The 63,212-nt window shown below is 39.2% G+C and overlaps 7 protein-coding genes and 1 long non-coding RNA gene across 14 annotated transcripts in view; 4 read left to right on the top strand and 4 right to left on the bottom strand.

Moving 5' to 3' along the window:
* Nucleotides 1-2,661: 2,661 nt before the first annotated feature.
* tuba5 (tubulin alpha 5) lies at nt 2,662-10,463 on the bottom strand. Its single transcript, XM_067526594.1, has 5 exons — nt 9,202-10,463; nt 7,076-7,301; nt 5,405-5,553; nt 3,344-4,024; nt 2,662-3,268 (listed from the first exon to the last, which is right to left on the bottom strand). Exons 1-5 carry the CDS (start codon nt 9,202-9,204, stop codon nt 2,975-2,977), a joined length of 1,353 nt encoding a protein of 450 aa, XP_067382695.1. The 5' UTR covers nt 9,205-10,463; the 3' UTR covers nt 2,662-2,974.
* A 208-nt stretch (nt 10,464-10,671) lies between these two features.
* On the bottom strand, nt 10,672-17,074 carry LOC137139401 (kelch-like protein 12). 5 transcript variants are annotated; one of them, XM_067526589.1, is made up of 13 exons: nt 16,739-17,071; nt 16,526-16,639; nt 15,683-15,909; nt 15,328-15,481; nt 14,927-15,144; nt 13,872-14,021; nt 13,636-13,750; nt 13,450-13,556; nt 13,171-13,366; nt 12,854-13,012; nt 12,290-12,388; nt 12,019-12,205; nt 10,672-11,665 (listed from the first exon to the last, which is right to left on the bottom strand). In XM_067526589.1, exons 2-13 carry the CDS (start codon nt 16,581-16,583, stop codon nt 11,539-11,541), a joined length of 1,797 nt encoding a protein of 598 aa, XP_067382690.1. In that variant the 5' UTR covers nt 16,584-16,639; nt 16,739-17,071; the 3' UTR covers nt 10,672-11,538. The 5 variants fall into 5 exon arrangements, 4 of the variants coding, with proteins under 4 accessions (XP_067382690.1, XP_067382691.1, XP_067382692.1 ...); XM_067526592.1 differs by having other exon boundaries at nt 11,555-11,687; nt 16,739-17,073; XR_010916310.1 differs by lacking the exon at nt 10,672-11,665 and adding an exon at nt 12,714-12,760 and having other exon boundaries at nt 12,067-12,205; nt 16,739-17,074.
* A 1,542-nt stretch (nt 17,075-18,616) lies between these two features.
* LOC137139400 (uncharacterized) lies at nt 18,617-21,111 on the bottom strand. Of its 2 annotated transcripts, none has more exons than XR_010916307.1 (3): nt 20,302-21,111; nt 19,993-20,169; nt 18,617-19,855 (listed from the first exon to the last, which is right to left on the bottom strand). It is a non-coding gene; the product is annotated as an uncharacterized lncRNA (long non-coding RNA). The 2 variants fall into 2 exon arrangements; XR_010916308.1 differs by having other exon boundaries at nt 20,861-21,111.
* A 256-nt stretch (nt 21,112-21,367) lies between these two features.
* On the top strand, nt 21,368-31,445 carry ptpn1 (protein tyrosine phosphatase non-receptor type 1). The gene is made up of 9 exons (XM_067526585.1): nt 21,368-21,604; nt 24,024-24,114; nt 25,046-25,146; nt 26,250-26,348; nt 26,469-26,606; nt 27,109-27,318; nt 27,570-27,731; nt 27,910-28,070; nt 29,474-31,445. The coding sequence occupies exons 1-9, from the start codon at nt 21,548-21,550 to the stop codon at nt 29,763-29,765; spliced, it is 1,311 nt and encodes a 436-aa protein (XP_067382686.1). The 5' UTR covers nt 21,368-21,547; the 3' UTR covers nt 29,766-31,445.
* A 10,333-nt stretch (nt 31,446-41,778) lies between these two features.
* cebpb (CCAAT enhancer binding protein beta) lies at nt 41,779-43,346 on the bottom strand. Its single transcript, XM_067526586.1, has one exon. The coding sequence runs from the start codon at nt 43,127-43,129 to the stop codon at nt 42,245-42,247; it is 885 nt and encodes a 294-aa protein (XP_067382687.1). The 5' UTR covers nt 43,130-43,346; the 3' UTR covers nt 41,779-42,244.
* Nucleotides 43,347-45,618: 2,272 nt separating this feature from the next.
* peds1 (plasmanylethanolamine desaturase 1) lies at nt 45,619-51,448 on the top strand. Its single transcript, XM_067526587.1, has 6 exons — nt 45,619-45,833; nt 46,758-46,877; nt 47,032-47,123; nt 47,359-47,503; nt 47,623-47,835; nt 47,920-51,448. The coding sequence occupies exons 1-6, from the start codon at nt 45,671-45,673 to the stop codon at nt 48,039-48,041; spliced, it is 855 nt and encodes a 284-aa protein (XP_067382688.1). The 5' UTR covers nt 45,619-45,670; the 3' UTR covers nt 48,042-51,448.
* A 614-nt stretch (nt 51,449-52,062) lies between these two features.
* On the top strand, nt 52,063-55,879 carry LOC137139399 (ubiquitin-conjugating enzyme E2 variant 1-like). The gene is made up of 4 exons (XM_067526588.1): nt 52,063-52,209; nt 53,247-53,395; nt 54,174-54,299; nt 54,861-55,879. The coding sequence occupies exons 1-4, from the start codon at nt 52,188-52,190 to the stop codon at nt 55,008-55,010; spliced, it is 447 nt and encodes a 148-aa protein (XP_067382689.1). The 5' UTR covers nt 52,063-52,187; the 3' UTR covers nt 55,011-55,879.
* Nucleotides 55,880-59,733: 3,854 nt separating this feature from the next.
* The window catches only part of slc52a3-1 (solute carrier family 52 member 3-1), a 4,027-nt gene continuing 548 nt past the window's right edge, over nt 59,734-63,212 (top strand). The window contains exons 1-3 of one of the 2 annotated variants that reach the window (XM_067528592.1): nt 59,734-60,078; nt 60,722-61,756; nt 62,612-62,735. In XM_067528592.1, coding sequence (XP_067384693.1) covers nt 60,750-61,756; nt 62,612-62,735 — 1,131 coding nt within the window. In that variant the 5' untranslated portion in view covers nt 59,734-60,078; nt 60,722-60,749. Of the gene's footprint in view, nt 60,083-60,721; nt 61,757-62,611; nt 62,736-63,212 lie in introns of both variants that reach the window. The other variant, XM_067528591.1, reaches the window with a different exon arrangement.

The following is a 63,212-nucleotide window of genomic DNA, read 5'->3' as shown; positions in this document are numbered from 1 at the left end:
CTGCTTCAGATTGCTGCAGGGAAATATTGGAAACAATTAGAATATTAATTGGAAGCTAAATCACACTAGTCAAACTGTCAAACTTTCCCACGTGTGTTTTTCTACAGTTCTACATTTGTTTAGCTAATACCCAAGGTTCTCACAGCCGTCTCCTCGGAATGAGCTCTTCATAGTCCTGGGAAATATGTATCATGACTCATCTTTGAAGAAAAAACTTTCAGCGTCGGAGATAAAGACGTTCGGCTCATTACAAGTTTACTAATAACTTATTTAAAGAGTTGGATTTCCGCACAGGCTAATCAGTGAGCGGGACAAAAGAGGGGCAGACAGCAAAAGAAACAGAGATAAGATTTTACAAATAAATGCATCTACAGGAGACATGGGAGACAGGGAGGCGGCTGCGGCCTGGCTGCCACATTCCTTAGAAAGTCATTGTTTCTCAATAGTTACGCTCACATTTTGCCACCGATGACTGTCTCCAGTGAAAAGACTCACTCCTGGTTCAGAAGAAAGGGGGAGAGACTACAGGTGCTTGGATCCTGGAGAGGATTCTCTATTCCGCACATATGTGACCTAAATAAATGATCAGACGTTCATGCAAGTCCTAAGACTAGATAAAGAATCTTATGAAATAACACATCTGGTATAAGAGGGGAAATTCTTTACATTTTGATTTCCCCAAGGCAGCCACTGTCTGTCTTGATGCCATTTATTGATTTCTTTATACTTTATTCTTGTTATTCTTCACAAGCCTTTCATAATAATTCAAGGCTCCTCTGACATTAACAGTACCCCGATGACCCTGTTTAAAATCCTGTTTGGTTTTTCTTTATTAACTTTCTAACAAGTTTCTAAATTCTTTTTGCTAGGAAATCTTTAAGTCACCATAGGTCTATAGGGTGGTATCCTGCACACTGAGCTCTGTCCTCCTAAATGACTGTTGTAAATGGATCCAATTTTGAATTTGAGGGGCTGTCTTCTGTTAGTGTATAATTAAGCATTCTGCTAAAATGATTTATTAATGTTTTCTAGTATTCCTCTGGTAATCAGTGAATTCCTGGGGACGTATTTTTTTTAACTATAGCTTCCTTAACTTTACCCTCTGTAATGGGTTTTATCAGTTTCATTGTCTCTTCCTCTAATAATTTGGTCAAATATCACAAAAATTCCAGAGTCAAAATTTTTTTCTAATCTTGGTTATTATATAAATTGTATAAAATGCTGCAAAGGCTCCTGTAATTTACATTTAATTATTTGGTAGATGCTTTTACTCAAACATGTCTTTCTTTGGGTTGGGATATAATTTGTTTGTTATAGGGTGTCTGATTTTGGCCACTGTCCTGCTTGAGCCTTAAAAAGTTAAAATGCACTTATGCTTTGGCTTTTTTACCTATCTTATATCTTAAGAGCCTTCTGAGCTCTACAGATTAATAGTTCATTCAGCTTTGATCTGGCTTCCGGAAGTTGATTTCCTTCTCCCCTGATTGCTTGTGCTGTTCTGCAATCTTTAATTTGTCTAAAGCTATTGCTTTCAACTTCCCTCTCATCACAGTGTTAGTAACGATGGGTAAACATTGCCATTGTTGTTTATAGTATTTTATCAGGTCATTCTACAATTCCTGTCGCATATGGGAGTCATTTAGTAGTGATACAAGTCTTCAGTATTTGAAATGTTTTTCTTGACCTTTCTCTATACTGTTAGGCTCCGTCTTTAACTCCGACGTTGAAAGTTCTCTGACCTTGACTTTCACGCCCCCAGTCCCTCACTGGGATGTGTCAGTCGTTCTGTTTGCATTGTTGGGAGCCCTGTTCAAGCCACTGGATCAGATGGCTTTAGAATCCTGTCTTGGAAGAGGCTGCTCCTCTTAGCCCTCAGAGACTGAGTGAGTTACCTAACTCTACCTACCCCCCATTGGATCCCCTGGAATGTCTCTCAATCTTGGGGGACGTCAGTTTAGCGGTCCTCCAGCCTAACCCCACCTACTTGCCTAAATGAATCGCCAGGATGATAACCCTGGAGGTTTTTTGCATGCCTCCTCTTACCTACTGTGTTTTAGCCTACTATGTAGCGCACATGTCTGTCATACAGCTTCCAGAGTGTCCTTTGGTGCACCATACAAAGGGCTCCATGGGCCTTCCCCTTTCAGCTCAGTGCTTGGTGCAGTGTTTTGTCCCTCTGGGCCCAGCCCCCAGAGGCCATCTACGCCTACTTCCTCTGTGCCATTGCACAGAGGGGTGTCACTGGAGGACATTTTGCCAGGCAGCATCTTTGCATCCTGTGTTTTTTTTTCGCGTTCCCCTTTCTGCATTCGTCTTTGAGTAAGTCTGCGCTTAACCTTTGTTACTTGTGGATGAGCTTACTTTGGGGCACTTTTAGCATAATGCACTGTTTTTTCTCATTATTTGTTAATGTATATGTTTTATTTAGGCTTCTGGACTTGTGTGTCTTTATGTCAAGATTCACAGTAAAATAAGTCAATTAATGTATTAGCTGGTTTCCAAATTTGTTCAAACACAGCTCACATAACATATGAAACTTTACCAACCTCTCATACAAAACAAATCCTTTGGTTTCTGTAATAAAAATGCTTTATGTGCTTTCTGTTATTTTGTTGTGAAAGCCCATATAATGGCAAATAATGAGAAGGTTCATCACTTCAATCATTTTCTACATACTGTATTTTAATAAGTTCAGAATAATACAAAAAAGGGTTTAAAGGAAAGACATGGTTAATTTTACCAATGTGTGTGGAAGCTTGAACAACAAGAAAATAGGGCAAGAATCAGCTCAGAAAAAATAATTTTACAGTTGTATCACTACTTCCTTAAAAGTGTATTATTGTTGTATCTGTTAAATGGACTGGGAGATCAAGAACAGAGAGCCCGGCCAAAATTGAAAATGGAACATGATGGTTACATAGCGGAGGATAATATCAATGCTCTGCACAATCGCAGCGCTAAGACTTTCCAAGGTTTAGTATTCTTGGTCATCATTTTCAGAATCTGTGGACATTTGACCCAACTCTTCATAATCCTTTTCCAGACAGGCCAGGTCCTCTCTGGCCTCTGTAAACTCTCCTTCCTCCATACCTTCACCTACGTACCAGTGGACGAATGCACGCTTAGCGTACATAAGGTCAAATTTGTGGTCAAGACGAGACCAGGCCTCTGCAATAGCAGTGGTGTTGCTCAGCATGCACACAGCCCTCTGAACTTTGGCCAGGTCTCCACCAGGAACCGCAGTAGGTGGTTGGTAGTTGATGCCTACCTGTTGAAACAAATAGAATAACCACGAAGATAAAGTGTCTTAAGCTTTACTTGTTACCTTCATAGTGTTACTCACCTTGAAACCAGTGGGGCACCAGTCAACAAACTCAATGGAACGTCTGGTCTTTATATTTGCAATGGCAGAATTCACATCCTTAGGCACAACATCACCTCGGAAGAGCATACAGCATGCCATGTACTTGCCACGACGTGGATCACATTTGACCATCTGATTGGTCGGCTCGAAGCAGGCACTTGTAATCTCGGACACAGTCAGCTGCTCATGGTAGGCCTTTTCAGCAGAGATAATCGGTGAGTAGGTAACCAGAGGGAAGTGGATTCGTGGAAAAGGGACCAGGTTGGTCTGGAACTCCATCAGATCAACATTCAGGGCACCATCGAAACGAAGTGAAGCAGTGATGGAGGAAACAATCTGACCAATCAATCTGTTGAGGTTGATGTAACCAGGACTCTCAATGTCCATGTTGCGGCGACAGATGTCGTAGATGGCCTCATTGTCCACCATGAAGGCACAGTCAGAGTGCTCCAAGGTGGTGTGGGTGGTCAGGATGGCATTGTAAGGCTCTACCACAGCAGTGGACACCTGGGGAGCAGGGTAGACAGCGAACTCCAACTTGGATTTCTTGCCGTAGTCGACAGACAGACGCTCCATCAGCAGAGAGGTGAACCCAGAGCCAGTGCCACCTCCAAAGCTATGAAATACGAGGAAGCCCTGAAGGCCTGTGCACTGGTCAGTCTGATGAGAAAGACAGTTTCAAAGAACTTAAAGTTATTTATATAAAATGTGACAATGTTTATGACAAAAGAACCAGTGTGACAACATGAAAGATGTCACTCAAAGCAAGAAACCTATTGATTATCAATTTTAGCTCAATGATTAAAGCTTTGTTTTAAGACATAATATTCATGTGTTTTGTCAGTAGCAACTATTTGGTGAAGACAGTGGAGCATTTAGCATCCATGGAGTCAGGATATTACCCCTGGGAGTTGGGGACACCAAGAAGAGACTTACGTTATTTTGGTGGATAGAAACATGACTTGGAATGAATGATAATGTTGTTCTGTTAGATGTGCGAAATATGCAAGAGTTAGTTAAGGGGTTCAGTGACTGTATTCACATGTACTTAAGTAACCTGGGTACTGGAAACCATGTATACATAATGCAGCAGTGGAATCTGATTTCTTCTCCACCTCTGACTTATTTTGAAAGCCTGGCTCACAGATTTGAACTGTTTAGTGACAGAAAATGCTGCTGTGGTTATGTCACAGCGGAATGACAGCAGGAAAAGACAGAGGAGAGATGCACACAGATGATCCACAGTGCGAAATCTACAGGGAAAGTGACTTATTTAACCTTTCAGTTAAATTTTCTTTCAGACTTTAGACAGATGTTGGCATCGCCCCGTTAATGATTTCTACTTTCATTCATTCTTTCACTAAGCTGCTTGTTCCTGTCTGCGGCCTTTTGTTATGCACCCGTGTAGTTGGAGACAGCAGATTATAAACATGGCAGAGAAATCAGTGTTATCTTGCAGATATCTACCTGGGGAAATCGGGTTCCCCTAATGTAATACCCTATTTACGCAAACCCTTTTTACCATTAACATGATGGTTAAGAAATCAGCTTTTCCGAGAAAGCAGACCGTAACCTGTTTACTTAAATCCAGGTAAGCTCAGACAAGAAAGACAAACAAAACAAATCAACCAAAAGAAAAAGGAGGCAGGCTGTCAATCACATTTGATGGTCTGATAGACCTGGTGATAGACATCACCACAGTTTGAGTAAAGAAAGCAAATAAGCTAAACTCTACTATTAATGTAAAAGCTTGACTTGAAGAGAATATTTATAATACATTTTGTGAACTTGAATTAAGTAACTTAAACATCCATAGTAAAACACACAGAGGCTGGATTTAAAATGAAACAATATAAAATCCAGTCAATCAAATCAGCAAAGATCAGGAAAATTGTAACTCCAATTTTAATAACATATAATTGTAATACATATATATTTAAAGTCTTTATAGATTGAGTTATATGAAAATAATTTCTAAATAAGAACTTCATTGTTCTTCTCAAAAACAAATTCCAACTAGATGTAATTATTATCACTGACCATTTTACGAACACGCTCCATGACTCCATCAATGATTTCTTTCCCAACAGTATAATGACCACGAGCGTAGTTGTTGGCTGCATCTTCCTTTCCAGAGATTAGCTGCTCAGGGTGAAAGAGCCCTTTGTACTTTCCAACCCTCACTTCATCTGAAAAGAAAGATTTTTATTTTTAGTTGGAACAATCAAATATTCTGATAACTAAATAGACCAGACAGTAACAAAATGTGATTGCTTTCCAGAAACACGGTAATGTCCAACTTTGTAGTTTATCACCTTTAAACTTTACAAATCTACTGACTCATTTGAGGTACATTTAACGTACGGGCAACTGTGACGCATGAGGTAGAAGGGTTGTCCCGCAGTTGCTGTTTCGATCCCCAGCTCCTCTGGTCACATGTCCCTGAGCAAGAAACTAAACCCGAACTTAGTTGCTTTCGGTGAGTGTTGGCCAGCTGCATAGCAGCTCCCCCATCAGTGTATGAGTGTGTGTGTGATTGTGAGTTTGAATGGGTGAATAAGAAGCAGTGTAAAGCGCTTTGAGTGCCAATAGGTAGAAAAGTATATAAGTGCAGACCAGGATGCAAACTTCACTGTTAACCTGACATAACAATGTTGCGCATACAACAAAAATGGTTTACAGTACATATGAAAAGGTTATAATAAACAAAATTTTAAAAAGTTAATAAATTGATATTTATTTTTCATTTCAGAATAAGGGGGTCTAACTTTTGCTCATGACTGTTAACTTGACTGTGAGTCTTACTTCAGAATGATGCCAGTGGTGTTACAAAGTTACACATTATTGTTCAGTTAGGTCAGTATGAACACAGAGGTTTGGTTATAAGTGAGTGTGTGTGTGTGTGTGTGTGATTGTGAGTGTGAATAGGTGAATAAGAAGCAGTGTAAAGCACTTTGAGTACCAGTAGGTAGAAAAACGCTATATAAGTGCAGAACATTTACCATTAATGTCTTATAGCTCATTTTACTTTGTTTTCAAACTCTTTGCCAATTAAAGTACAAATTAAATTACTTGGAATATTTTCACAGTGACACAATATTTAGATACTTGGATTTAACATAATAGAACTGGGGCACACTAGCCCGTTCAGAATTAGTTTTCAATCTGAATTACAAGCGTGGCTAATAATCTGATCACCAGGAACATATTACTAAACACTCCTGATCTGATCCTTTCACTTCTTTGAATAAATACATTCTTTCAGGGCATGTTTGCCCAACGTGACAAGTTTCTTCCTCTATAAAGATATTTAATTCTTGATGATATTTAAAGTTCCTCTAGGTCTCTCCCCCTGCACTTCACAACACTATATTAAAGTGGAAGTCTACTTATAGTGATGTTGCTCTGAGCAAATTCAGAAAATGTGAAAGAATATTTTGTCTTCGAAGTTTTAAGCTCCTAAAGCATAAATTGAAAGGACATAATGGCCAGATAGTCCACACTGCAACCTGCTATTTACACAATACACCTATGTAAATGTTCGCCAGTATTGAATAAAAGGTAAAGGAGTCACTGCTGCGCTTGTTGCTTGGATACCAGTGTTCCCTCCATCAGTTGGAACAGTCGCTCGCACATAACAGGATGACGGGAACAATAATAAAAAGTAGAGATAAGAAAGGTAAAAATAACCACATATACAGGTCTACTCACCAATCACTGTGGGCTCCAGATCTACATATATTGCTCGTGGAACATGATGCCCAGAGCTCCCAGTATTGAAGAAAGTGTTGAATGGATCTTCACGAGAGTTTGCTTCTGCAGGACCCTCCAGAAAGGCACCGTCAGGGCCAATGCCATGTTCAAGGCAAAAGAGCTCCCAGCAGGCATTGCCTGTCTGGACACCTGCTTGGCCTATATGGATAGCGATGCACTCTCTCTGGGCAGAAAACAAGCAACAAAAGATGGAAGATGAGGTGCCTGTCACAACTTTCATAAATGGGGTGTCTGGTGCAAGGGGACCACCTGAACCCAAAATCGAACGTTCAAACTTCTTCATAGCCTAATATTTCCATTAGATAAACAGTTTGTACTGTATATTTGAAATCTATAATTAGTATCAACTGAGGATCTCTAAAATACATCTACAATTTACTGATTTACTTATTGAAATTATTCATCTATATGCGAAAAGTAATTCAAGATAAAGAGGCTCATCTGTGGAGGCAAAAGCCATAACCATTTGAATATGGAAAGTAATTAAATACCTAACATTGAAATAAGTGCTAAATAATAACTTTGAAATGTAAATAAATATTTAAAAAATGAATTAAAGCAGTATCTAAATTTGTGGTTATTTCCAAAATTTCCTAGTTTAAAGTTTTCAAGTTTGAAATAATTTAAGTTTAGTTCTCGGTGTTTACAAATCCACACTAAAAAATCAAGTCCAAACTTAAAAAAATATATATTCTTTTGAATGGATAAATGTCTTTTCGGGTTATCCCATGAGTTCGGTGTTGCCACAGTGGATCATTGTCCACAGGTTGATTTGGCACAGTTTTTACGCCGGATGTCCTTCCTGACGCAACTCTCCCCAATTTCTACCGGGCTTGGACCGGCACTGCACAGCTGGGGAGGGGAATGGGCTGTTCAGTGTCGTGCCCAGAGACACTTCGACATATAGCCAGGGCTGGGGATCAAATCACTGACCCTGTGGTCCGTGGACTACAGCCGCCCCTCAGAAAAAATATTCTTTTAGTTGCTCAGATTCAGTGACTCGCATTCAGACCAAATAATTCAAGTCAGGTTAAACAAGTCAAGTGACCTCAATTGCATTAGTCAAATTCAGACATAAAAAGATTCAATTTAAAACTTTGGTAGAGCATTGGGTTGGGATGCAGTAGGCTGCGGGTTCGAATCCCACCCCGCCAGGTGTTGCCCCGCCCAGCCACCAGCTCATGGCAAATCAACATGTAGAACATGTTCTGCTGTGGCAACCCCTGAAAGGACAAGCCGTGAGCTGTTGATCTTTTTAATAAACTCAGCGAGACCTTTGTCATATCAGATTACCAAAAATTTTAATAAACAAAAACAACAAAAAAAAACAGAATGGAAGAAAAAACAACTCAGAAATGAACTAAGCTGCATTGCATTGATTACATTTCACAAACAGTTGTTTCTAAGCATAAGATTCTATGGTGTCTCTTTGCTGTCATATACATCAGGTGAGTGTGCAGTTCAAGAATGTTTCATAATTTTCTATTTTTCATTGAAAGTTTGCAACACTTTTCCAATTAAATGTATAGAGTGTCAAAGACAAGACAGGCTTGATTTTGCCCTTCCATTTTCCAAGTGCCTCCAGCAGTCATGTAACAACACGTTGAGAATTTCAGCTTTTGTTTTCCCTGGAAGAACATCCCCCAAGATGATTTTTTTTTTTGGGTGTTGAGTGACATTTGTAAAACATGGGTAGAATAAAGTTCAGAATTAGATAATTTATTTAAAAAAAAAAAAACACCTAAAACCAAATTTATTGTGTGGCTGAAGGAGAAGCTGCCAGTGACTTTAAAACTCACCATAACATACTATTAACAGGCAAAGTGCAAAGATTTAAATGAAAACATAAATTTAAACCTTCGAAAGACATGAATGTTAACACAAACAGCAGCATCTTCAATTTTAAATATACTCATTGCAGAGTTTAAGAAGGTTTAAGAATATAGAATAAATTACTTCTTGCACAGTTAAAAAATTGGTGGCGTCAGTGACAGATTTTATACTTATGCACTTCACCAAACATTAAGTTTACTCATTTCCAAAAAGAAAATGCAATATCTTACCATGTTGGTCTGGATGATATAAGTGGTTGTTTTGGCTATACAATACTGAAAGTTTATATTCTGTCAACTAGGCTCCAGATCGACCGTGTATTTCCACTGCAGTGTCCTGGGATGGGAAACTTGTCTCCACCAACACAGCACTGCTCCGTCCTGCCTTCTGCCTGCCGCTTTTTATATCTGCAGACAGTCTCAACAGTGTGTCAGTCTGACAGTGCATCTTCAGGGATTAGGACTATTGGAGGAGGAGGGTGAGGACAGATGAAAAGAGAGAGGGTGGGAAGGGATGATGGTTATTACATTTAGTCTGTTTTCATTCACACGATTGGTTTAGTCACTTTTTAACTTGTTTTTGGCATGAATAAAAAACAAACTGTCGTACTTAAATCTTACTTTTTTTTTTTCTTTATCCAAATATGTGCAGTTTATTAATAATAATCTTTTGTTACCAAAGACAAAGTTAAGGATGGGGGTCAAAGGGTTGGAGGTTGTGAGATAATGATTCCGAACGGAAACAAAAAAATGGTTATTAGATCATTTCACATTTTTGGGCTTCAAACAATGACATGTTTAGGAAATGTGCTTAGTAACTAACAACTAACAGACATAACAAACATGATAGTAAATCTTAACTAGACACTATTTTAAATGAGAGGTCACAAACTCAGGTTAAAGCATTTTGTCAAAGCCAAATCAAGAAAAGTTGATTAATAAAGAGTCCCCATTATACGGTTCCCTTTATTTGGTAAAACTGTTTTGTCCTCTGATTGTTGAGATGCACAGATATCAACATTTATTTGGAGGTGAAACTATCCCAAGGGTTATCATTAAAGGAGACCTTAGGGAAACAGAGATTTAACAGTAGCAATTTGCTATGTTCAGCAATCAAAGAGCAACACAAACTGCATTAAAACAAGAACCTAATTTCTGGGGTGAGCAAAAATGCACCAACACCAGCTGCTGATCAGTGTAACTTATTAATATACTAACATTTGCTAATTAGCAGGGGTTGAAAGCAACATGGCACATTTGTGTACTGTAATTCTGTACAATTTTAGGGTTAAAAGTTTCCTTTCTTTGAGCATTTGGAATTTATGTTGCTTTGCATTTCTGATTTTAGCAGGAAATATTGTGTTGCTCCACAGAAATTAAGAGTATTTGATAGGCTTAATTATTAGTTACCTTGTAGGTTCAAACCCAAAACTCAAAGGTTAAGAAAAAATGCATACCTTAATAAAATATAGATTTAAAAGTTGATTATGAAACTATATTCCTACCAGTTTTTTTACTATTTCTTTATGTTATGGTATCTGTGAATGAGTGAATGCATCTCAAATGCAATTCAGCAAATTAAATATCAAAGAGATATTAAAATAGATTGAAAGACTGAACGTCCCATTTGCCCCCTCGATGCGATTGGCAGAAATGTCAAAAATCCAATTATTAGTCATTCCAATGAGAACACAGCCTCTCTATTGTCAGTGTCTTTATTGACTGTCCAGGCAACAGTGATGTTAGGACTTTGTGTCCTACAGGTACATGTCCAAACTAAGAAGCTGAGGGAACAAACAAATCGCATGCACCTCATGCTTATTGTGATTGTTCAATTTTGCCAAATAGAGAAAAAAAAATAAAGCGTCAACTGGTACAATTCAGTCATTTTCTTAAACAATATTCATCTCTTAATATACTGCATGGTCTGTGAAAAACAAGTATTAACCCTTAAACCATAATAAAATGATTTGAATCTAAAAGCCCTGTTCACATTGAGAAATAAGGCAATGAAATTACTATCATTATTGACCCTTTAGTGTTAAATGCCAAATGAACATACATGGTAATAAGCCAATGTACTGTAGCTAGTAGAATGGGAAGAAACATGAATAATCACTGTTCAATGTAGGTCAAAGTCATAAGGCATATAGCAGCAACTGGAGCCTAATCCACTCCATTCTTCATGTTTTCTTATGATGAGTAGAAATATATTGCACTTTGAAGACAAACTGAAAAAAAAATAATAATCTCACAGGTAGCAACAGCAACAAGTACCAGTGAAGAGAGTCATGCAAGTGGTGATGGGCTCCTTGGAGGCCTCTTCTGAGGTGAAGTCTACCACAGTGAAGCTGAATCTCTGTTTCACAGTCCAAAATAGTGAAGGGATAGTTCAGTAGATGTGGCAGCCCAAAGTGCTCTATGGATTTTGTGTTTTACCTACTGTATTTGCATACTGGCAAACATAAATCTCCCACTGTGGCTCTGTTTTAGCTGTATTTCAGCAAAGTCTAGCTGCCTGTCCTCCTTTACGCTTTTTCCTCTTGGGGTCCTCTTCCTTTGCAACGATCACTTTTCTCGTAGAACGCAGACGCCAGCATCACACCGTTGTGTCGCCATAGAAGTAACAACCTCCCAGGAGTCGATAACAGGGTCATAGCATTCGATGCTGCTGAGAAGCGAGTTCCCGTCATATCTAGGGAGAGATATGCGACAAGCTGAAGGGAACAAAGTTTGAATCATAGTAATCAGCACTGGCACGTTTATGGGCAACACACAGATGTCAGTACAGTCTGCTTTGACCCTCACAGACTTAAGAGCTGAAAATGTTTCTGTCATGGATACTGTAGCAGACACATGGATGTAGAAAGCATGAACTGAGCTTTACAGTGTGTTTTTTCCATGTGGGCTTCACTTTATGGTTGAAATAGGAGGATGGAGTACAGTGACCCTAAATCTTCCAACATACAGGTAGATTACATGTGACATGTAACTTGAAAAATCCTATCCTTAAACACTACTACACCAGAAAGAATGATTTTTTTTTACCCAGCGATGGCGTAGAGACGACCTCGGAGAACGGTTGCTCCTACGTAACACCGAGGAGTTGTCATACTAGCTACGGTGGTCCAATAGTCTGTCCTGATGTTGTAGACTTCCACTGAGTCGAGGTGTGAAACACCATCAAAGCCTCCCACTACGTAGATGTGGTCATTGAGTAAAGCGACACCAGCCCCTGAAAACACCACCAAAGTTTAAGATCAAACTTAACACACACAGTTAGCTGCAATTTTTGACTCCATCCCGCTCTCCTGCCTACCTGAGCGTTTGGTGGCCATGGGTGTAACACTTGTCCAGTGTCCTGTGTGTGGGTCATACCGCTCTACTGAATTCAGGATATTCAGACCATCGTATCCACCTGAGAGAAAACAGTGAGAATGACAATTTTAGTCATCAACAACTGACTAACAACTATTTGAGAAATTGATGAATCTTGTACGTTGTTTCACCAAACAAAATACCAAACATTTTCTGATTATGGCTTCACACTAGCTTGAATTTCAGCAATTTCTTTGTGTACAGGCTATCTGAACATTTCTATATTTTATAGAATTAGTTGAACAAAAATATACATGAATATACATCTTAAAAGTATATTCAAGAACAAGAAATGTATTTGTTCACATGAGACATAATCAGGTATCGTTTCTGAACAAAAATGTGAGTGTTGTAATATGGAGTGCCTTAATGTTGCTAGGTGAGGGAGCATCTTCAAGTCCATTCAGTTTATCTAAAAAGAAAACAATTGTAGGTAGCAGCCTTAATGTGGCCGTCCATATCAGAGGTTTACAAAACTGACATGTCATGACTTCTCTCTCCATACCTAGACAGTAAATGAGTCCACTGGCCACCACCAGACCAGCTCCCTCTCTAGCGGTCTGCATATCTCCAAGCATGCTCCACTGGTCAATGTTTGGGTCATATCTCTCCATGCTGGTATGACGCCGGCTGCCATCGAAGCCACCGGCAACATAGATCATGTCTGTTGGAGCCAAATAGTTAGGAACAAAATAGAAAAAAAAAAACACAGCTGGATTTGTAGTAATATACTTGACTGGGAGAGAAGAAAACATTCACAAGGGATTTCACAGAAGAACAAACCCGGTGAATGTGAGACATTTGGCACAAAAACGCCCTCACCTCCGAGTGTTGTGGCACCTGCGAGGCCTCGACGCACATTCATAGTAGCGACCGTGTACCAGACACCATCCTCATCTGCAGTGTAGTCCAGACACTCCACTGAGCTGAGCCTTGACCGACCATCGTAGCCTCCGATCACATAAACTCGATCGTGGAGCGATACCGTGGCCACGTAACGCCTTTTCCGTGCAATGTTCTGTTTAAGACAGACTGTGTGTTAGCCAAATCCTCTGACTTAACAAGAGGGAAAAGACTGTCTTTTATAAAATCAGCACTTACAGGAAGGAAGCTCCATTCTTGAGTTTTTGGATCATATTTCTCAACTATGTCTATTGGTGATTGTTGGCTACCAAACCCACCTATAACTAAGAGGACTTCTTTGGCACCTGAAAAACCACATAAATCACTTTTATTATGAAATACAAAGACGACACATAAGATGAAGATTAAAAATAGGATTCCCACCTAATCTGGCTTGTGTGCGTGGGCCCTGCATCTCACTCCTCAGCTCTGGTCTTAAGTGGAATTTCTTAGCCTCATCAACGAGGTCTCGACATGGCAGGCTACACCGAATGAGGGGCTAAAACGAGTCAAAACTTGCCTAATTAGGGTTGTAACTGTCACAAATATGTCAACAGATAATCCTTCAATGGAAAGCTTGGCTTATTATACAGCAACCCGTCATGTGTCGTATGGCTCACCTCAGCATCAATGACATCTGTAATGTAGCGTGGGGTCAGCAGAGGCATTCGAACAAACTCAAGCATGTCTGGCAAATAGGGTTCTCTCTCTTTTCGATTGTGTTTGACCCAGTTTAACACAGCTTCAAATACTGGCTCCTCTGAGTCCACCTAGATACAAAGAGAATACATATATATTTTTCAGTTTTTAGGTTGAAACTATCAAAAAGGTCATAATTCTACCATGTGTTCAATACTGAGGTCATAGGGGAGAAGTCGTACTGGAGTGTGTTATAATAGGAGCTGCTTCTAATGTTTCCAACTGAGTGGTCACTTCATTACGTCTTACGTAATGAAGTGTCCAGTGAATGTATTCAACTGCAAAGTAAGAATGTCTAACAGTAAGACTGTAAGTAAGTCTGCTAAGGTAAAAATAGCCAAAAACCCTAAAATCCCCACACGAAAGATGACACAAAGAGAATGACATTACTTAGGGCAAATTATGCGTGACTGTAAATTACATGTATAGTCTAGTTTTATTTTAAAAACAACAAAAATGACAGGAAGAACATTCGAGAGAATTGATGATCTATAAATCATCATGTGATAATAACTGTGTTTTCACAAAGCAAGACATGTGGTTTGAAACAGGAATTTCCTGAGCACAAAGGTAAACTTAAAATCAGGTTTTCTTCTCTGCAATTTCATTGTCAGACCAATTTGCAAGTGTGAGTGGATTTGAGGAAGGGGTACTGACTTGAGATTACAGCAGGTTGATACTTGCTTCTCTCTTTTCACACACTTTGAAAGACAATATGGAAGCTGTGAAAGTCAAGCTCAAGCCACACTAATAAAGTCAAGTCATTCTTCTCTAACCTTTGCACCTATTTTAACCATTAGTTGCTAATTAGTAGTTACTGCAGGTTTATACACAGAATTTGAAAGCTGATATATCATTATTTTTATAGACCGTTTTCAGGTGTTTTACTTTTAAAGATGAAAACAGCACAGCACAGAGCACAAAAGTGCCAATAGCATCAAAAAGTACACAGCATCAAAAAGTCCACTTCTCCTACCTGAATTTCATCACATTTTATTAGCTTTTCAACCTCTGTCTGGCTGAGCAGCATGAACTCCTCATGCTGAACCACCTCGGAGAAATGCTTCTGGGAAAAGAGCTCAGCCGCCTGCATCAGGTCAAGGCAATTGTGAGTTTCGGCAAAGTCGCGAATACCCAGACAGTTGGAGGGATCAAGCTGACTCTCCAAAAAATCACAGCATGCTCTTTTCACCCCTGGGGAAGCAAATGCGATTGTATGTACAAACATGTATTATTCAGATTCAGTTACATTCTGATAAATATATATAAACTCCTTAGTTTGACATTCCAAAGGTAGTTGATGTTAAAAATATGCCACGTCTTGCCTATACTCTCAGGTGGCCTAAATCAAGATAAAGCAGGCACGCCTAAATTTACCTTTGAGCTGCAGCAAGCATGCTGCAGGGAGCAGTTCTTGTACATTCTCCACTGTGACTAGCACAGTCTCTGTGTAGACAAAATCCAGTAGGATCTCCATAGTCGATGCATTGAGCCCTTGAATATCAACAAAAGACTTCCCTTTTTCAGCAAGCTGCAGAACCAAACAAAAACCAGAGATCCGCTCAAACATCAAGCATACAAGTGAGAGATTAGCCCCAAAAAGGCTAAAAATTAGATTAAAAAACAAAAAAACGAGACATGTGTCACGTTTTGTATGGTAGAGGTAATAAATTTCATATGTTTCTTGACACATTCACTGAAACAACAACAGCAACAAATTGTTTAATTTTACCTCACTAGTGAACATGGCACAAAAGTAGTCACTGCAGGCAGCCAAGACAATCCGGTGAGCTGGAAAATCTGTGTTCTCCACCCTCAGAGTGATATCGCAGAGTGTGTTGCTCTTGCGAAGAGAGTTCATTGCATTGAGGATGGATTTGGCATGAGAATTTGTCATGATGTCTTTGGGAGCCATGTTGCCTTGAGGGTCTCTCAAGGATTTCAAACTACTCCAAGAATCTTAAAAAAAAAAAAAAAAGACAATCTCTGTTCAGAACAGTCTTTGTGGGAAAAAGATCGTTCTGTATAATGAATGTCACATTAGTATTTGGTGAATGACTGCATGTGTGTTTTGGGGCACAACATGGGTGTGTATCCTGATATGTGTAAGATTTACACTCACATGTTCAAACAGTCAAAGTTTGGGAGCAAATAACATTATCAATTAATCTTCTGGTTTGGGTTTAGATTATTCAATGCCAGTATGTGTTTCTTTCTCTTGGCCCTAGGTCAAGTGTTCAAACAGCTTTTTGTATTCAATAAAAAGTCCAAAAAGATCTGTCTGATTATGATAATGGAAAAGTGTCTCTTTCCCCACTTGAGAAGCTATCCCATGTTTGCCACGAAATCAGATTACCATCATGCATTTTAAGGGGAAACAGTATTCCTAGATTTCAAATGCAAAACATATGATAAACTAAATAAAAGCTTTTGCTTTAGAACTCATGAATCCCAAATATAGCGTTAAAAGTGAAAAAACTGAAAAGGTCCTTTCTTTTTCAGTTACCCCTTTAATTTAGGACTATAACTTTCATGTAAGCATTTTCTTGCATGCGGTATTGCTATAGCAACTTACCGTTAAAAGATCTGAATACTTTTTCCACCACTGGGAGGCAATAACTATAGCTACACATTAGCTAGCAGCAGCCAACGACAGCTGAGGGCTAACGCCAACGCTACACAACAACAACTAAAAGAAACACAGCCATATAAACTGAGCTGGTGGCCAGAGGAAGACAGCACATGAAGCGACACACACAGAACAGCTTGTCAAGAATTTGCATAATACCTGTCGCTGCAACAAAGCAGATTCAAAACGGTTAGGCTAAGTTGCTGTGCTAGCTAACGTTAGTAGCACCAAAGTCCCTTGTCCCAGTTCTTGCTGTCAGTCACACTGTCTCAACAAAAAAAAAAAAAACACGCTGCTGCGGCTAATCCATGATTACCTCTGCAAGGTCACACTATGAGCGGACTCGTTCAAAACATGTATGTCTAATATTTCAAGATAATTCCATAATATTCCGGATACGAATTTTAATCAGCCAGAATATTTAGTGGACTAAACTGCAGCAGGTCACAGCAGCACAGACTCCACAGATTAGACGTAAACAGACCATTACGTCGCTTACGTGCGCGCTCCATCAGCCGGACGTTTAGCGGTTCCGTATTTGCTCGTTACATTAAAAATCAGCAGTCAATTGGCTTAAGACCTGTGGAACTTTGTTATAAACTTCATACACTTGTGTAAATACAGTATAATAGTAGCCTAACCAATCTACTCTGCGGTTCAGAAAAAAAAAAACTATTTTTACAGACTTATCATTCGTTGATTCATTTGAGTTATTTTTATATTATTTATTTACTTATTTTACTATGTTGTACTACTTTCAAGTAGTAGGCTACTAGAACTACAGGCTCAAGTTCAAAACTTAAGCAAAAGTGCAATTAAGCTAATTGCCGTAAAAAGTACTCCACTACGAGTAGAATTACTAAGTAGACCACAAAGTACAAGTACTGCAGAATATGTATATTAACTAGAAAACGCATTTCCACAGAGAAAATGCGCTGTGAATGCGCTGAAAGGATTTTCAGAGCAAAGCTGTAAAAAGGTGAACTGTTTTTGCTGAAATAGCTCAAATTAAACGTTTAGGGTTTCTTCCTTATATACTGGTTCAAAGCCATTTAGCTTTAAACTTCGAAGACAGACACTTCAAAGGCAATTATCTAATGTCATTATTAAAAGTATAAAATAAAACCTATTAAAGATATTAAAAAAGACGTATTACAAACAATACTGCAATAAGCTGAACGTAGTGAAGTTTGAACGGTGTTTCTAGCTGAAAGTGTGTCGAAGTAGTTAGTCGCCAAATACTTTAATTTCGTAATACATCTGAAATAAATGGTGAAACAGGGTGAATAGGTGTCTGTCTGTGTACGTCTCTCTGCGTTGGCCCTGAGATAGACTGGCTGTAATTATGAGGCTGTATCCTCCCTCTTGCTTAATGACAGCGGGGATAGGCTTCAGCCCCCCCTCCCACCTTTGGGCATGAACAGAATACGTGGTTTGAAGTAGTGGACGGATGGATAAGTGAAGAGGAATTCTTATTCTACTCTTCTTCTCCAAGGTTTATACAGCAGCTGCCATCTTTGGTGTTGAATTACTGCCATCTTCTGGAGTCATTCAACTCCTGCAGGACCTGCTTTTTCTGATGTCAACCCTCTTCTCCTTATGAACCTGCCAGACATTTTGATCACTGCCCATAAAGTTGTTACTGTGCATCTGTGCATCTTCCTACCAAATATATTTCTTTAGCCCGCCAGAAACTAACCATTCATTTCAAAAGTGATTTTTTAGCTTTGACATTTTGACATTTTAAAGACTTAATTGATTGATTAAAGAAGGCAGTTGTCAGACCTGTCGATAATGAAACTATATATTAGTTGCAGTCTTACATTTTTTCTGTGATCGAATAATCTTACTTTGCGTGAGATTTATGTAAATTAGATGAAACTCCAAGCTTATACTCACCCCAACATCTGGAAGCAAACTGATAAAACTACAACATATGAGCAACAAATAAGGTCTTGAAACTACATTTTAAATTCAAGATCCAACAGAGTTGACATCATTTTATTGACTATTCACTGGTGAAAGTTTCTAACTAATGTGTAATTAATAAAATTGTGTTCCTAAATTGTATAGTATGTCAACCAGGCTTTAGGTACTATGCCTGCTTCATTTATAATTCAACCTTGGCCTCCACGAGTTAATCTGAAGCAATTTCAAATCAACTATTCAAAAAAAGTGAATTATAAGTTATTTATCGCTGCACGAATCTTCTTTTCATTGACTTCCAAGACTCTCGCTGCTGGATCTTCTTTCCAGACAAAACTTGACTTTAGTGTTCTCTGCTTTTTTCCAACAGGCCTGTAGCATTTTTTAGGTTGGGTAATCTCCATTATCTTTCAAATAGTTGACTACAAGCTGTTTTTCTTATAAACGCAGCAGCATTTCTCCTGCCTCAACTTGTAGTGCATACAAAGGTAAAGCTCTTCTTGCCCCTATAGTGCACACATCTACTTTCTCATGTTTTACTGGTAAACTGCAACAGATGAAGTACTGTCATCAACTATAGTTTTATAGAATTGTTATATGATAATTATCAGTGTGTCTTATAGATGAACAAGTGCAGACATGGTGCAAAATTGAAGTTGCAGAGCTGTTGCTGTTTGTGAAGGTGGTTTTCATTTGCATATTTACGACAAATAAAGACTATGATTTACGTCTCAGTATGATTGCAGGCACTGGATGGATTCCAATCCAGTGTTGAAATAATTTCAAATGGTATGTCCCGTCCTAATCCTACTGATATGAGACATTCATGTTGCCTACCTTTTAGCTGGATCTGACATAAATGTCTTCCTACGACTATATGGTTTTGTACAAATATTATAACTTAATAAATGCTGATGTATCTGATAGATAGATACTTTATTTATTCCAACGGGAAATTCAGAAAATTCCAGCATATCCACAACTAGATTAAAGATTTATGGTCTACTTAAAATGTAAGTAAATTTATATGACCTATGCAATCAGAGTATTTATAGTATTGTTTGAATGTCCTGTGCATTTGGAGTATTTAGAGTATCAAATGGGTGCATTGTGTACAGTTTTTAGTACAGTTCATTACAATGACGAATGTCAACATTAACCGCAGCCTGTCACTGAAGCTGCTCCTCTGCCTGGAGATGATGCTGTGCAGTGGATACAGTGGATTGTCCATGATTGACAGGAGCCTGCTCAGTGCCTGTCACCCAGATGACAGGTATGTGTAACTCCGAACAAACTCCATGCAGTTGCCGTTGATAGTCACAGGATCCGGTATCATTATGGTTTAAGCACCTGTCAGCACATTAAGTTGTTAAAGTCAGTTTCACCTTTACCAACAGTAAACTTTGAATTTTTTTTTTATGTTTTGCTATAATTAGCATAGTCACTATTGTTTAAAATACGTAGTTTTCTTCGTGGAGTACTTTTACCATTTTGCTCTGAATAAAATGGGTTGGCTGTAACTCAGTTGGCAAGGCAGTTGTCCACGGACGACAGGGTCAGTGGCTCGATTCCCAGTCCTTCCTACATGTTGAAGCATCCTTAGGTAAGACACTGAACCCTAATTTGTTGTGGGTCAGGTTAGCACCTTGCATGGCAGCCACTGTCTGAATGGGTGAAAGAGAAGCAACATTGTGAAGCACTGTTTAAGCGACTTTTTACCATTTACCAAAAGTAGATAATCTGCTTATTACTTTTATGTAAATAAAATATTTAAAGTGGTACTTCTGGACCAATACCTGCACTTTTACTTGAGAATTGAGTTTGTGTACTTCTACTGCATCTGCACAGAGTGTATCACATTTTGCTGTGTATGGAGCTGTGTAGCTGCAGATTGCTCAGGGTGTCCATGCTGACCCTTGTCCTCCGTGACATTTATTTAGGCCACCAGTATTAATGTTGTGGCTAATCGCTGCCAGGGTAGGTCAGTGCTTCAGCCACATAGATGGTAGAGCAGGCCCACCTTAGTGTTGCCACTAAATTAAAAAAAAACTTTGTAGAAAAACCAAAATAACGGTTTGCAGGTACCCCATTGTACCCACTGTAGCTGACTAAGTGCGTATCTCTCAAGACGGTGCCCTGTTCCTCATCAGTTAACACAACATAATGTAATTACTCATTTTTTATTAGAGCACTAATGAATTAAATGGAAGAAGTCACTTTTACATTAACCCTAAACCTTCATACATTATATACAGCTAGATATGTCTAAATTACCAAATGATAAATAAAAAAAGAGAGATAAACCAATAAAGAAATAGTAATGTGGACTAATTGTAATGAACATGTTTTACTCACAATTTATTTCCTCGTTTTTCTAAAGGGCATAACTGGTCTTCCACGCTTGAAAGCTTTATGTTAAGTAGCCTGTATTCATTTGTTATAGTATTATTAACATGTCCTTGCGGATTCTTTAGCTTCTTCGTGTTAATTTGATGCATTTTACTTTACTGGTATGAATCTCGATCGTCTCTAGATTTAATTTGCACTTTGAACACCATTTAATAAAGTATTAGATTAAAAAAAAGAAAAGCCTTCCGCGCGTGCTCGCTGTGGTCTGTCTCTACAGCTGCCGGAGCCGGATTGTTACAGTGATTATCTCAAATGACCAAAGTTATATATCTATAATGTTATAAAGTTAAATATCTGTCTGAAATGCGCCTTCAAGTCCCTCTTTGCGCTAAGAAAAGCCGCAGCTGAGCATTTTATCTTTTTAAAAAAAGACCCGCTTTGCTCTTTTTCTTTTTTTCTTGCCAAGGACGCAGCTACAGTGTAGGAGGAGCCAGCGGCGTGTTTCCGCTAAGAGCAGGCCGAGAGGGGTAACGCCGTACACAGAATTACGGAATAGTCGCGGAACAGTTGTCTGATACCGAGGCACACTGTTACGGTAGAAACTGTTTGATCACTGGGGAGAGAAGGTTACCCACACCGGTTAAATAAGAAGAAGCAGCAGAAGAAGACGGGGTGGCAGCTGGACTGTCAGCAATGGAAGCCGAGTTTCGCGAAATCGATGAAAACGGGAGCTGGAACGCCATTTACCAGGTAGGACCTCTCGACAAATTAAGGTGGAAAGGCGCTGTGGGTGAAGCTGTCAGCTTTAGGCCAGACGATAGCCAGAGCACGACGAGGCTGCCGCAGTATGTGGAGTAATTTGCCTCCTGTAGTTCAGTCAGTGTTCCGCCTGCTCGGACCAATCCGATGATTGATATGTCTCGTAACAGGCAGCACATCCCATCACTCAATGTGCAGTAGTCCTCATCTAATCGGCCCCTACAAAGATCGCACCTTCACTGTTTGTTGCACGTGTTCGGACGTAAATATTTCTCTTGCCCCCTAACCACAACCCCCATTTACCCCCCCCCACCACCACCTTTTTTTGTTTGTATTTACATTGTCGTTAAAGCTGTCTGTTTTTTTTCTTTATTAATCGATTAACCGAGAGTCAGAAATAAAAAGTATCTCATTTACTCAAGTCATTTTTAAAAAAATACCTTAACTTCCCTAGAAACTGCAGGCAAAATGTTTTTCATTTTTCTGACTTTTTTTTTAAGTAGCCTAATCTTTACTTGCAGCCATACACAGCAGAAGATATTCACACGAGACAAGCTCTAATCAGAGATTTCTTTTATTATTACTAAAAATACTTGTATATAATCAGATAAAAAAGGCCTTTTTTAAAAACATGTGATTCATTGATTAATTGACTAGTCGTTGCAGGTCTATAAATTAGGGAAATGTACTTAAAGTATTAAAAGCACAAACTCAATGCAGACCTTTGTTCCTGGTGGGCTATTTTCATTAAGTAACTATTATACTTTTATTATGGATTTATTTTCAGATTATTTCCTTAATTAACTGATATTTTGGTTTGTAAACATTGAGAAAAATAGCGATAGAACAAGGTGCCACTTTGGGATAAGTCAACTTGCTTTGTCCAACCAATGGCGCAAAATTATTTGAATATTAAACAGAAAATAAGCAAAATCTTCACATTTGAGCAGCTGTAGCCATGAAATGTTTGGCATTTTGCATTTAAAATAATCACTTAAAGTTAGGGGTGGGCAATTGACATTGCAATCTTGAGGTGTCCACACATCTCTCCCTTCTGGTGTATGAAAGTGCATTGCATTCAGAAAAGAAAGAAAAGTCCAGTCACGCAAGTAAATACTTTTCCCGTTAAATGTATAGTACTTTCTCATAAATGGGCAACTAGACCCAGAGATCAGAATCTCTTGAAAGGTCACAGCAGTTCATCGCTTTTTGACTTTACAGGGTCATCCTGCCCTGCCTGATTCAATTGATCATCCTCTGTAGGGAGTCTACAAAATATACTAATGTATATAAGCCCACATTTCACTGGGTTCTTTTTTGCAACAAAGTATTTTGGAAAATGGGACATGTGGTAATGGTAAAAGTCTTTACTCATGTGAACAGATATTACTTCTGCAAGAAACAGGAAGTATCATCTTACCATGTATACAGAAAGTTCCACTATGAGTTACAAGTTGGGGTTTGGTTTTTAGCCCATGTGTGAGTTTGAAAAATAAAGGATGGAGATTAGCCAACAGCTGTTCATATTGAGTTTGTACCATTGGATGTACACAACTATTAGCAAACTGCTTTGTGAAGAAAACTTTAAAACCCCATGATTCTCATGCAAGTTCTGCGGCATACACATTCCTGCCTCACAGCATACATACAGTGACACACGGCTCAATGTGGCTGCACATTTCGCTTCCTTTGTAGCTTAGGTTTGTTTACATTTTGGAAAGCTTAAGTACAGTACCCTGAATTACAGTAGCTGCCATAATAAAGGTTTTGCTGCTGTTATAGTTAAACAAATGCAGTGGAGTAAAAAGTACAGTATTTCCATCTAAATTATAGATGAATCAATGTATAAAGTAGCACAAAATATCCATTAATTACAACTCAGTGTCAGTTGACATTAGTATATCTGTGTGCAAATTTGAAGTTGGCGTTTTTAGGCACTTGGCCTATATTATGGACAGAAAACTTTACAGATGGTGAGTTAACCATCTGTGAAGACTTTCAGTCGCTCAGGTCGTGGTTATCCCAGAACTGTACATCACCATCTCAGAAATGCTGGATTTAATTCAAATGTTTTACCTCTTCTACAAAAAGCTTCATTAGTTCCGAACGAACGAGGGCTTTCGAATGAGAACTGAAACATTTTCTTTGTCGGTTCAGAACTGATGAAGCCTTTCAGATGAGAAGTAAAACGTTTTCTCAAGCATTTTTAAATGCAAGTCCAGTTTTTTTCTGAACAGCACTTTTGAGATGGTTAAGTACTTTGTTTTACACACACACACACGCAATTCAAGAATTCTGGCACATGGTAAAGAGTCAGTTTTAAAGCATAAAACAGCCACAGAGAGTCTGCACCACTGATGTAGGTGTCCAGAGCTTTAAATGTAATTTGTTTTTTTTTCTTCTTTCACAGGACATTCGCCAGCAGTCATGTGAACTACCTTGCAAGGTTGCCAAATTACCTGAAAACAAGAATCGGAATCGTTACAGAGACGTTAGTCCATGTAAGTTTCTTTTCTCCTGGCTCAAGACAACAGCCTTAAATATTTAAATATTCCTTAAAACACTGACATTTCCACAGCTGACATAATATTAAACCGTAGGCACAATTTTTCTAATATTCATCTCTGACACATTGGTATTACTCACGACTATTGGCACACGACTGCATCACTATAGATGGACTGACATAATAAAGGCTGTGACCGGTCATAACCTTTGCTATTATTGTGAAATGATCAAGAGGGTTGGTAGGGTAATGCAGGGCCTCAGGAGGTCAGGCTGGCAATATAATAATCATCTTGTTGAATCAGATCATCAGATCATTTAGAGTTTTACCGTGTTTTAAGCTGGTATTAACGCAAATACTGTTATGTATTTTTAACTTAAATTTTTATCCACATACTTCCTTTTTTTTTTTTTATTTGACACACACTGTGAACATTGTCTAATGGAGAAAATACATTGTCATTGTTCTGTATCATTGACTCACTACTGATGTGCCTTTCCATGTAACATATATAGCTCCTGTAGTTTAATGAATTACCAGTAAAACATTTCTTGGTAGCATCTCAGTTTAACAGCTGAACTGTGTTGTTTCCTCTTTTTCACACTGCGTACGCTATGCAAATTGTTCAGGCTGGTTTGCAAATAATTACCGTATGTGCCATCAAGTGTAGTGTTTTTATTTATTCAATTTTAACAAGATATGAATATAAGTAACCCCAAACTTTTTCCTACTGTTTACTTTTTAAATAACACTATTTCAGTGGATATGAAGAAATGTTAGGCAGAAGTTCGAAGACCGATATGTAATATAATCTTTGAAGCTGTGTTGACTGGAGAATTGCACATACTCCCTAGAGGATGTGACACATAAACAATACACATGTATACAGTAATTACATGATTGTGTTTCTTTTCCCTTTTTCTTAGTTGACCACAGCAGAATATGTCTGCAGCTGGGTATGAATGATTACATAAATGCCAGTCTAATAACAGTAGAGGAGGCACAGAGGAACTACATCCTCACTCAGGTAAGAATGAAGATAAAGATTCACCATGCCCCTCCCGCAATCAAGTGGTAGGTACCTCTGACACAGTCTAACAAAACAGTACTGCAATATATTCTTGTATATGAAGGTTAAACTGTGCTGCTTTTGAACTGCAATAGATAGAGAGTTGTTTCTGTTATGTGGCCCATCCTCATTGATAGGGGTGGACACAGTTTCAAAGCTTTCAAAGTCATTAAAAAGTGGAATTAACAAATCTGTAAACATTTTCAGCAAAATCTGAACATTGTCACCCTATTAGGATTTATTGTAGGGCTGTAGTATTTGTCTACATCATCAACTGACAATTCAATGGGATGGGTAAACAATAAATGGTTTACAGCACACGCTAATGTAGTCGTAAGCGGATACAAGCATTTATTAATGCAGATTGCAACAACTGCAACTTCTCAAGTGGACATGTTTATTAGGAAAGGAGAATTTTAAGCTACACTATTTACATATTTTCTAGAAAAAGCACTTTAGCTCGAGTGAAATGCAAGGCAACACGTGGGCAGTGGTAGATTGATTAAATTGGAGCATATCATGCGTGTAAAAAAGGTTTTGGTGTGTAGACATGTTTTTACTTTGGTTGATGTGCTCTTTACACAGCTATGTGAGGGGGACATTAAAACATGAATACATTTGTTAATCTCAAGAACATGCACCAAAGAGGAAAATGGTTTAGATGTTGGACAAAAGGTAAAAAAAAAAAAAGTTTCTAAAAGACTGAGCTAGCACATTGGGACAGTAGTATCAGTGCACTCTTCTCTTGTAAAGCAGTTTTTTTTTCGAGAAAAGTAGATTAACATTATCAAATGCCAAAATCTTTAAATAGATGCACTGTTACTATTCAGTTGCACTAAAATACACACCCTTAAAGATGGAATATATTATTTTTTACCTCTTCTCATGAAATTATTGTGTCAACGCGATTTATTCTTGATAGATAAAGTGTATATCTTCTCAAAACATCATTGATAAATCTCTTTTAAACAAAAAAGAGGAATGTGTCTGCAAACAAAGTGATTCCAACTTTTTGGGCAATGGTGTCAAAATGCACTTAAAAATTCACTTATTTTTTGAAGGGACCCCTTCCAAATACGTGCGGCCACTTCTGGGAGATGGTGTGGGAGCAGAGGACCCGTGGTGTATTGATGCTGAACAGAGTCATAGAGAAAGGATCTGTAAGCACTGATTTGTTTCATCACAGCGTTTCCTCTTTATGTTTGGTGTTGGTGCCATGTGTCAGTGATCTCACAGCTCTTCTTTGCTATACTGTGTGTGATGTGAACCTTTGATTTTAGATTAAATGTGCCCAATATTGGCCACACAGAGAGGAGAAAGATGCGATCTTTGAAGATACCAATTTCAAGCTCACCCTTATCTCAGAAGACATCAAGTCTTACTACACAGTTCGCCAGCTGGAGCTGGAAAATCTCTCTGTAAGTTTGTTTTTTTTATGTTTCTGTGACACACAAAGGTGACACTTGGCCATCTGACAACATTGGGCCGGGGGCTAAATTCTGTTAGCCTAGTTTTCGTGGTGTGTTGGTGCTAGTCTGACTCCAGTCAGTGTCTTTATAGTTGATTGGTCCAATCACTGACAGAGACCAGTATCCAATACACCAGTGCAGTTTGTAAGTTATCATCAGACTCGTCCTTAATTAGAAGTAGCTATACACAGACTGTGGTTAATGTCGTGAAAATAGTAAGCAAATCCTGCTTTGTGTATGCGCGGTCCCAGGTTATCATCTTTTGCACGCTTACTTGTCCTGTGGCTTTCGTCTTTGCAGTGTGCGATGTGAAAGGTGCTACTCGTTGGCCCAGACAAAAGGTTATATTCTTTGATGTCGGCCTGGTGTGTCACAGTCATAACTGCACGTGAATCTGGGTTTCTTTTGTTTACCTCTTCTCTTGTGTGTGGTTTTTTACCTCCCTGTCCAGACCGGAGAGACTCGTGAGATTTTGCAGTTTCACTACACCACCTGGCCTGACTTTGGGGTTCCAGAGTCCCCTGCATCCTTCCTTAACTTTCTGTTTAAGGTGCGAGAGTCCGGCTGCCTAAATTCGGACCAGGGACCAGTGGTGGTGCACTGCAGTGCTGGCATCGGCCGCTCTGGAACCTTTTGTCTTGTAGACACCTGCCTCTTATTGGTTTGTATTGCACCCTGCTGTTGTAAATCACGGTAAAAAGGGACAGTACCAAATTAATATACTCCATAGGAAATTTGCTCAGTACAATAGTACAAGAACACTTGATTGTCTTTACTAGTAATACAGTGTAAGCAGTTTGACCAAGACCCATCAGCTTTCTTCAAATGCTACATTAGAAGCTAAATGTGAAAATTACTCAAACACACGTAAAATTATTCTAATATGTTGAATGTTTTTGCCGTTCTATGTAGATGTCCATTCGTAAGGACCCGTCTTCGGTGCAAATTCGTGATGTGTTACTCGAGATGCGACGCTATCGAATGGGCCTGATTCAGACAGCAGATCAACTTCGCTTCTCCTACCTTGCGGTCATTGAAGGTGCCAAGTACATCAAGGGAGATACTTCTCTGCAGGCAGGTCCTTTCTCCGAGTGAAATGTGGTTTTCCTTAGAGATTAGGAAATTACACATGCATTACTGGCTATACTATAATATATGAGAAAAAAAAAAGAAAGGCCCATCTACCAATTTGCTCTTATTTATAATATTGGGTATTTCTTGCAAATACTAAAAGGATTTTGTTTTTCCAAAGGAGTCATGGAAAGAGCTCTCAAATGAGGAGGATGATCCTCCAGAGTTCACCCCTCCTCCTCCTCTTCCTCCCCCCAGAGACCCTCATAACAGCAGATTTGAGCCATCTTTTTTCCCTGGAAGTGATGAGATCATACATCGCACTGAGAAAAACACTCTGGGGTAATCATCCTAATCGTTTATTTGAAAGATTTAGTCGGTTTATTTTGGTCTGTTTATCCATGGCCATTAGTAACTACTTTACTGGAGAGCTACTGGAAAGAGCTACTAAAAACTAAGTTCACCTGTGCCAGCGGTCCACGGTTCAGAACTTAGTTAAAGGCTGGGAAACTGATTATCAAACAGGGATAGGTGGTGGAAGTCCTGTGTCAGATTCAAACCCACAGTTTGGTGGAAATGCTTGTGTTCCACCGTGTTAAGCACAAACATCACCATTTTGAAGAGGGGATTGTGTCAGATGTTAGAGCAACAACAACCAACTACTTCATTCCAGAAGGGTTTGGTTTGTCAGGGGCAACTGAGTTATGCAGCAAGACAATGATCCCAAACATGAGAGCAAGTGGTCTTCAGAAGTTGACGGAAAGAATAATACTGAGGCTTTGGAATGGCCTAGTCAAAGTCTGAACCCAAAATGGCTATTAAGTTGAGGGGCTGATTACTTTTTCACGCTGGTGTAGAGGCGTCAGAAAGACTTTGCTTCAGTAAATACAGTTATCATGTAAAACTTGTATTTTGGGTTTGCTCAGGTTGCCTTTGTTCAATGTTAGATTAGTTTGAAGATCTGACACAGATTATTCTGAGATATACACATAAAGTGAAATCAGGAAGGGCTCTGATATTGTTTTCACAGGACTGCAAACTCAAAGTCAATCTTGCACCAAAGGCTGTAGTTTGTTGTCAGCACAATGTTTTGTCAGCTTGAGTAAAATATGCAAGTCTTACACTTAACTGGATGACAATATACAAAATTGATGCAATGACGAATTGATTGGTCGATAATAATCTTCAGCTACTCTGATCTGTCTTTTTCTTAACCCAAGGAAAATAGTTTTTAGTGTTTCTGATGTGTTTAATCTTTACATTTAGATGTGATAGACCTGTGGTATGGGAGCTGGATGACCACTGACATGCATTTATAATCAAGTCTGCTAAATTCTCACCACCGTTAGTTAAACTTCCTCAACTTCCTTTTGGCCGTATGTTTTGCAAATTGATACATTTTATGTGTGGGGAAGCAGGTACAAGTATTTATATGTAAACCAATATTTAATGTAATTTTTACTGCCAATTATAGGAGATTGTTTGATTGGAAAAAAGGTTGTGCACATGCTCTAGTTTCAACAACCATTGAAAAGCATGTATGCATATTTCTGTGTTTGTGTGTTCAGATAGTTTTAGCCGTGAATCTACATTGCGTTTTTAGTATCTGGCCTCTCAAGCATTCGTTAGTGAAATGTTTTTTATCCCCAACTGTTAGAACCATTTTTTGAAACCAAACCAAACAAATGGGGAACTTAACGCTTCACTCTAATCTAACTCAACCATCCTGTTCTTTTCTCATTCAGATCTTCACCGGAGTCAGTGCTACGACAGAGGAACTTCGCTGTCTCCCAGCTTCCTCCTGATGCAGGTGAACAGGTCGATGGCTTCGTGGCGATCCAGAATCTTACAACCAATGCTGCACCCAAATCACAGCAGCAGCATGAGGCGGAGGAGCCACAGCTGGCTGAAGCAGAGGAGCAGTCAAAACAAGGCTCCCCTGTGCCGGGGACCTGGTCCCCCTTACTAACCAATGTGTGCCTGTGCACAGCGCTGGCTCTGAGTGCTTATGCCTGCTATCGAGCCTATTTCCACTGATGTCTGTCCTTTCCTCTCCTATTTGTTCTTCCCTGTTTCCCCACTGATGTTGCCACGTGGACTACACTGGCCAATCAGCCTGCTTTGACTCTGGGTTTGCTCTGCCAGTGAGTGGATTATTTGGACTTCAGCAGATTCAGGTTCACTCATTTATTTTGACTAATGCAGTGCGAGGGTTTGGCTGGCTGCCACTCCTTTATTCCCCACTCAAACATTCTTTCAATACGTTGTCTTGAATGCTCAGGGTCTTAGTTTTTCAGGTGTCACATCCCAAATCTGTAAGATAGACTCAATATGTATCATGATTAGTAGAGGAAACCAGGACGAATGGCCTGTCAGCCCATTTTACATGTGTCTCTTCTATTATTTACCAATTGACACTTTAACGTGTTCATCCATTTCACCCTTCACTAATGTGTCCGTTAAGATTTGACATTTTCTGCTCAAAGAAATCCTAGAGCCAGATTATTTTGAAAATATGCCAGTATAGGATATAATTTTCTTTTCTTTTTTTTTACATTGTTGCGTAAGTCAGCAGGAGGCATGCTAGCTGCGTACATACAGTAGAGAATGTGTCTTTTTGGATGTCTGTGTATATACATTTGCGCGAGTGTTGCCTGTTGAACCTTTCTACTGATGCTCAAGTTCAGTTTACTCAGTGAGAAACATTTCCAGTATGTCTGAGGTGAGATATGTAGACTGAGTTTCTCCCTGCGTATTTTGTTTTCCCTGGTAGCTCTTTTTTAGAAACATGGTGCATGGACAGGGTGAGATGTCTCTCTCTCTCTCTCTCTCTCTCTCTCTCTCTCTCTCTCTCTTGAATTGCTGGCATTCTCAAACTGACATTGGGAAGATTTAGAAAAACGTTTAATTGCTTTTTTAAAGTTACAACACATGACCTTGTTTGGGAGAACAACTTAGTTACAGTGGTTAAAAAAGTGTGGAGGCTTTTCATGACGAGAGACGAGAGAATGTGCAACCCAACCTTAATACAGCCCATGCACGTAGTCCAGTTTGTGTGTCAGTCAGTGGGTTAATCCACATGAGTGCCAGCTTAATAAACTGAGACACAAAGTAGCTAACACCCAACTTTTCAACAGCAATACAACTATGTCACCCTTTATCACAACTCTGTATTTGAACAGGGAACCAGGGATTTTGAACAAACCAAAAATCAAACACCAGCACAGGAATGAAAACAAAACACTGTAGTGATTCGTTCTTGGCATGGCCCTGAGCTGGCAATATTTTTTGTATGATTGTTGTTTTTTTTAAGCATGCTGCATTTGTGAATTAACAGGTTTGTCCTACGAGGAGATTAGTTAAGCTGCTAGCATTCAGTTTACCTTTGTGACTTGACAAAAGTTCAATACTCAAGTCAGACAGCTGTACCTTTCTTTAGAATGTATGAATGTCCTTTCATAGGACACACCTTTATTATATATATATATATATATATATATATATATATATATATATATATATATATATATTTTTTCAAATCAGACTTCAGGTTTGCTTGTTTGTTTTTTTTGTTCAGCTTTAGCAAAGGATGAAATCATAGCACCCGTGAAACCATTGCACCAGGTTTCCAAGATTTTCTATACAATGCTGAGCAAACATGTATTTTTTTTATTTACATCTGGTTGGTTTCCTTTTTGAATAAAAAAATCAACTGTTTATTTGGTCTGGATTTTTGGAAAAGATTTACACCTAAAGTCATGTGCAAAGGTTAGTATCCCCTTATTTTGAAATGGTGAAAAGACTAAAACAAAGATCCTTTTTAATCAACATATGAATTAATGCACAATTGGGTACTTTTTTTTAAAAGTAAAACAAATTTTTGATTAGTCAAATGGGATGCAAACATTTGCACTTTTTAAATTTTATTATTTTACTTCAACTTTACACTACTTGAACATTTCTTGTGATTTCTGTAATTTTTGATGAAAGAACGTTTGTAGTAGGTGAAGGTACATTGTTATTGCACTAGGTTTAGAGTAAAGTTTGCATCCTCCTACATGGATTTCCAACCTAAGAGCGACTGTGGCGCAGGAAGGTAGAGCCGTTGTTGAGCAAGGCACTGAACCCCAACTTAGTTGCTCCCAATGAGCGTTGTCCAGCTGCATAGCAGCTCCCCCATCGGAATGTGAGTGTGTGTGATTGTGAGTGTGAATGGGTGAATAAGAAGCAGTGTAAAGCGCTTTGAGTGCCAGTAGGTAAAAAGTGCTACATAAGTGCAGAACATTTAGCATTTAAGAGGATGCAAACTTCACTGTTAACCTGACATGACAATGTTGCGCATTCATCTAATACAAATGTTTCTTTCATTATCAAAAGTCACAAAAATTGTCTACAGTACATATGAAAAGCTTATAATAAACTAAATTTGAAATTGGTAAATTATTTGAAAATTAACTTTAACTTCTGATGAAGAAACATGAAAAAAATTGTTAACTTGACTGTGAGTCTTACTTCAGAATGATGCCAGTGGTGTTACAAAGTTACACATTATTGTTCAGTTAGGTCAGTATGAACACAGAGGTTTAGTTATGAGTAACTAGGGATGAGAGAGACATAGTAAAGAATATGTCACATTTAATGATTAGCTGCATCATAGTAACAGTGAATCAAAAGCTTGAACAGTATTTGGAATTATTTTAACAGGATAAGTTGCTAGTGTTTAATCATTTATAGGAAGCAGGCAAGACATTGTGTAGAACTTTTTCATACCAGGATACAGTTTAAAGTGCTTACATCAGGTGGGGAAAATAGGAAAATAAACTTAAAAAAAAGTGTATTAGACATACAGCCCCCCAAAACCAAATACATAAAAACATGAGCACTAGAGAAATTAAACAAGCAAAGCAGCACATTTTAATTCAGCTAAAATGTGCAACTGGGTGAGTATCAAGATTTCAGAGTAATGTGCTTTGTTCTCCTGCTGCTTTGTGTCATTTTGATGATAATTACAGTAATTTACTGTAATCAACCCATGAAATGCCGCAGCACACTGTAAAAACTTAGTTGGTCTATGTCATCTTAATGCTAATTATAGTATTTTCAAATAATCAACCCATAAAGTGCTGCAGCACACTGTAAACAAAGTTAAGGTTTACAAGGTTCAAAAAATGTGCAGCATCCCATATTAATAACATGGCTTTTATGAAAGCTGACTTTAACCCAGGTGTTTATTCTTCCATTTTGAGTTTACAGTCCCCCAAAAATAATATTGGTGGATTAGAACTGTTTTGTAGAAGATAAGATCTAAGAAGAATAAGTTAAGCAACTATTTATGACATAAAGAGGTGCTGAAATATCTCATGTAATATGTCATTAGTCAAGAGGTTTGTTGTACTCTTACAGTGCACTTTACTTTTCATTTAGTCTGTCACGGAAACTGTATTTATCACCAGTGATGACTTGGTAATTCTCCGCTTCCACAGGGGCAAAGTGACTTTCACACACCACAAGGTGGCTCTGTGGGACTGTATCAATCACCAGATCCTCAATGAATATTACACCTCTGTCTTGGGTAACAGCCCACTCTTCCTGTTTTTTTTTTTTTTTGTTTGTTTTGTTTTGCGTGGTACCTGGGTTTACTGATCAATTATGTTTTATTTACAGTCAATTGGACTCATATTTATCTATTTGCAGAACATTCACTGCTTGTGCAGTTTTTCAGGAGAAAGTGGTGATTCATACCATGAACATTGCTCTTGTTTTTTCAAATTGCTTCCACTTTATACAAAGTGTGTTTTCCATGAAATTGTTGTGAAACCTCTGGATTTTAAACTTCCACCTGTTCTGACCACTCTCACCTCAGGCACAACTAATATAATTTTGTTTCTCAAGAGGCTATGTGTTGTGCAAAAACCCACCCGCTTCCTTTTTTATTACAAAAATGCAAAAACGCAAATTCATATCCAAATTATTCCAGCAAATAAAGCACAAGAACATTTGGGTTCATGATAGTGTATGGACCACTACAATGCCCGTGAGAAAACAATAAAGGAGTGAAGAACATTTCCAGTAATAAGTCTATTGCTTGAGTACACTCCGCAACACGGGTGTAGTTTGGCAACTGTCCTGGCTAGAACTTCCTGTTTGGGAAATAAGAGGCAGGCACTGGTACGCAGTGTACAGGAATGCAACTTAAACAGAGTGAGTAATAGCACTCCAAGCCACGACTGCTGACGTCAAGTCGGCAAGACTGAACAGGCTACAAAAAACTACAATTAAGGTGTGACTGGGGGCCGGAAATGTACTTAAAGCTACACTTGTTTCTTTTGAAACTCCAGTCTGTGTGACCTGACAGAGCTGTCATGACTCATGCTGTTTGTGGTATAGTATTGGCATGTTTTTCTTTATAAATGACTTAAATGTCATTATGAATCTGTGTCAAATGTGTTTATGTCAGGTTCCAGGTCCATTCAACAAATTTAAATGAACGATTGTTGAACATTTCAAGTATCTCAGGTCATTATTGAAAAGGGTCAACGAATGTCAGTGCACTCTGTGTTATCCTACAGTGGCTCCTCACTCAGCATGATTGTGCACACTGCTGACTCCACACTTACAATTGACTAAAAAGTATATCTGCCCTGGCCTGCTGACTCTTCCACCGTGTGTCCTCAGTTTAGTTATTAAGCTGGAACTTCCCAGTGGCTGGCCAGCTGTAAGAATGAGTGGGATGATTCCTAACTGTAAGTCTTTTTGTAGCCTGCAGATTATTTTCACAGGGAGCTGAGCGAGGATCAGGAAATTCCTGGTTACGAAGGGAGTCAGGTCTTTCCAAGTGTGACTCTGCAAAGTCTGAGTCACCACATGCATCAGTGCAGCACAATAGGAGCTCGATATGAGGAAGTGTGTATACGCTGTCAGGTGTATCATGTCTCTTCATGCCCTTATCATTTCAAAACCTCAAAAAGCCATTGGGATGAATGAGACTTTCGGAACCGAGTCATGCTGGAAAATAACTATTTCCCTGAAAGTACTGTACTTCATTAAAAAAAGTTTCTTGTACTCGCATTTTTCTTTTCTTTTAGGTTAAAATAATTTTAATTTTCTTCTTAATAACATATATATATATATATATATATATATATATATATATATCTTACTTCGATTGGTAATAATTTCGCAAATGTTCTAACTTTTTTCTACCTTGCATAAAAATATTAGCTTTTAAAATAGATCGTTAAAGAAATAGATTTTGTGAAACGTGCTTGTTTGCTTTCTTGCCAAAAGTTAAATGAGAAGAGCAAATCCACGGCCATGTTTGTTTGCTAAATAAGAAGCTGGAACCTGCAGCCAGTTAGCTTAACTTTGCACAAAAGGCCGCAAAGGACAAAGAGCTGGTTTTGCTCTGTCATACCAACTCGCTAAAGCTCATTAATCAACACAATATATTTAATTTGTTTTTTGAGATGATTAGTGAGCTTTAGAGGTGCTAGTACGTGATTTTTACTATGTTTAAACACAGCTAAGCTGGATGTTTCCCACTGTTTCCAGTGTTTGTGTTAATATAAGCTAAGCCATAAAAGTGTTTTTTTCTTGTAGTTATCTTATCTAACTCTTCTATCTAATCGTTGATATAGATTAAACCAGTACTTAATACCGGCTCCATCTCAGCCAGCTACGTACAGTAAAATGCCAGTTCACGATGAATGCATCACAAATACAGTCTATATTATTTATTGTTCTCAGGGACCATTGCTTTTAAGACTTTAGGTATATTATTCTGATAACTCTTCTGTTCTTTGACTTATTTTGAATGTTTCTTCTAATATTGCAGGGTGTAGTACATTATGTACCACATATTATGTAATATGTTACAAAACTGTATTAGTGTTTAGTAAAGATCAGGAGCATTTCACCAGTGCTATTGACTCATAAAAACATAACTGCTTTTCCTAACTAAGCGACACAACTTTCTTTAACTCAAATGGAAACGTGTTGTTCTCATTAAACTGAACCTCTCAGTCAAAGGTTTTGGTTAACGTCTGTTGAGAGTTCCTGTTCCTGTTCCTGTCCCCCTGGCTGCTGCCGATGAGGACCAACCGTCAGACGCACACGCACACACACATATACACACATCGATGTGACATATTCTCCCCTTGACTATCATAGGCTGAAGTGCATGCATGTAGGTCATAGCATAAAATACTAAGAGGTTGGGAGCTGGTGATTTCCCGTGGTACGCTTTAAATCCGCATCCTTCCTCTTGCATCAAGGAGTGATGACGTTAGTCGACATACAGTCCACATGTAAACAAAGCTAGTTGACCTGCCTGCCGCTCCACAGATGTCACAGTGGTGTTCTTGTTGATGCTCTTATGATAGTATTTCGTCACAGCAACGGCACAAAAACACACCAAACCTTTACTTCTGATGCATGATTGTGAGTTTGGCTTACTGATGATCCCGTGACAGAAACGCACACACACACACACGCATGCACGTACGCACGCACACATGCACGCATGCACAGACACTATTGTGATGCGCCAATGATTCTGCATTTATAACAACTTTAGGGAATAAGGTGAAAGGTAAGATGTGGTGAACGTGAGAAAGGCCACATCGTTAAGCTTTGTGTGGGTGGTAAATATTTTCACGGCTACCACCATTGCCATCACACCCTACTTCCTGTTGAGTAAGTTTTACATATAGAACCTACACATTACTACACCTACATCTATCTGTGATTTCATCATTTTGATTTAATTTCAATTTGCTTGTTTGCTAGCCTACCAACATTTTTTTCAACATATTTTACATTCTCCTTCAGACTATCTTAAACGCAGCCATGAGATCAGAGAAAAAAGGGTATTGGTCTAAAATCAGTCCTCTCATATTTTTGCCCTCTTGATGGAGCTACCTTTTATTTATATTAGCATTAAAGACATGAAAATACGGTTTTTACCTGCATGGTTATTCTACATCTTTTCTCGCCATGGTTGAATAAAAATGTACCATTTACAGGAACAAACGTTTTGGTAGCATTTGTTTAATGTGTTCAATACTGTTTTCACTTCTATAATATTTACAATTTGTGACCTCTGGTTGTCAAAATAAAACAGGACCTTAACTGGAGTGTCTGGTAATCTAGGAAAGTTTTAGAACTGGGCTTTGAGGAAGAGCCACTTTCTATATCTGTGCCATTGAAACTTTAGCACCTTGATAGACAAGATTGCTTCCTTTTTATAATGAGTTACATTAAAAAAAACCTGCGGCCTTTTGTTTAGTGTGTCAAGATTCATTTGAGAAAAGTGTATCGGTGTCAAATCAATGTTGGCTTGTATTTGGTTTCAATGATATTTTTCATGGGAGACTTAATGACACAAATTTAGATAAGAGATTACATTTTATACTGTGTATAACAGTATAAAATGTTATTTTTACTTGAACTTGACCAAGTACTTTTTAAAATAATTATGTACTTTTATCCGGTGTGTTTCAATAGTGGTATTGCTTTGTTTAAGCAGACAATATGTCATCTAGGACTAGTTTTGAAAAATCGTTTTGAAATTTTGAAAAATCGTAACATAGGTGACGTGACGTACATACAAAAGATGCAATTTGCATTTTGTTGCTTGATGAAACTGATGCCATGCAATGTCTTGTTTTTTCTAACAACAGTTCGAAATCCAGCAATTGATGATTTTTAATTGGATTATTTTTTTATTTGTTTGTTTTATGCATTTTTGAATGTCAAAAATTGCTAATTGACGAATCACTTAAAATAGTGTGCCGAATAAACTTTCCCCATACATTCCGGTTTATTCTAAAGGGACGGGTGTAATGAAATTCTCAATTTTATATTAGTTTTACAGGAGAGCCAATTAAACCAAACGTTTTCTGATATGTAGTTTATCTGGTACTAGCTACATTAATTTAATAATGAGGCATAATTAAATAGTTAAATGTTCATTAAGGACCTACCTGATAATGATGCCACACAAAGCATCATTTACACCTTGACATTAACTGCGTGTATTGAAATAAACATGTCTTACATACAAAATTGCTCTAATAATTGAGCCAACACTTCTTTTGCAAGGATGGCCTAGTGTTACACAAGATCTGGGCAGTGATACTTGCTGCGCAGTGACCGCAAGTCACTTCTGCACGTCAGTTTTGTGTTTTCACAGTCATCTAACGCCAAATTAGAGAAGTGAACAAAGATGTTGAAATTTTGGTTCACTTCAAGACAGATCATGTTCTGGTCCGTTTACCGTAGCTCATGCGCCCTGGCTTCCCGTTACAACCCATGGTCCGGATATCCGATGTTCCTTTCACTTAGAGGAGGAACTGTAATTAAACGAGCAAAATCACAGAGTTAAATTTGCCGACATCTAGAAATCACTTTTCGAAAAATCACCTTTTGCCTCGAGTTAACGAGGTTCCAAATGGTAAATAGTCTTTTCTTCAAAGTCTACTTGTGGGCATCTGGGGCAGTACAATGGTGGACTGGTTAACATTGCTACCTCACAGTTAGAAGCTCCCTTGTTTGAAACCACCTGCCACCTGTGGCCTTTCTGGGTGGAGTTTGCATGTACTCCATGTGTTTGCGTGGGTTTCTTCCGTGTGCTAAGGATTCCTCCCACCCATGGTTGTGCTGGCCCTGAGATAGACTAGTAACCTGTCCAGGGTGTACCCTACCTCTTGCCCGTTGACAGCTGGAATAGGCTCCAGCATCCCACAAGCCTGAACAGGAAAAGTGGTTATAGATAATGGATGGGTGGATGGATGGATGTGTGTCCTACATGACTCTATCATCAACTGTAAATCATTACAACTGTGTAAATTTGGGGTTATATTATAATAGACATAAGTCAGTCTATTTAATGAAAGACATGAAAGGAAAAAAAACGTTTACAAATTCAAATAGAATGGTCCTAAAATGAAAGCGCCTCTTGCTTTTCATTAGATAATAATTATAACTTTTAGAAATAGTAATTACAATGGGCAGTTAAAAAGTAATCAACTTAATTTTATCTGGTTTTAGCTAAAATGCATGTGTGACTTCCTTTTAGTCAGCAAAAACAATTTCAAGAAATAATGTGCAAAAAACACATAAATAGAAAACAGAACAAGACCCAGAATAGAATCTTGAGGTAATCCGCTGCTTAACTGTGGTCTGATCAATATAGGAAAACAAAGAACAAGAGGTTAAATGATTTTGTTAACAGATAAATGATCAGTTAAATAATAATGACCTTGTTTTGTCAACCAATCCCAAATTCTTCAATAATTGCATTCTACTACAATCATACTACTACAGGTACTGTCTGTGTCACTAACATGTACTGTGTCATATTCCTCTCTGCCACAGCACTCCATTGTTGTTGTATATCAAAAATCCACCAATACAATTATGTCCTTGTTGACATGTGCCTTATTATTAGAAACATGAACACTAAAATGTATTTCAGCTTAATTTGATTAAATTTCTGTATTTATAGCCTCCTTTTACACACTTCAGAAGAATCTAAGAGTTTTGGGGCTACGTGCTACAGACACAGTATGGACGTAAAAACTTATTAAAAGATGGACTAATAAACTAATGGTTTTTGAACATTTTCATGTATTCACTGTTGCTTTGTCATTGGTTTGATGACAAAGCTGAATGTGATTGTCATAGTCACATTGTTGTGTTCAGCATTTTTGTTATTTTAAATCACCATACAGCCCTATGACTACCATATGAGTCTATCCCAGCTTTCAGTGGGCAGGAGGCAAAGTACAGCTTGGACAGGTCTATCCCAAACAAAAATTCAGACTTACATTCACACCTAGGAGCAACATTAGAATGGCCAAAGTCATATTACCCTTATGAATATGGGCTGCAAAGAGGTGGAGTTTACCACAGAATTACCAGAATACCTCTGTCACACAGGTCACTCAGGTTAATCACATACTGTCAGCTCAGACACCAACACCCTAAACCACTAAACGTGGATAAAAAAAACAATAGAAGGCATAATTTGGGAAAAAAATCTGAAAATGCCTTGTAGGCAAAGTGTTTTAAGGAACAAGCAACTGCTATTAAACGTCAAAAAAATACTACATGAATCATAGGTACAAAAAAAATTCTTCCATTTCACAACAGCTGGTACACAGTGGACACAATATCAGGTGTGTGTGTCTGCGTATGTGTGTTTGTATTGCTTTATCAGAGGAGTTTTTAGGACGCCTCTGGAGCAGTTATGATGCAACCAGGAGTTTACGGACAGACACTGCCCATTGACGGTAAAATGTGGAAAGGAGGCTGGGCTAAACTTTGAAGAAAAGAGGTCATCCTGTGTGGGAATTTCCCTCTCTCTCTTCAGCATGTGAGCAAGGAGCAGGGATGGACTATGTGGGGCTCCAACAGGAAACATGGGGTCATTGAAGAAAAAATGCCTAGAATGTTTGAATGAATCTTTGCCAACACTTAGCGGCTACGACAGCAGCAGAGCCGAATGTCTCGTGAAAACATGTAGTATTGGATGTAACTCAGTTTCACTTTACATCAAACATTCCTCTCTGTGTGTGATTGTATTATAAACAGTTACAACTCTTCTAGAAACCTTTAAAAATGGCCATTTCTAGCCGCCACAGTTTGTAGCCTGTGGGGCTTGAAGCCAGGCCACAACTGCTTCTGCTATTGTCATGCACATGGAGGATAACAATGTCTTATTTAAATTTGGGTGTAGCACACTTCAAGTGGTGATGTGTTGGAAAGGGGAGGATATTGCACAACATTTAAAAGTTAAACTGTTCATCATTGAGTGTGTTGAAACAGGCATTGTGTTCAAAATGTCATTTCTCAAAACAGCATTACACTGTATTTAGTGACTATAACACGGCTTTTCAGCAGGTCTAGTAAATGTGTCCTCTCTTGAAAAACTTGCAGAGGTGGTTTTTCTTCTTCTATGCTGTTTGAAGTGAGAGCTGGAAAACATTCCCCACCCTGAATTGTCACGGATCACTTATAAATACAACTGCGGTCCATTTTTTTCATGTTCTCTGTCTGGAGCTTGCTTGCTAATGACAGATAAGTTTCAAATTGAGCACACATGCAGTCTGCAGGGCTTGGTAAATTCCAGCACAAACCAATTGTCAACTTATCTGTCCTGCGTGGTGTAACCTACTTTGTCACTCCCAGTTCAACTTCTACATTTTTTGCTGTGCATTTTCCACTTGAGCATTAAAGAAGGTTTAAGCAGGATTATTCCTCTCTGGTCTGCAGTGACTCCCAGCCAGCTCTTGGCTGTTGAAGCATGACCTGAGGTGGTGTGAGGAGGTTAGTTGCTCATTAATTTCCATGCAACCTTGAACCCCTCTCTTGGCTAGTGGACCCAGCAGACTATTGACAGAGCTGTGTGCTAAAGATAAAACTAACATTTGTGTGCTGGGTGCAGTGCGACTGACTCTTTTTGGTTTCTTTTCTTTTTCTTTTTTGCTGCTCTCAGCAGTATCGTTTCAGCATGAATTGGTTGGATGTATTTCAGTATCTGAGGACTTTGGTGTCAAATCATTAAGTAGACAGAAGAACAAAAATGGTGATGGCATGAAGCATTACCCTGTGATAGTGTGCAAAGCCCTTTTCTTGGTTTTGAGCAATTACCTCTCCCCTCCTTTGTCGTAAATTAAAAAGAAATCAAGAATCAATTGTTATGTACCCAGCTGAGGAGGTTTCTACACCATTACACCAGATGAAAATTTATGCTTTACAAATACAATAAATGACAGTGAATTTTGATGGCGGTGGTTTGTTGCATCATTAACATGTTTTGTTGCTTCACTCAGTTGCTGAAAAAGGAACAAATTCCTACAGTGTGTTGTGTCAATTTTGATTTACTGTTGAGCCAGTTTTTAAGCGGCAACATACAGTAACTGACATACAGTATAATGCAGTCTGACTATCATAAAAATGAATGTTTAAGACAAGCATTACACCACCACGTCTGTCTGAACCAATGTCTTCTTGAAAAGGTGAAAAAAAGAAGAAATTACAAACGAAATTGTTTAACCAAAGTATAAATCTGTTTTATTCAATAAAATATCAAGTACAATTAAAGCATTTCACCTTTTAATATTAAATAATTAGACTTATTTCATTCATTGCCAATACTGTTACAAAGAGTTGCATCATTTCACTGCAGCACAACTCTTCCCTTGACAACCACTGCTCCAGATACACAAAATGTAGAAATTCACTCGCATGTATGTAAAACCTGCACAGAAATACTGCATACATCGAAATTACATCTGAGAATAAAGCTAAGGTGACATGTGAAGAATCGTGAATGATTGCGCAATCCATGCACCCACTTCTTAAGTCCCATTCAAAGTGTCCTTGTAAACTGGTGGTCGCTGTCTTCACCTTTGAAGTGTACCGTTTTCAACCCTTGCCCAGTGGTTCGCCACCTTCGGCTCTAAAGTCCATCAATGGTCGGACAAGCAACTTAGAGATCCTGGCGGAGGTTTCTAACATTGTCCGGTGGCCGAGAGCAGGTTGCGCAGGGTGGCCAGCTCTCTGGACAGCTGCTCCACACGCTTTTGTAAACGATCATTCTCTGCGGCCAGTTCCAGCACTTTATGTTGAGTCTCCAAGTTGCGCAGTTTGGCTTTGTCCCTGCTCTTCCTCACAGCGAGGTTGTTCCTCTCCCTCCTCATCCTGTACTCTTCACTGTCCTTGTCCAGGCGCTTCTTTGCTTTCCCGCTGGACGATTTGCCACTGTGTGACGGAGACCTGCTTTTACCTGACGGGGCAGGTGTACCGGGCGGGCTGGAGCAAGTCGAGGACGCAGTAGAGATGTTTCCAAGACTGCCGCTGGTGGATTGGTAATGCAGGTACCTCATGTCAAACCCAGAAGACCCGTTCTCCATCTTTGCGTCTTCCTGGCTGTCGTCTCTCTCAGCCGCAGCAGCAGCAGCAGCAGCTCTGTAGCGGGTCTCGAGTTCAGGGCTGAGTACGCTATCTACACGGGTCTCCTGCAGCCCAGTGTAACTCAACGCGTAGGGCTCCCTGGGGTCCCTCAAGTTGTCGCACTGGCTCGCCTCCAGCTCGTTCAACAGCGAGTAGTTCTTGTAGTTCTGTAAAGCTGCAATTCTCTTGATCTTGTTCTCCGCTAGGAAATCTGAGAAAACGTCCCCCTGCTGCTGCTGAAGTGTCTGCGCCCCCAGCTGCGGACAGTGCACAGCTGAATCCAGGTAAACACTGAAGTCTATCGCTCTCTCCCGCTCTTCAATGCCCAGCTCCGTCATCGAGTCGCCGAGCCTCCAGTAAGAGCCGCCGCTGATGGGACTGATAATGCTGTCTCTACCGTGGATAGCAAAGCTGCCCTCGTCGTAGAAGCCGGCCACTTCCATGGATCTTAACACCCGCCGGATTGCAGGAGCATGGAGGGCTGAGATCAGACGCCCAAAGTGGTTTTGGTTCAGTTGCCTCAGTTGTGAAATGCCTCAAGTGAAGGAATGTAGTGACTTTTAAATCCCACTGTGTCACTGCCTGTGACAGCCTGCAATACAAATTACCGCGAGGAGACTGTGCTCATGGATCGGCAGGAATTGACAGGTCTTCCTGTCTCCGGGGGTTTTATTACAAGCGAGGGGCGGGGTCTAGCTGGGCAGGTGCGAGGAGCCAACCGGACGACCTGTGCTGCTTTAAGAGGACCTTTTACGCATTCAACTATTTGTGCGCAGAAAGCTGATCTGATCCGTGTGTGTGTGTCTGTGTTTGTGTTAGCGTTTGGTTTGGGGCCAGTTCAACCTTTGTGGCTTCAAATATATTTTCCCTTAAAGGAAAGCGAAACAACTATTATCAAAATACAAACTAAAAAAACCCGGTAAACCTCATAGACCTAACCCAGAGTACCGAACGACATGGAAATCAGAATTTGTTTACAACACGCCTTTACAGTCACTGCCTATCGACTACAATGGAAAAATCTCACTCAGTAACAGCCTGTTTACAATTGTCTACGTTCATGCGTAATCACCTCACAGAAACAGCCCTGGACACATCTCCAGACAGCTGTTTCCCCACAGCTTTCATATACTAGTTTAAACCAGTCAGTGTGTGTTATTGTGTGGTTGAACTGTACGAGATGATACATCCACTCCAATGGCGTATAAGGGTCAGAGTGGGTGTAATGAGAAATTTAGTCAGCTTTATTCTGTTTTATGATTCAGGGAGGATTTCGATAACGGTCAGAAAACGCTATTTCACCGCACACGCTCCACGAACAAGTATCAATAACTGATCCCAGTGACTTGGCTCAGGTGCCAAAGCAGGTCTTGGTTTGTTTAACACATCAGCGAGTCCAAGGAGTAAGCGCACAATGTTCAAAACTCGACTGTCAGTGCTTGTTATTTACGAAGCAATGTGCCTAATGTTTTCAATGTGAGATCGCCATCTTGTGGTTCTCTACAAGTACATGTACACGAGCAAAAAGTCGACATAAATGCTGAGGTCATGATTATTCTCTCCATAAAATGTTTGCCAGCATTGTAGCCACAAAACACATGTCTTTAAAACGCCTCTTTCCTTTTCCAGAAACACATACTCCCCCTCTTTCCAAAGCAAATCCACAGGATATTCACAAGTTGATGGGATGTAACTCATTATTTGAAGTTTTACGAGCAATTACTGGGAACAAGCTAAGTTCTGTGACCAAAAACTTTACTGTTAGAGGGAATTAGAGCAAAAGAAAGAAAAACTGTTGTGCCACTACTGACCACTGTCACTTCCAAGTTTCACATCGGACTACACACACACACACACACACACACACACACACACACACACACACCACCTGGCCATAGAATTTCTACATAATAAACATCATAACACCTTGAGTCAATCTACAAAACATGGCCACAGGATAAGTTAACTTGACCTTTTGATCAAAGTAACATATTCTCCATAGGATGTAAACGTTCATTCCATTACTAGGGATTTTTCCCTTATTTGAGTATTGATACTTTATGCTACTTTATATGCACATTTTATGGAGTAAAATACTTTTCACTACTACGTTTTACTACTATTTTTTTAATGCTATGATTAAATTAATTAAAAATAACATACATTTACCATATTACCCTCAAGCTAAAAAATTAGAATGCTTTTGACAGTGTAATGTCTCATTAGCTGTAAGGGATGGATCATAAATGGGGCTGTGGTATTGTTGGTTTTGCGTATATGTGTGTGTTTGTGTGTGTGTAGTTTTAGTTCTCGTATAAAATCAAGATATTCCTGAACAAAGGCAACTGTACAAGACAAAATACAGTGCAACAGTATGAGAAGTAGAGGAGAATCATGAAGTCAACAAACTGACTTACTAGGCCCTACCTGTCAAAAATCCAAAACAAATGAACTGAGCAAGTTCATAAGTGAACCAGAACCACCATTTTATGAAATCTTTCCATGAACAAGGCTTTTTAGCGAGTTAAATAACTTTTATTTTGTAGGAGGAACACTTTGTTGATCTTTAACAGGTTTACGTAACTTCTTTCGTAATTTTTCTATTGGCAAGGAGGTGTAGTTTTTACAGCATCTTACCTGAACTTGTCACCCTTTCCATTGTTGAAGGTGAAGCATCACAACATCTGACAGGTGACAGATGGCGCTGTCACACCTGCTCTGCTGTTTACGTGTAGCATATCATGTACACAGCGGCAGCTCCACCTACTGCTCATCCAGGAGAACTCCTCAGGACGGGTGGGGTCAGGAAATGCGGTCTTTCCTCTCCCAACTCCCATTGGTCACTGAGCAGTCTGTGTAACATTTTCCGCCTTGTGGTTGGCTGCTGCGCACACCGACCTGCTCGTGATTGGTTAAAAACGTTACGTTGCCTGTGGTCTGAGAAGGTGACGAGTCTGTTGGTTCCGGATTCTGAGTAGCAAGGCATGAGGGGCTGGGCCCAAGGTGGAGAAATGGCGAGAATGGCTAACGAGAACGTACTGGAAGAGGAAACACAGTGCCCAGAGCCACAGGGACCGGGCCGGGGCACAGCCAGATGGGGCCCACAACATGCTGGCGCCCGTGAACTGGCCAATTTGTACTCGCCAGGTGAGTCGATATACTTCGCAGCCGCGTTTCTCGGGCTTGTTCGCCTTGTTCAAGCATCTGAGTTGTGTACCATAAAGAGATGCGTTACACATTTAGTAAGTAGGGAAGTAAAACAAACTTCGAAAACCACAAATAATAACAGCCGTTTGTCTTTAACTGCTATAATAATGGCCCCAGGCGATCGGTGACTGTTGTGTGTTGCTACAGTCACACTGTTGTTGTTACACAATACAAATTATGTGAGATTGGTAGAATTTGTGTTTGGGTCGCTGTTGTGACATTTGGAGCATCAGGCAGAGTTAGGAATAATCCACCGCTGCTGCTGCTGCTGCTTAAAGGTCAGAAGCTGCTGTGTAATCTTTCATAACACTGTTGTTGTTGTGTCAGTCCGGAGACTGTAACCCAGAGAGCAGTGCACAACCCAAATCTAAAGGTTAGAATAGTTTTGAGATCAAGGCCCTTTCAAAATTTTCAGTCCACCTACAATCATTCTTTTGATCAGTTTGAACTTGAACCCACAAAGCTAACAGCCTAAAGCCCATTATACAAAAACTTGATGCATTTTAATTTGTAAAACCTTACTAGTATAAGTGGATTATGAGACAATGGGCCCTTGAGAACAGACAGGTAAACCCCTCCCACATAGGTGCTGCAGACTGTGCCTTCAGTGTCTCCTTATGGTTGTTCTCTGTGTCATTGTAAAGGAACACTGCTTCCCTCAGTAGCATTTGATAAGTTTGCTAACCTTTGGACAGTTTAGTTTGGATCATATAATGTTACATTTAAGTTCAGGTGGAAACTGAATATAACTGCTAATCTTATCAGAAAAGTCATATTATCAAATCTCTCCTTATAGGGAGGAGCAGTAGCTTCCATGTGCTCTATTTGTACCAATGTGTCTGCATGTGTTTTTTTTTCTTAAAGGCAAAAGATGTCAAGAATGGATAAGTGTTATCCTCTGCTTCTCTCTCATGGCCTTCAATTTCATTTACCTCCTTGCCAATTTCCACCTGGGATATTCATGGTATATCCCTTTGGGCATTGGTAAGTCATCAGAAAGTTATAGAATGTTCTGTTAACGTGAGGTTAATTCTATTTTTGTATTCCTGAGAGGCCATCCAAATACTTTTTGACTGCTCTGTTTTTTACTAATTTACTTTTTTTTCTGTGCTACTTTCTTCTTCAAATGCATTTTCAGTGGCAGGAATACTCACCGCAGACTTTGCATCAGGACTTGTTCACTGGGGGGCTGATACGTGGGGAACAGTGGATCTACCCATCTTTGGAAAGGTAAGTTATCAACAAGTCACGTTCTCTTTATTCCATTTTCTAGAATCTCTGTTGGTAATCTAACTCCGTTTTGTGGCCAGCATTGTGGTGGAGTGGTTAGCCCTGCTGCCTCACAGCTCCAGTCCACTGCGATTCTGAACAGGATAAGCGGTTACAAAGAACCATAATCAGTTTTGAATTTTCACTGGGCCTTTCCTTTTTTTCACCGTGCTGTATTGTCCAATCTGTTCTGCAGGCCTTTATACGGCCATTCAGAGAACACCACATCGATCCCACAGCTATCACTCGTCACGACTTCATTGAGACCAATGGTGACAACTGCATGCTGACCATAGTTCCTCTAGCAAACATGGCCTTCAACTTCATCGTCCTCTCCCCTGGTGAGTTTAGTATCAAACCGAACCTGACATTTTCTTTTATGTGAAAAAGCTCTAAAATTACTCAGTTAAAGGCAAATGTCTTCCTCTTTCACCTTTTTTCTGTCTTCTTTTAATTGCAGCGGAGATTTATCATATCTACCCCTGGTATTGCTACTTGTTTGCGCTTGCGATCTTTGTGACCCTAACCAACCAGATTCACAAGTGGTCACACACGTACTTTGGCCTGCCTCGTTGGGTGGTGTTCCTACAGGACTGCCACATCATCCTTCCCCGCAAGCACCACCGCATCCATCATGTCTCTCCTCATGAGACATACTTCTGCATCACTACAGGTTTTTATTTTCGTTTTGTTTGTTTGTTTGTTTTTACCTATGTGGAATATTTGTTTTGAAATTCATTGAGTGTTGTCTTATCAGGTTGGTTAAACTACCCTCTGGAGAAGCTGGGGTTCTGGAGAAACCTGGAGGATCTCATTCAAGGTGTGACAGGAGAGAAGCCTAGAGCGGACGACCTGAAATGGGCTCAGAAAGTCACATAATGCTGCAGACTAACTGCACCCTACCTCAGAAGACGCTGGCTCCGTCCAGGCTTCTCATCCCTTTTGTTTGCCTCACTTACAATGTAGTCCACAGAAAGAAAAACGAATAGTTTCTGATGCCATAGCTTTAAGTCTTGCACAGTTTGTCTTTATTTTTCTTTTCAAGAGAAGGGCTTTAGTAATGGATTTTTATGTTCTTTACTCACTTAAGGAGATTTCAAATTGCAATGTATCCTTAACACTTTAATGTCTAACACAACTCATCAATTGTCTTTGAGTTGACTTACCAAGACTTTTGCTAGGAAGGCGTGGTCAAGTACATTAATTTTAAATTGCTTCTCAAGGAGAAGAACAGATGAACAATTCCACAAAGCATACTTGAAAGCACGATCATATTTTATTTCTCTTCTCCAGGGCCACAATTGCTCATTTAGAGTGTGGAATAATATTATATGATTATATTTAGTCCTGCTTTTATTTTCCCTAAGCAGTCTTTTACATCTACACTGTATCAAAGGTCAACTTGATGTAGCATTAATAACATTGGATTTAGGCCACAGTCAGATGGATTTGGGCGATAGGATTTTAGGATGCTTTACCAATGTTGATAGAAGAACAAAATGGTGAAATACTGTTACATTTGTTTGTTTCTTTTTGCACATTTGGGTTCAGTTGAACACTTTGGGATTGTGTCTTAGAGAAGAGGTAATGACAAGAACTGTTTTTTTTTTTTTTAAATGACTAAGTAGTGCCCATTGTTGCTTATAGTAACATGCTACCAATCAAGACAGCCATATTTAATAGTTTACGTGTGGTCAATAGTTACAGCAGAGTCAACGCTACTTTAAAGCCACCAGGATGCTAAATGGTAGGTTTGAGTGCCCTGAAGACAGACTTCAAAATGAACAAACCAAAAAAGAATAATTAAAAAAACAAATAGAAGAAAAACTTGTATTGCTTGTCAAATCCCAAGCTGTTATTTTGATTGGATGTTATTTGGCCACTAAAACAATTTGAAAACTGCAGCCAATGTTGACACTAAACCAGTGGAAAACCTTGCCACATGTGTGTTTGATGCTCTTGCCTGCTAAGTTGGTCTGACAATTTGCAGATTTTCGTGTGTTTTTGAAAATCATTTTTGACAGTTTTGTAGAAAAGCAGCACATGCAGTTTTGTCAAGCTGCCTTACACTCAGAGATGCAGTACTTCACTCTTGTTTTATTTATTTTTTTTGGTATTTGCAGCACTTTGTGACGGTGTTGCTGTTGCAATGGAGATTCTGTCGTTCTGGGAATTGTGTCTCAGCTAATCAGACACAAATACTCCAGAGTTATGTGCCAACTGTATGTAACATTGCGTTCACCCCCCCACATATTGCTGTTTGTCTGTATTGAGGGAGGGGCTGTGAGTTTCAGAGTGTAACATTCCCTTTGAGCAGTGCTTCCACAGTGCACCGTCTTGGCAACTGTGACAAACAATTGTGGTGATGTTCCAAGGGCTTTAGTAAAAGCTGATGATCCCGGAATTTCTTTACTCCTGTAGATGAGATTATATAATTGGCTAAAAGTTTTTTATTTTTTATTTTTTAGTCAGTCATTTGTCTGAAGTGTGTTGTACAGCAAGTAACTATGCATTGTCATAAGAGGCCCTCAAATATACCTCTTAATTCATCTTAATTAAGTTGAAATGCCTTTCTTTTTCTAGTTATTTACACATTTGGAGTGGGGAAAACTCTAGTCAAAACGCTTCATAAACTGCATGACATAATTACGTTTAGTAATTAAGATGTCACACAGACACAAGAATGCTTGCATGCATACAGCATTTTGACTTGTGCAAGCAATACAATGGGTCACCAGCTTTCTTTTGTGTAAAGCCAACACTTACTGGGGGGCGTGTGCTCACTCCAGATGACATTAATTGTACTGCTTTCGACACCTGAGCCTGAACTTTGACCAAATGGTCCCACGTTTGAACTACCCAAATGTTATCATTCCAAGAAAATCCTGGAAGAGGGTTTAGGGGTTGAAATGGGGAGGGGCTAACCTATTCAGTTGGGTTGACCAGGAAGAAGGCTTTTTACTAATTACTATGCTTGTGGTATTCTAGTTAAAGTAAGCAATTATAGTAATAGTTATTTCTGAAGCCAAAATGATGCTTTATTTTATTGATATTCCACTTTTAAATCCTTAATGCTTGATAATATCAAATTATTTATCATAGGTCAAGAGAAGTACCACAGTTTGCATAGTACATGCAAAGTATTTTGAGAAGCAGTTTTGTGAGTAGCAGATAGTGTAATGAAGGCTGGTAAAAGGATTCTTACTTGTCACTGCATACAAGTTTAAGGCCTGCATATAGGTATTATTAGTACAAGTAATAGGCCAAATATTGTTTAAGCAATGCTAATTGCAGTCAGTAGACACATTAGACAGGAGCTCAGTACATTGTTTTTGCAATGATATACAAGGAAGGAAATGTACAAGGATTTCAAGGAAATCTACTACCAATAGGACAACAGCAAAGAATAATTGTTAGGTCAGGTAATGTCCTGGCATAATTAATTTAGTTTATTAATTTTTAAAAACTGAAGGCCTTGCTTGAAAAAAACCTATGATTAAGTGAAAGCAACCCATATTGTGGCTTAGAGACAGATTTGTCCTAACTGCTGTTTCTGTTCATGATTGAAAGTCTGGTGGTTTTGGCGCAATGACTTATTCCTCATCCTTATTGATCAGCTGATCTCAGGATTGTTGTTAGGGTAATTTAAGTAGTTCATAATAAATGTATAAAGTTATGGCATTTATCTTTAACAGATAAGTTGATAAGATCCCTCATTTTCATGAGATTGTATTGTATGAACAATTACTAAATGCTTTATAGCTTATATCAATACAGTCAACTTACCTTCTTGTTATTGGGGTAAATTGTGTGTTTTGTTTTTCTGCTTGGAAACATTGGGCCTTTGTCAACAGCTTTTAAAGGGCACTTTGTGACAGTGTGTGGTTAACTTAATATTTTCCAACCCAAAACAATTGGGGGAAACCAAATGGACTTAGCGAGATGGGCAGTGGTTGGTATGTTTGACATGCTTTGTTAACATTGCTTCTGTGATGATCCCTTGATTCTTTTTATTAAATAGCCTTCTCCTCTCCCTAAATGATTTACTATAAATGTTGCCAGCGATATTGGAAAACAAGTGAAATCAATCTCAATTTGCCGTTCATTTGCCTCTCACTTCTTCTGAGTTAAGACCTAGATGGATGTTGGTGGTTAAATATGCTGGTGGTGATGGAGTTTTAAATATCAGAATAACGCCTTGATGCCTTTTTGTTGTCTTCTAGGGAGACTTACAATGTATATATTAAACTGTATTTATAAATAAATTAAATAAATTGTAATTACTACTTCTGTTTTTGCTCATCTGTTTTTTTTCTTGGCCTTTGTAGCAGCTACATACATAAAATGTGTTTATTATTTATCCTTACTGTCTTCTGATTTTTACTTTTTGGGTGGTAGTTGTGGTGGGGTGCACCACAATAATTAATGCGCTGGCATTGGTCAGGCCAATTTCAAGATTAAGGCTCGATTACAGTCAACTTGTCCAATTTAAACAAACAACAAAAACCAAAAACTACAACCAACATTTTATCAATCTAGCCATCTGCCATTATGTGTCTACTTTACTCCAAACTTATATTTTAAAACGTTATTTCTACAGTAATTTGGAGCATCAGTATTTTGTATGTGGGATTAAAAAAATCAACTCATGAGTCATGTGTAGCATGTTTATAACAATGTTAATAGCAATCAAGTTGTATTTCACATAGTGTAAAAATGTGGCTCAATAGTGGGTTTTAATAGCGTTAATTATTAATTTCTTTGTTTTTTGCACAACAAAGGAATTTTGTTGTTTAACATATCAGACTTTGGCTGCACAGACAATACGTGTTAGTATAATAAATCCAATAATTGTTAAGGGATTTAATGATGGTATGGAAATGTACACAATACAATAATTTATCACCGGTAGTCAGCTTGCAGGGAACAACAAAGGAGCGATGCTTTGCGTGTCTTTCACGCGCACGCACCGTTGCTGGCTACAATGACAAAGGTACGGGCGCGCTCCCGCTGTGTAGCGACAAGATGGCGGTCGCCGCCGGATCAGGTAAATGTTCGGGAGAAATAAATCACTGTGAGACGCTGTCTGTAAATAATCGGCTCAGTTAATTTTCTATGTGGAGCTTTCAGTTTTCGTAATGATGGAGATTATTAAGGGACGCATCTGCTTTATGAAAAGTATATGCTAACGCAGTGCTAGAGTCGCTGAAGAGAATGAATAGGAAGCGATGCTGTTAGCTAAGCTGGAACTAAACGTAAGTTAGATAAAAAGCACGCAATGCCGTATGACTACTTTAGCATTTCTTATCGTTTCATAGCCGTGCAATTTTTTTTTACCAACATTGGACAATATATTTTGACAGAGTGGCCTCTTGGCTCTAATTTAATAATGTGGTTTAGCATGGCAACAGTGCACATCTCACGCTATTGAGGTACAGCTCCACCACCCTAACGTCCAGGTAATGTTCGCTCTTCGCGACAAAAAAAAAAAAAAGATTGGCTCTGAAAACGGATGTGTAATAAACCACCTCGTTGGCTTAAAATGACATGGATAAACGTAGGAACGTCAACATTCAGCCTTCGTGCATGGTTTAACTTGGGCTGTTTAACATCAACAATGACGATACGTTTTCTGAGAGATTTATACCTGCTCATCAAGAAAACATGTCTGTGTTGGGTCCAGTTAGGACACTGGAGATACCGGTAAACTGAGCTTAACTGCTGCACCAGCTGGCAGCGGCACTGTTAGTGTTTGCATGGATCAGTTAACAGTGCAGCGCCACTGCAGAGGCCACATGATGCAACACCACTGAAGCCAGATGCTAACGTTAAATTAGACTCGAGCATCTACCTTTATCAAAGGGAAGGTGACAGCGGGTCAGCTAAGGCGTTTATTTGCCTGTCAGGGTGTGTGTGTGTCTGAGTGAGTCACCCCACTACCGGCTCATACTTTAATAAATGCAAGTCATTGCTCTAGCAAATGGACAGGTTGAGCAGCTTTGTCGTACCAAAATCCACTAGTGGAGTTGGAAACGTGCATGTGAGAGCCTAACAGTCTTGCTTTCATGTGTTTTCCACAAATAGGCGTTAAAGTTCCTCGCAATTTCCGGCTCCTGGAGGAGCTGGAGGAAGGTCAGAAAGGCGTGGGAGATGGAACAGTAAGCTGGGGTCTGGAGGATGACGAGGACATGACCTTAACGCGATGGAGAGGGGTGATCCTCGGCCCTCCTCGGGTGAGCCGTGCATGATTTAACCGCCATGTAACCATGAGGTCTCAGAGTTGATGTCTATTCTCTCCGTGGACGGAGGGAAGCACTAACTTTTACACTAGATGTAAACTGCTCTAAATGAGTGGGTCAGTTAAGCAAGGAAAATCTAAAAGCTGAGGTGATTGGGGTGGTTCTCAGCCTCAGTCCTTAACAATTAGGTGCATTAGGTGTGTTCAGTCAGTTAAAAGCTGTAGGATACCATAATAGATCATGAAGGTGGAGTAGGAGAAGACAAAGTAAAGTAGTATCTTCCCCCTTTTGATTAACTGAACGCACCTGATCTGGGTAATCTGCAGTGGGGAGGGAAGGGATAGTTGGGGAAAACAAGCACGGGAAGCGTCAAGACCACAATTTAAAACCACTGGGATAGAGTGCAAAGAATGATACTACATCAAGTGAATTTGGGGCAACAGCGCAGTAAAACACCGTACAAAGATGTAGTAAGATATCAAAAAATTAACGGCACATGAGAAAACTGAGCACAGTGCAGCACCACTGCAGCTCAAATCCATAATGTAGAACTTGAGCTCATCTGGGAACACTGTATGTTTGACTACTATTATGTCAGCTGGTCCAGTCAGTTTGTGCTCTCCCAGTTTAAATTAACACACTTTCTATTCAACTCTATAAAAATATAGTAAAATTTAACCTGGATTGTGTTGAATACACTGAACATTGCGGGTCATTTGTTTATGTTCATTGTGCTGTTCACTCAGTTCTTCCTATTTGTCTCTGTCCACAGACCAGCTATGAAAACAGGATGTACAATCTGAAGGTTGAATGTGGGCCAGGCTACCCAGAGTCACCACCATTTGTCAGATTTGTGACCAAGATAAACTTGAATGGCGTGCACAACTCCAATGGTGTGGTATGTAAATCTTTTACACCAGTTGTTTTTCAAGGTTGACTTCCCAAATTTGCATGCCTCAGCTGTAAGCAGCATTTTTAAAATGCGGATGATCTTTATCCTGTTCTTGCTACGTTGATAACATTTGGGGAAATGACAGCAGTTGACTTTTGGTGTGAAACATCAAAGTTTGTCTAAAGAGAAAATGACTTTGCTCAACAGGAATATATTATTTTGGACTATGTGCATGCAGCACAAATTATGCTAACACATTACAGTGGAATTTATCCAAAAAATACTAAAGGTGACCAAAATAATTCTCCCTGAAAATTCTAAATGCTCAAATCTATCTGCAGCTAATAGACAATCATTTTGTATATTCTGGCACGAAGCAAAAGTCTATGTTGCGTTTGATATATCAGGCCACCTTTACAATAGCGCTTAAGCCTAGATCATTTTTTTCAAATGCAGCAGCACCTGTCCTGCTCCAGTTTTCCTAGTGTGCAGCAAAATGGGTGCCGTTATGAGTTACACAGGATTCACTGTTTTCTCACGTCTTTTCTCACTTGTTCTGTCCTGCAGGTTGACATGCATGCAGTGACTGCACTGGCCAAGTGGCAGAACTCCTACAGTATCCGGATGGTGCTGCTGGAGCTGCGACGGCTCATGACATGCAAGGAAAACATGAAGCTTCCTCAACCACCTGAGGGCCAGATTTACACCAACTGCTAATTTTGCCCATCTTTCTTTCCTTCTCCTTTTTTACCCCAACTCCTCTGTTTTGCTTTCATCCTCATCCCTCTCTATCATGTGACATGCCACCTCCTGCCAACACCTTGGCTGAGCACACACAAAGCCGAAGCCTAGTATATAAAAACACATGCAGAAATATATATACACACATTTACACACACACACACACACACACACACACACTGCGCATTCATGAAAGTCATTCCAGGCCCCCTCCCCCTCCTCCTCCCATCAATGGAGCTCTGGGTGGACTTGATGTGACAAGGTAGATGGAGTCCTCAGTCTACACCAGATATGATCATTCAAATACTGTACATCTTACTAATCTTTTTTTTTTTTTTTATTATTTGTTAAAATGCAGATTGTACAATAACATAATCTTAATGAGTGTACCTCTCTGTGTCGCTTTTTTGTAACACTGAAAACAGCTTCTTAACATAATTGAACATAGTTCACTAAACATGTTTGCTGTTAGCCATGAGATAATCTTCCCTAAAGGTGTACATATGAAACCTCCATATCCAAAACACATTCTTGGCAATTAGTGTTAAATATGTCTTGTCATGTGGCCAGATGTCTGATAAAATATTTTCTTCCTGCTGTGTAAGAACTGTCTCTAGTCAACTGTATTTATCTGAACTTATAGTACCATAGTATGCAAACCTGCTGTCAGTCTGCGAAAGTCCCAGTTAAACCACGCTTGAAAATAGAAGTGAAATCAGCTACCTCTTTTGATCCTGTGTAATGTCAGGAGTCATCTGACTTGTGAAACTCTGTGCTACTTGATGTGACAATTTGTTTTCCCTTCTCCACTTCCTTCATAAATTTTATCTGATGCTTTTCGTGCACTCGTGTCATAGATCACTATGTGCTAGTGCTTATGGTTGCACGTGAACTTTTATATGAAGATCACCAGCTTTTGTTTTTAAACCCAGACTCGGGACCGGGACCGAGGTGGCTCTTCAGGGCCACATCTGATGGGAAGGGATTCGAACTGTTGGCCTTCTGCATCCCAACTCAGTGCTTTACCGCTGAGTATATACCGTGTTATTATACAGGAGTTCTGAACCCTAGAACTCAGGGCCCACTGCCGTCCTAGTTTTCCAACTTGCACACTACTAATTACGTAGACCAGCTTCTGTTTGAACGAACATACCTGTAGTACTGCGTCTTGAGGGCCAAGGTTGAAAGGTCCTGCCCTAATAGTTAGAGCAGAAGTGCATTGCAAACACCTAAAGAGTCAGTTTAACAATATTGGAAATACATGTATTCACATTATTGCAGAGTTAAATGAGAAGGCTGATATACATGGCTATAACATCACTTGATATGTCAATCATTTCTTAACTCAAAATATGGTAAAAAGTACAATATATTCAAATGTAGTGGGGTCGAAGTGTAATGTAGAATAAAACTGAATTACTCAAAAAAAAAAATAACTACAGTACTTGGGTAAATATACTTAGTAGTTGTTGAAAACGTTTCACTATTGCTTAAAAGATCAGTTTTACCACCTCGTACCTGTTGGTATTATACAGTCTTCTTCCCTTTCATTTTACAATAATTACTCATTGATGGATCAAAGAAAAGTTAAAGTTGGAAGTGGAACACTCTAGCAAACAGTTCACTATTTCCACATTCAACATCGAATTTAAAGTGATGTCTGTATCCACTCGATAGATGGATGTTCATTACGGCCACTAGGTCTCTATCAAAGTGTGTTATTGATTTCTATATACTTTTGAGGAAAATGTCTGGACAGAACAGACATAGTCGGGAGGTAATTCCCTAAGCAGTCATATATACTCAGCTGTCCCTGGGCAAGAGGTGGGAGGTGCGATACACTGGACAAGTTACCAGTCAGACTGACAGAGAACCAGGCAACTGTTAACACGCCTACTGGTGCAAGTACACTCCACTATATTCTCGAGGGAAATATTGTACTTCTTAACTATATTATGGATGACTGTGGCTCGGGGTAGAGCAGTCGTACAGCAATCCCAGGGTTGTTGGTTTGATTCCAAACTCCTCGTGTCATATGTTAAAACGTCCTTGTGCAAGACCCTAAAGACAAAGTTAGTTGCTCCTGGTGAGTGCAGGTTAGCTGTACAGCAGAGTGTGTGAATGTGCGTGTGATTGTGAAGTGGTGAAGTGCGTTGGGTACTAATAAGGTAGGAAAGTGGTATATAAGTGTAGACTACTGTTATTTTAGAGCTTACGCTAAAGTTTTACATGTAATAAATGAAAACTGAACCAATGAGGTGCAAATGGAACACTCCCCATAAAGCCTAAATAAACCCTTGAGGCATATGTGGGTCTTATCTTATTATTGCAGTGCTAAATATCACCAATGTCCTATCACAGCACTTTGTTCTAAATAAACCAAACGTAGATCTCATAATTAGGTTTTTTAAAAGTTACAGGAAAGGAAACTAGTTAGAGGAGTATGGGAAAACACAGATGGCATTAAAAATAGTAAATGTTTATCTAAAACGCCCAAAGGGTTCAAGTGAAAAGCAGAACTGAGAACATATGCTAGCAGTGAGACAAAAGTGAGAAGTGAAGACATGGACACCTGCTTCTCAGAGCAGAAACCCAGCAACACCAGATCATGCACCCAGTTGGCAGTAATGTTAGTTTTCATAATCATTGAGAGTTGTTGATATTGGTTTCACTGCAAAACTGGGAAACAGAGTTAATGCAGTAAAATGATACCCATGCTACTACTGCCAGTATCTAATATTCAGTCAGCTGTGTTCAGCAGAGGAGGAAACCTACTGGCTTTGATAATCCAAAGCTGATTGCCGTCATGAGGTTTTTATTTGTGGTTCTCACAAATTTCCTTATGACTTTTGGATGGATGGCCACCAAACTTTGTGCAGACACAAATTTTATTAAGTCTTAGTGAACAGTGATAGAATGTATTTACAGTATCTTAAACCAAAAACAATATGTTGAGTTAAAGTCTTGCATTCAAAATCCTACTTATGTAAAAGCACACAGAATGAGAATGTAAATAAAGTATCAAAAGTAAAAGCACCAGTATATAAAGTATTTGTTATTCATAAAAACGTGTTTGGAACTAAACTAATTTAAACTGGCTATAGGTTGTTCAGGTGTTAAATCCTGTTGTGAATCCAAGGTGTTGTGAGATAAATTGATGCAGTTAAAGCTAAGTAAAAAAAATAAATTACAAAGTTACATTTATTTATTATAATTTTTTTTGCGAGTACTTTATACGGAGAAAAAGGGAACAACTTCTAGGCCTCTGAAACATGACAAGCTCCATTTTGAGTATGTAAGAAAGCATTGGTTTAAACATTTCACACACTTTACTAGTGGCGTAAAAAGTACAATATTTGTACAATATAATTTGAAATGTTGTGGAGTAGAGATCTGAATTGGCCAAAAATAGAAAATCTTTTAAATATAATCTGCTTAGAAGATAGAAGAAGCATTGTGATAACTTATAATAGGTGTTTTCTGCCTTTTCCTTTAGCTCCATCTTCAGGTGAGACTTTTCATATGTCCAGTTCTTTAGTTTATGACCAAATATCTGCTAATGACTGAATTGTACTTGAGCTTTGCTTTGTGCTAATTAGTAGCTGTTAGCATCTAGTAGGCTAAAGAGTTGTAGTCCACAGGGGAAACATTGCTTACTAAATGCATGTTTATAGATAATAATGTACAGTTCTGCTAATATTTAGAAATAAAAATCACCTGCATGGTTGATAACTCTTAGTCTAGTCTGAGTATTAATTTATGGATGGATAATAAGTAAACAGGCCTCCAAATCTAAATTTAATACATCTAAATGTAATATTGTTTGTGGTCATATTTTAGCTCATTCTGATTGTTTGGCACATCATTTTGCATTTTCAGTGACTTTATAGTCTTCTCAGTGAAAAAGGCCTATTAAAGCGGTTAAATAAAAACTAACTGCCATAAATATAAGCAGTGCAAAGCGTGAGTGTATCGTTTTAAGCACATAGGAAAAAGCAGGTGTCGTCAGAGCAGTGATGTCCTATTACTGCACAATAAAGAAGCGTTATTTCCCTGGAATCATTTTGAAACAGTTAGTTGCACAAGACTCACCCCCTCCTACAAGTGAAACTCTTGAGGTTTACTTAAGTGACACAGCATGCTGTATAAGACACCAGCCACAAGTGGAGGGGGAGGGGGCATTCACACGCAGTCTATGGGAATAGCAGCGTGTCCTATTTCCCTTTTGAAGTAGCTCACTACGTGGATTTTAAGTGTTGTTTGAAAAAAGAGCACGACAAAGATGCTTATGAGAATGTAGAAGCACAATATTTAGAGCCGGTATGACAAAAGGAAAAATGTAAGCCATCAGGATAGCAAGGCCCCAGAAAGGTTCAGGAGCAGGACATTGGTTTCACGTCATCATTGGGAGTATGCCGAATTTGCTGTTTGCACTTCCTCTTTTAATGTTTCCAGCGGTGTGAAGAAAACTATCATTGGAAAACTTAAAAATATCATGACTCTTAGGCAAGTTGTGAAGTGTGTTTCACTTATGATTTCTTTAGTGGCTTTATTGAGGTTTATTTATGATCAGCTCATTGATAATGAGAATGTAAGTCACACTCAATCTAAAAAAAATTGTCCTTCATGTCTTTATTAGTTTTGACTGATCTCTATTCGATAAGGAGTTGCAAAGCAATGCAATCAACGACCCCCTTGTGATAACAATCCCATCTGAATGGGTGAAAAACAAACACTGCTGCACATTTTGTTTCTCTGCCAGCGCAGTGTGTATGCGAGCCAGAATGTCAAGGGTATCTCCAAGTGCTTTAACGACTGGACCTAAAAAACAGGTGGGCGCAGTAATGAAAGAGCTCGCTTGGTTAAAACACTGCCCTTTGTTATCCAGTGCAAGTGAACAGTGGCTACAATGGACTTTGACCTACAGAGGAGCCGTGTAACTCCTATCAGCGTGTGTCGGTAGAAACGGCAAAAGGAGGTGCATCACTAATCTGTGTAAGATGAAACAACTCCTGTTCAACTCCTGCAGGAACTGAAGAAGCTTGTAGGTACATTCCTGAACTAAATGTTTAAATGGCTGTTTATTTACACGTGGGATCACTACAGTGTATGGTAATAACTGTATTTTCTGGTCCTGGAAAGCATCAGAATCTGCACTAAAACCTCTTCAAATGTGTGAGAGACAGAACAAAGGGGCTCATATGGTTTGTTGGAGTTCTCCATAATGTGTGAAGGAGATTGTATGAGATGCTTGAAATGTGAGTGGTACATCGTGGGTGTGATCTGAAATGTCACTGGTTTTAGTGGTGTTAGTTTGCGTCAGGAGGGACTTGACTTTATCTGAGGAGAAAAACAGGTGTCTTTGACTTGCTGTATTCCATTAATCCACATGATGTTATCTGACCTCAGCTCGCATGTGCTTTCTAGAAGTAGCAAATTATGAACTATACTACTACTACTTTTTGGAATTGTTTTACATATATTTACTCGTTGTGTCTTTTTTTTTTTGTCATTTTCAAACAGCTTGTGGTAATTTTGTATTTCTTTTTTGGTCCTTTTGTAATTGTTTTAAGTTGTTTCCCTTTCAATTAACCATTTTGTTTCACAACGTATTACATTAAAAACCCTGCAGCTTCTTATTTTGGAATAATGTCTAACGGCTAAATGTAATGTGATTTTTCTTTAAGGTTTTCACTCCTCTCATCCAGCTTCAGCATGGCTCTGCTCATCCACGTCCTGGCCTGCGCCTTTGGCCTGGGCTCTTGGGTGGCGGTGAACGGTCTCTGGGTGGAACTGCCCCTCATCGTCAACATTCTCCCTGAGGGCTGGGAGCTCCCATCCTACCTGACAGTTATTATCCAGCTGGCCAACTTAGGGCCTCTGCTGATCACTCTCATGCACAAACTCTGCCCAGGCCATCTCAAAGAGCATGTTGCCATTTACTCTATCCTGTCCATTGGTGTCCTGTCCTGCATGCTGCTCGCCTTCTTCTGGGACAAAACCACAATTGTGGCCGGGGCATCGCACAGCACTGCCTTCTTCATCATTACATTCTTCCTCTCTCTGGTGGACTGCACTTCCTCTGTTACCTTCCTGCCTTTCATGATGCAGCTTCCACCAAAATACATCACCACATATTTTATTGGAGAAGGGCTAAGTGGTTTCATTCCTGGCGTCGTGGCTCTGGCACAGGGTGTGGGCATGGCCAAATGTGTCAACTCTTCTCAGACAGAAGGAAACCACACAGGCGAGAACATGTGGTCGTTACATACTGAGTATCTTCCTCCAAACTTTTCCACAGATGTGTTTTTTTTCTTCTTAGCAGCCATGATGTGTGTAAGTCTGGCAGCTTTTATTGCACTGAACAGGCTTCCTCGGACATACGAGCTGTCCTCTGAAAAGCTTGTAGCAAACACTGTGGTATGTGTTAGCTCTGGCCTGGATAACACTACAGCAGAGACTGGTGGTGAGGGTGTGAAGTGCCAGGGTGAGGGGGCAGTCCAGACCAGTCCTTTACTGACTGAGACAAAACACTCCCCGAACCAGGTGACCTTCATCTACTTTCTGATGGTGTGGGTTAATGCTACCACCAATGGCCTCCTGCCCTCTGTGCAGACGTACTCCTGTATGCCATACGGAAACCTGGCCTATCACCTCTCTGCTGCTCTGGCGTCAGTGGCCAACCCAGTGGCCTGCACCATTGCAATGTTTTTCCAAAACAGGTAAAAACGGATGTATACATTTCGAATTTTCGTTCAAAAATAAGTTCACAAAATCTCAAGAGTCTAGCTGCAGCGAATTTAAATAAGACTAAAACCAAAAATCAAGTATTGAAACAAGAGAAACAAGCATCCCAAGGTAGAACAAGGAGAACAAGTTTCTTTAGTGAAACATGTTGTTTAAAACGTTATTTTAAACAACATGTTTAAATACGCCAGCTATGATCAAATGTATTTCCAGCTATTAAATATTATGTGAAGTAAGTTATTGTTTAAAATTTTAAAAAGACTTAAAAAGTCAATAAAGTCACACACGCAGGTGTGTGTGTGATTGAGATGCGTAACCGGTGCACTACTGTTTATACGGTAGGAAGCATCTGGAAATAGGAAATATTATTTCCTGAGACTGATACGGTTTGACGTTACCAGTTCATGAAACATATTTATGGACTGAATCGACTCAGAAACCAAAATTACAGAACAGTTGAGTTTAACTTTGAAAAGTTAAAGGCCTGTATACCACCATTCGGCTATTTAAAGTTAAGGAAACATAATGTTATCAAGTGCTATTTATCTGAATGTAAGACCATTTATGACTTCTAGTTGGGCAACTTCTATGTTGCTATCAGAAGGATTAAAGCTGTTCCAGGAGACATGTTGATGATCAACTATCTAAATCTTCTAAATGGTTGTTAAGTAATTCCACTGTCTGTCCACTGGAGCTTAGAAAGAAAACACTGTACCCTCAGAACATAAGCACTAGTTCAGACTGCTAGAGTCTGCTTATTAACTTGCTGTAGTGCTGGAATCTGAGCTGTGGTTTTGTAAACTCTTCAAGTTCAACTCTTTTGTTTTTAGGTCACTGGTGTTTCTTGGTGCACTTATGGCACTGGGGACAGGATTTGGTAGCTATAACATGGCCATGGCAGCTATGAGTCCGTGTCCTTTGCTTCAAGGATCTGTGGTGGGAGAGATTATCATTGTAAGTGGAACACAGACGAGTTGTGCAAGAGGTGTGTGGACAGAAAACATTTCTCAGGCTCATGGCTTTACAAGAGAAATAGTTGTGGCAAGGTTCAGCTCCTCCTTTACAAAAGTCCCGATTACTGAGCAACTCGGCTTTCTCTTCTGACTGATGTAACACATCTGGGTTATTAATGTGTCTTATATACAGTTTAAGTGAAATTTGCAGACACGTATGATACTAAAGCATAATTCCAATTTGTTTGAATCTGGTGTATTTACCATGAATAAATCTATTAGGCAGCAGCATTGTTTTTTTTGCACTGAGACTAGTACGGGAAGCTTCCTACAGCTTCCTTGATAATAAAGATCTGTACTTGAATCATTTGAGGCACTTGTTTCTGAGTGCGACTAAAGTAATGGATCCAGGGAAGCTTGTACTTGTTTAACTGAATCCCAGTAAGGTAGAGGTAGAGAGGTAGAGAGTGCAAAGAGT

Source organism: Channa argus, chromosome 13, assembly GCF_033026475.1.
Source record: "Channa argus isolate prfri chromosome 13, Channa argus male v1.0, whole genome shotgun sequence".
Taxonomy (NCBI): Eukaryota; Metazoa; Chordata; class Actinopteri; order Anabantiformes; family Channidae; genus Channa; species Channa argus.
Note: the sequence above shows the minus strand (reverse complement) of the source record. Positions and strands in the feature narration are given on the sequence as shown.

What these genes read in the sequence shown, in the direction of transcription:
- ptpn1 (XM_067526585.1), top strand. Translation starts at nt 21,548, where the DNA reads ATGGAAGCCGAGTTTCGCGAAATCGATGAAAACGGGAGCTGGAACGCC. An exon ending in GCTGGAACGCCATTTACCAG is followed by an intron (nt 21,605 to 24,023) that starts GTAGGACCTCTC and finishes CTTCTTTCACAG; the next exon opens with GACATTCGCCAGCAGTCATG. An exon ending in GGAACTACATCCTCACTCAG is followed by an intron (nt 25,147 to 26,249) that starts GTAAGAATGAAG and finishes TATTTTTTGAAG; the next exon opens with GGACCCCTTCCAAATACGTG.
- cebpb (XM_067526586.1), bottom strand. Translation starts at nt 43,129, where the DNA reads ATGGAAGTGGCCGGCTTCTACGACGAGGGCAGCTTTGCTATCCACGGT.
- LOC137139399 (XM_067526588.1), top strand. Translation starts at nt 52,188, where the DNA reads ATGGCGGTCGCCGCCGGATCAG. An exon ending in GGCGGTCGCCGCCGGATCAG is followed by an intron (nt 52,210 to 53,246) that starts GTAAATGTTCGG and finishes TTCCACAAATAG; the next exon opens with GCGTTAAAGTTCCTCGCAAT. An exon ending in TGCACAACTCCAATGGTGTG is followed by an intron (nt 54,300 to 54,860) that starts GTATGTAAATCT and finishes TCTGTCCTGCAG; the next exon opens with GTTGACATGCATGCAGTGAC.
- LOC137139401 (XM_067526589.1), bottom strand. Translation starts at nt 16,583, where the DNA reads ATGTGTAGCTATAGTTATTGCCTCCCAGTGGTGGAAAAAGTATTCAGA. An exon ending in GTGCCATGTTCACTAGTGAG is followed by an intron (nt 15,482 to 15,682) that starts GTAAAATTAAAC and finishes TTGGTTCTGCAG; the next exon opens with CTTGCTGAAAAAGGGAAGTC. An exon ending in AGGTGCCACAACACTCGGAG is followed by an intron (nt 13,013 to 13,170) that starts GTGAGGGCGTTT and finishes TGGCTCCAACAG; the next exon opens with ACATGATCTATGTTGCCGGT.
- tuba5 (XM_067526594.1), bottom strand. An exon ending in TCTGGAGCCCACAGTGATTG is followed by an intron (nt 5,554 to 7,075) that starts GTGAGTAGACCT and finishes CTTTCTTTTCAG; the next exon opens with ATGAAGTGAGGGTTGGAAAG. An exon ending in TGGAGCGTGTTCGTAAAATG is followed by an intron (nt 4,025 to 5,404) that starts GTCAGTGATAAT and finishes CTTTCTCATCAG; the next exon opens with ACTGACCAGTGCACAGGCCT.
- peds1 (XM_067526587.1), top strand. Translation starts at nt 45,671, where the DNA reads ATGAGGGGCTGGGCCCAAGGTGGAGAAATGGCGAGAATGGCTAACGAG. An exon ending in ATCTACCCATCTTTGGAAAG is followed by an intron (nt 47,124 to 47,358) that starts GTAAGTTATCAA and finishes TCTGTTCTGCAG; the next exon opens with GCCTTTATACGGCCATTCAG. An exon ending in ATACTTCTGCATCACTACAG is followed by an intron (nt 47,836 to 47,919) that starts GTTTTTATTTTC and finishes TTGTCTTATCAG; the next exon opens with GTTGGTTAAACTACCCTCTG.